Below are 64,118 nucleotides of genomic sequence, written 5' to 3'. Positions count from 1 at the left end.
TACAGCCCTTCTCAGTTTAACCACACAGGGGCCAAGAGGCCCTTGAGCGGGGAACGGGGAATCTGCTTTGGTCTGTCTACCCACCAGAGCAGAGCTCAGCTCGGGGAAGGTGAAGCCAAAGAGTAATGGGTGCTCCGGCTCACTGAGTAAGGAAGGTGGTAGAGCCCACTCTGTCCTGGAGACTGGGATCCATAAATAGTGGCAGTATTTACGCCAGTTAGGACCTGATTGCTATGTGTGCACCGTGTGCCTGGCTTTGTGCTGAATTTGGAGACAAAATACTAACCCTGTCACTTCTCTTTCCTAAAGTCAAAGTGGAGAACCAGTATCATCTATCTGACCCCGGCTCTCCCCCCTCCCAGCCTCAGTGCAGGAGGCAGGAGATGTGTGGCTTATAACCATCTTCTAAGGACAAAAACTTCGAAGTTCACAAGATCTCTGCATCGTTTAGACCTAGGCGAAACCCAACACTACAAATATGTGTTTGTCTTACTTACTTCTCAAATTACAGACATCACTCGGGGTTTTTCTAAGCTTCCTATCTTGTTCCTTATGTTATGTCATTCTTCTGGTGTCAATAAAAGTCCCAGAATCAGGAAATATCAAATTAATTCAACAACAACAACAAAAATCAGGGCCAAAACCTAGGAAAACCCTGCTTATGTAAGTTCATGCTTCAGTAGAGGACAGACAGTAGACAAAGACACACGACACATCCACCAGGGAGGAGCGATGCTATGCTAGGGCAAGGCATAGGAACACCCTTTAGAGGCCGCAATAAGGGGTCATGAGTTCTAGGTCAGTAGGGGTTACGTAGCAATACCTTGTCTAAAGGAAAGTGGAAGAGGAGGACAAGGAGAAGGAAGATGAGGAGAAGGAAGATCAGTGAGAGGAAGAGGAGGACAGGGAAAGGAGGAGGAGAAAGAAAAAGAAAAGAAGGGGAAGAAGCAGAAGAAGAAGAAGAAGAAGAAGAAGAAGAAGAAGAAGAAGAAGAAGAAGCAGAAGAAGAAGAAGAAGAAGAAGAAGAAGAAGAAGAAGAAGAAGAAGAAGAAGGCGGCAGTTGTGGAAGAAGTGTAGCAATAAAATGTTGGGGTGGAGAATGGCTCGTGGTAAAGGGTGCCTGTTGCCCTTGCAGAGGTCTCTGATTAAGTTTCCAGCACCACATGGTGGCTCATAGCCGTCCATAGCTCAAGTTCAGAGGATCCTACTTCCATCATCTGATCTTCATGGGCACCAGGCATGCACATGGTATTCATAAATACAAGTAGACAAAACATTCATCCACATAAATAAATCTACAAAGGAAAAAGGAGAAGTATGCTAAGGGGAGTATTACACGGAGTTGTTTTGTGGAGCTGTCCAGTAAAGGTAGTGAGGAGCAAGCATCCAGAAGAAAGGAACCCCAAAACATAGAAATCCATGAGTGCCCTGAGGTGGAGCTGTGGAGAATGTCTGAAGGGTCAGCAATTGAAGCCATGAGAGTGAGCGGCAGGCCTCTAGGATGAGATCTGAGTAGCTGGGAGGCAGGTCACACAGGGCCACATGAAGCTGGCTTTTTCACTGAGTGGGAAGTCACTGAGGTTAAGCCAAAGAGACATGAGTAAGGCATGAGCAGGCATTAAAGGATTCACTCGACAGACTACAGGAATCAAGGGGGAATAGGTGAGAGCCACTCCCCTCCTTCCTTTTGTCTTATTCTGCAAAACTGACTTCCACTGCCTCCTGCAGGGATGAGCTGGGAGAGCTACACAGAAAGCATTCTTCAAAGTTCCCTGTGTTAAGGCCATTGCCCTGAGCTGGAGCCTGCCCAGTGAGGTCCTTGTGGTTGAAGGTGTGCTGAGTGCTGAGTCTGAAACTCCAGCAGACCTTGCCCCTGAGGAGTTCTTCAAGGGCAGAAACACAGCCTCACCCTCTCAGGGGGTTTGGAAAAGACCTTAGAAACTTATTAGCTACATTGTTGAAACAAAAAGAAAGGTGGAGGTAGAAAGATCTTGATGCAATCATTTAACCTAGAGAAGAGGGATTTAAAAGAAAATCTACATTTATTTTTTTTCATGAATTATTTGTAATGATCTGTCTCTACCAAAGAACTGAGGGAGGGGGAATTCAGCTGAGCCTAGCATGGAGGATGTGATTGTTGGTCGGAAGGACTCCAGTGGCCATGGTCACTGGAGTGGTCTAAAGAGATTAAATCAGCTATCTGTGCATGTAGATGGTACTGGAAATGTTGAAATATTGTGAAGAACAAGGAACACTTCTGTTAGTAGACAAAGGGGGTGACAAGACACCTCTTAATCCAGAGAGTGAATAAGAGTGGAAAAGAGACGAAGAGAGCAGCCACAGACTCAGGTGACAGCTGCAGAGGAGAGGTGCTCATGCCAAAGCAGGACCTGGGCCTCCAGGCCAGTCTGTGGAGCCCTCCCCTCTCTCTGAGCTTACTGTTCAGACACCTTGGTCTGAGCTTTAGTCTTAGGACATAAGTCCAAGCCTCAAACACGTAGGACAATCAGCCAACTTAGAGTCCTCGGCAGCCTGGCTTCTGTCCTTGCCCTCATCTCCAGGAGCACTAAATCGATTTTGGCTTAGTCACACTCTGCCCTGAACCACATCAGGAAGCCTCCACTCTGGTGTTCCTGATGCTGGGAAGCCCTTCATCCTTGGGCCCTTCCCCAGCTCCAAGTCCACACCCCTTTCACCTGGCCCCTTCCTTGGCTTCTATATCTAGACAAAGGTCACTTCCTCCAAGGGTCTTCCTTGATCCCTAATCCATGGTGCTTCCAGATCCTTGGTGATATCTACCATGGCTCTCAACACCCTCTTAAATTCTGGAACTCCTGTGGGGAATACATCTGTCCCAAAGCCCTGCTCCACACTCAGCCCCATCTCTCATGAGCTGTCTGTCCTTGTGGCCAACACAGAAAGGGCATTCACAGATTGCATCACCAAGGGAAACCTCTGTCCCCTGGAGCCCATGGGTCCTGCATCAAACAAGGGGAGAACTCTAGGAGACGGGAGAGAAGCTGTCACCTGCCAGGGCACTGCTCAGAGAAAGGATTGTATTCAAAAATCCAGCCAGAGAAGCCTAAAGGAGACCCAGCGCTAGTGTTCCGCACAGTGCAGCCCATCCACAGACTTCCTGAAGAAAAGGCTTCTCTGGGAGTCCTTGAGAATCTTGCTGGGAGAGCACTTACCCCTCCCTGACATTCTGGCCCTTAAATATCCTCTCTTTTCTGGTGTTCCAAGCCCTCTTCCAAGACAGGAAGTCATCTCATCTTCCCCTGGACAGCCATTATTTTTGGTTTGTGGCTCCCAATGGCACTCAGCTCTTTGGCCACCAAGTCACTGAGATATAGGTATGACCATCTATACCAAAACCTCCCCAAAGACTCATCTAATCCCTTTTGTATTGGGGTCCCCATTGCCCAGCACAGGCTGGGCATTCAGACAATGGCGGTTTGTTGGGTCATTCCATCACCAACTATTAAAGAGCCACTAAAGGGCAAACATACAGAAATGGACATCACGATGAATCCAGGCAGGGCTTCCAGGCTGCTTGCTGAAATGATGAACGGATGGGTGGGTGAATAGGTGGATAGATGGGTGATTGGCAGGTGGCAGTCAAAAGCGTTTCTCTGAGGCCCAATGCGGTTGTGCACACCTTCAATTCCAACACTCAGAGGCAGAGGCAGGCGGATCTCTGAGTTCAAAGTCAGCCTGGACAGTCAGAGCGACACAGAGAAACCCTGTCTTAAAAAAATAAATAAATAAAAATAAACCAAAACTTTTTATGGAGAGCTTCTGCCTATCTTTAGCTTTCTCTGACTTCTCCTTTGAATCAACCCTGTAGCAATGCAGGTCGGTGCAGGTGCAGGTGCAGACATGAGGTCAGGCCTGGGTCCCGGGCGTCCAGCCCCCACCAAGGCTTCCTGGCCACACTCCTGTCCTCACAGGCCTCCCTTCAGGGATAGAGTTCACTCCCAAATTTAACATGCCAAAGGCTCTGAATAGGTGCCATCGTCCTCCTCCCCTTGGCCCCCCTTTCCCTGGCCAGGCTGCAGGACTACTGAAAGCAGAACAAGTTCATTTTTTTTCCCTTCTTCCTTTCTTCCTTTTTTTCTCTCTCTGGTTTTGTTATTGTTGTTTGTTGGTTGGTTGGTTGGTTGGTTTTTGAGACCAGGTCTTTCTATGCAGCCCAGAGAGGCCTGGGACCTTCAACGCTGCGTCTTCTCAGCTTCCTCGGCATAGAAATTACAGTATGTACCACCACTTCAGCTTGTCCATCCTCTTTTATGAAAGACAGGAGTCTTGTGTAAACAAAACACCAAGACTCTCACATCAGTTGCCTCTTCGTGTAGCCCCACTGACCCTAAGACACGCTTGCATCTCATCTATAGCTGCCTCGGTAGGCCGGAGTACTAGCTGCCCCCGCAGAGACCAGGCAGACCCTAGAGCCCATTGGTGTCCACTCCCACGCTCCCCTTGAACAGCAGCGTGAGGAGAAGGGCTAAAGTAGCCTGCGATCTTCTGGTAGGAGAGTCGGAGCTTTGACCTCACTCTCAACCCTTAACCCTCCTCCTCACCCCAGAAACTCAAAAAAAGAGCTGAGCTGGCATTTTCCCAGGGACAGGGTTCAGTGGAGGAAGAAATGGAAGCCACTCAACAGGCTCCCAGGCTGCAGATGCTTCCTGCTCTGACACACATGACACATCGGGCAGGAGGCCCAGGCAGACAATGGAGAGATCAGGGCTGGGTGACAGAAGTCGGAGCTCTCTGGGCCAGAAACCTCTCCCAAGAACTAGGCCCAGATTAATGCTCTCTGTTCTGTCCCAGGGGGAGAGAAACCCCATATGTTTTCAGAGTTTTCTTGAGGTCCCCAGAGGTGAAACCCAGGGTGTTTCCAGGCTTGGGCAAAACCCTTCCACGTCCCACCTCTGCACCGTTAGGCCAGCGTTCGAGGGAAAAGGTGATACTTGCTGTGGGAAGGATCGGGTAAGGGGAGCTGTGTTCTCTGTCTTTTGAGGAAGGGGGAGGAAGCATTGTTCTAGATCCAGAACTGAAACATGATGTTCTCAAAGGCTGCGCCAAGTCCTCTCCTCAAACTGCCCTCTCCCCCTGCAGCAGCACACCCAACAGAATCTCCAGGGGCACCCCAATCAAGAAGTGTCCCCCTTCCTTGCTGTCCACCATCTCCCCTCTTCTCAGGGACAGCAGCCCAGACTGAAGTCCGGTTAGCCCAAGAGGCTGAGAAGTGAGCAGAGACTTCCATTTCTGGAAGAATGTGCCTGCTCTCCTCAACCCAACACTTGTGACCTTGTTGGTTCTCAGGACAGGTTCCTGAAAGCCTCTCAGGTCCATTGAGATGGCAAACACAGGAGAGCCTCTGGCTGAAGTGTGGCTCAGAGAACACACCAGGCCTTGTGTTGGATCCCAGACCAGTGAATAAGCACTGAAGAGCTCTGGTTAGACACTGAGTCCGTGCTATTCCCTAAGCTTTGTGCTGTATACAGCAAAGACACTGGATGATCAGATGCCCTGTGGACTGCTGGCTCAGCCTGTTCCCCCAGGTTCACCCCGGGCTCCATCAACCATCTTTCATATAGTTGGGGTTCTGTGAATCTGCTCCTCTGCCTCCTGTATCTCTGACAGCATGCCTTTCTGTGTCTTGGAAATGGGGGTCTGAGAAAGTGGGAATCTGTACAGACAGATCCTTAAAGTATCTGAGCAAATGGGCTCCTGGAGCCTTCTCCACAGGACACAAGACCAGCTACTCGGAATGAATGACAAAAGCACTTTATTGGGGATGAGTAGAGAGATGAGCCAGGCTGAACGGGATACCAAGCAGTCTTTGTTCTTGCCGAGCCCAATGCTGCCGGGTGAGCAGAGTTGTAGCAGGGTAGCTGTCCAGGATCTGAGGGAGGGGGTGTGGCTGGAGGGGCCGCGTGTGGCCCTGAAGGAGATCCTGGTCTTCATCTCCTCTGTCCATTGGGGTGAAATCAGACACCCCTCCTATCGCAGGGGGCAGTTACCAGGCCCAAACTGAGAAGAAGCTACCAAGCTCCAATAGGGCCACACAACAACCAAGAAGATCATCCTGGAGCTGAGGGACCAGGGCAGAGGGAAGAAGACACTGACAAGATGAGCGCTGGGAAGGAACAGTGGAGGTGAAGTCAAGGAAGCAGGAGACATCAGCAATGACCGGCCCTGCCAGGTTCAGGGCCATCAGGACCCCTTCTCTTCTATCGCTGGGATCTCTTGGTCACAGTGGTGGAAGAGGTAATCTTGGTACCAGAACTTCCATAGACGCCACCACCAAATCCAAAGCCACTTCCGGAACCGGAACCAGAGCCAAAACCACTCCCCAGGCCAAGACCGATGCCAGCACTGCCGCCAATGCCAGCACTACCGCCAATGCTGGCACTGCCACCAACTACCGCTGGAAGGAGAGACAAAGTACACAGTTATTCTCAACTCCAGCATTCCCCAATGCAGACCCAGAGGAGTCGATGACATGGTGCAGAAGGTACTTACAGATGCTCACGGCACTCTGGCATTCTCCAGACATCCTGGTGGGGAGAAAGAGCCATGAGCCGTGCAGAACAGAACCCACTTCCTTCAGCACATAGATAGTGTGTGTTTATCTCAGCCTTAAGCAACCAGAGACTAACACTTGAGTGTCAGCCTAGGCTCTGCTGGCTGCTCAGTAAGTACCAGCACGGCGCCTAAGCAAGAATCCTGCTGAGTCACCCAAACCCAAGCCGCCCGCACCTGCACTCCTCGCCCTCCAGCAGCTTGCGGTAGGTGGCGATCTCCACATCCAGGGCCAGCTTGACGTTCATGAGAGCCTGGTAGTCACGCAGCAGCCGGGCCAGGTCCTCCTTGGCCTTCTGCAGGGCGGCTTCCAGCTCTGTGCGTTTGCTGTAGGCGTCTTTGAGGGCCAGCTCCCCTCGCTGCTCTGCATCTGCCACAGACGCCTGCAGGGTCTGGCACTGTGGACAGGGACATTGATGGGCAGCGTCAGTTCCCTACTTTAGAGAACTTCATGCCTGTTTCTTCTCCTGGGTCAGCTTCCCTCTATCTATTAAGATGATAGAATTCTGCTCATTCTTCTGCACACCTTTCCTGACCCAAGAGTCCCATTCCTAACTTGGGGACTGGGGGCAGGGCAAATGCCTTTAATCTCAGCACTTAGGAGGCAGAGGCAAGCGATCTCTGAGTTGGAGGCTAGCCTGGTCTACAGAGCAAGTTCCAGGACAGCCAGGGCTACACAGAAAAAAACCCATCTCAGAAAGAGAAAAAAAAAGAATCCCATTTCTTCCAGACAGAACACATCCATGTAGGCATGAAACATGGCCACAGATCTCACCCATAACCTCACCAGACCAACAAAATAAAGATATATAAAACCAGGGAAGACTAGTCAGGAGCCCTGTGTTTGGGATGCCACATCACATTAAACAAAACATGCTGCGGAGATCTGTGTGGCTGGTATCAGGAGGTACAAAGGCCCTAAAGGCAAGCCTGGAATCTGCCAGCCTAGCGCTTTATCTGCTTGGCCCCCATAAAGGCACCCACACCCACCTGCTTCTTGATGTTCTCGATCTCTGCCCGCAGCCTCTGGATCATCCTGTTGAGTTCTGAGATCTCATTCTTGGTGCTCCTCAGGCTATCCCCTTGTTGGTCAGCTGAGATCTGGAGCTGCTGGACCTAATACCCAAGGGAACAGGCTCTAAGGTTTACAGCAGACCCAGTAAGGATAACCACAGATGGAAAGGAGGTACCAAAGGAGATCCCAGGTCAAACAAGGATCAGTGATACCCAGAGGACCCACTCATCTCACACACATACCTTGGTCTGGTACCAAGACTCGACCTCAGCCTTGCTCCTCTGGGCAATCTCCTCATACTGGGCTCGGACCTCAGCAATGATGCCATCCAGGTCCAGGTTCCGGTTGTTGTCCATAGACAGCACCACGGATGTGTCTGAGACATGTGTCTGCATCTGGGACAGCTCCTACAAGACCCCATGACTCACATCAGACCCCAGGAGAGTCAGTCTCCCCTAACCTCTGGCTCCATCCTCCCATTTCCATGGAGATGACTGTGAAACGGGTCTGATAGAAGCAGAGTTAATAGCAGGGACCTTATGTGTTGGGTGGAAGGCAATAGAGTGGAAACATGACGGGTAGCAATGGCTTCCCTAGCAACCTCCAGCTCTAAGTCCTCCTCTAGGCCGTCTGGTCCTGAGAAACTCCCCACTGAGTCTCTCACGCCGGTCTTTTCTCTCTATGGCCTTGCTAAGAACCCACTGCCTTGACATAAATTGTTGGACTATATTAAGAACCATGACTTCTGACGCACAGCCTCACAGAGAGGGGTTGTATATTTTTTTAAATGGAGGATGGAGGGCTCACCGCTTCATAAAGGACTCTCAAGAAGTTGATCTCATCCTTAAGGCTGTCCACCTTGGCCTCTAAATCGACCTTGATCATGTAGGCAGCATCCACATCCTACAGAGGTAGAAGAAAAAAAGGAAGAGGATGAAGGGGGAGGAAAAAGAATAAGGAGAAGGAATTACTGTTGATCAACACCCCCAGGAGCCCTTATAGTTTTTTTTATAGCAAAGGTAGGAGAATCATTTGATGCACTCTGCCACTAATGCCATCAGAATATGTGAAGTTCACTGTCTAGCTGGGTTTTCCTCACACACTTACTCCCTTTTAGACCTCACACCATTACCCACTTCCTTTGGTACCACAATCCCAGGCAGAGCCAAGGAAGATAAAAACTGGCAGAGATGGGCTAAACACAGGACTTAAGCCAAGGGCCACTTCCAACAGAGGTACTACAAGATCTTCCTTCATCCTTCCTGGCTTACTTTCTTGAGGACCACAAAGTCGTTCTCTGCAGCTGTACGCTTGTTGATCTCATCTTCATACCTGGGGTAGGGGCAGGAAGACAAAGACCACCATGAGTCATTTCCCAAGGCCAACTGCTTGATCCCAACACCTATGAGTTTGGAAACACCCAGATCATGAGCAGCTCACAAGCGTACAGCCACAGCCTTGGCTCTGGTTTATTTAGACATAAAAACAAACATCCAAAAGAGTATTTTTAGGGCACAAGATGTGAGGGGAACCTCAGCACAGGGACAAGATTAGATCATTGGAAAAACTGTCATGATTCTAAATTCTAGGCCAACACTCCAGTTTTCTTTTATTGGTGTGTGAATGTGTTCATTTACTCAGCCCCATCCTACAGAGAGCAAAAGTGAAGCTTCTAAGTATTGTTTGTGTCCACTGTGTGTCCTATCTTCTCCCTCCCTACTCCCCATTTAATTCAATTCTCACCAGTCATAAGGTAAAAATACTACCCCTACTAAAGACTAAAAAATCCAAAGCTCATAGATTTTAAGAAACTCATCCAAGGTCACACACAAGCACAAACACATACACACAGCCCACACACAGCCCATACACACATACACACAAATCAGTATTCAGTTGGCTCCATCTCTTTCTATAGATCTATGTAACAATCTATTTTCCAATCCACAACCAAGCTAATACTGCTATTGACCCATTTTGTTTCTGAACCTCTTTGCACCCAGCAAACCCAGGAACCTAAACCTATTACTGATTAAGGCAACTAGAGGTTACTTGGCCTCTGCCTGTGAAAACATGATCATTTGAGTATGAAAGTTGGCTTAGAGGAGCTTTTCTTTGGATTCCTCGAGCCTGAAGTCCCAAGCCGCTGAAGAGGAGCCTAGACTTGGACCAGCCCTCCTGCTCTCCACGTACTTGGCCTTGAAGTCCTCCACACTGTCCTGCATGAGCTTCAGTTCTGACTGTAGGCGCCCTTTGTCATTGGTCAAAGAGTCCAGATGTTTCCTCAGGGCATTGATGTAGGTCTCAAAGAAAGAATCCAGGTTCCTTGGGGATGTGATGGTGGTCTGCTGCTGGAGGAGGTTCCATTTGGTCTCCAGGACCTTGTTCTGCTGCTCTAAAAATCGCACCTGTATTGAAGAAGACACAAGCCGCTAGTAAGGGCCAGACACTTCAGCAGGAGGGTGTCTGAGGCTGGCACCAACCTAGGTGGTCCGGGAAGCCAGACCACCTAAGAGTCACCCAGCTTGGGCCACTACATAGCAAGCCCAGGGCACCATCATGACAAGCATGCTACTGGGCCCATCATCGCCTGAGGGACGCATAGCTTGGAGAACACAGTGTAGGGCTGATGCAGGTGCAGCTGGTGCGGCTTTCTAACCACAGCAGACTAGGGTGCAGGCTTAGGGAACAGAAGTGTCTATGAAAAAATCAAATCAAACGAGACCAGGAGGTACTGAGACCAGGAGGTGCAAGCACAGTCAGTGGCTCCTGACCCACAGTGAAGAACAGACTACTCACTAAAGACTGAAAACAAGCCAAGCACGGTGGTGTGCCTGTGTGATCCAGCACTCAGGAGGCTGAGGCAGGAGGACAATGAGTTTGAAGCCAGTGTGAGCTACACAGAAAACCCGTGTCTCCTGAATCTGTACGACCAAGTTCACACATGTCCTGAGACTCAGTTAGAATCCACCCTGACAAGAACTTCCTGGAGCCTTCTCTCTCTCTAAAGCACCTAGCCAGGCCTGCCAGAGAGTGGCCTAGCAGAGCATCCCCGTGGTATGCACAAGGAACAAGAGTCCCACCTTCTGAAAGGTGAGCTGAGAAGAAATGTGGACAGGAGGCACCAAGAGCCCTCAGTCTGTCACTCGAATCTGTGTCCCTGGCCTCCACCAGCTACTGTAGGCCTATCTGAGCTAGCAGAGAGAGCAAGTGTACCCACACATTCTCCTGCTTCAAACACCTACAAGAACCAAAGCCTTGATGCACAGCCATCCAGAACAACCCGGACAGGAGCATCACACTGGTCCCTGGCCATACATCTCTGAGTAACTAGACTCCAATTGAGTCTACACAGCGGGATCTCCAGATCTTGCATGAAAGAGGAAGCTGGACTAGAGAAAGCAAAGAGCATTCTCTCGGCACTTGAAGCAGCCTCAGACATAAGAGGTTTCTCCAGGAGACAAAAATGAGTACGAGATGACTTCCTGGCTCAGACCCAGGACTCAGGACTCACTCCTGCCACCCTAGCTCATGGCAGGCTCACTCGCCTTGTCAATGAAGGAAGCAAACTTGTTGTTGAGGGTCTTGATCTGCTCACGCTCTGCCATGCGGACTTTCTGGATCTCTGGGTCAATCTCCACCTGAAGAGGTGTCAGCAGGCTCTGGTTGATGGTGACTTCCTGAATACCTCCAGCAGGACAGGCAGGGAAGCCAGGACCACCTCGACCATTGAAGGAACCTCCAAAACCACCGCCAAAGCCACCAGCACCAAACCCGGCACCGAAACCTCCAACACCGAAGCCTCCAGCACCACCATAGCCTCCGCCTTGGCAGGACCCAGCCACGCTCATGGAGATACTCTTGTGACCCCCAAGGTTGTAGAGACTCCTGCTGCCGAAGCCCCCAGACAAGCATCGACCTGCACCTCCAGACATGGAGGCCGAGCTGAAGGCCACCCGCTTGACCCCACTGGCAATGGCTGAGCCACTGCTAAAGCCCCGAGAGACTCCGCGGACGCTTTGCTGTCTGGCAATCATGGCTGAGAGAGTAGGCAGCTGCGATGAGCGTAGAACAGAAGCGAAGCAAGGACCAGGTTGTGAATGCCAGAGCCCTTGGCCCTTGGAGCTTATATGTGCTGGAGCAGCAGGGCTTGGTTTCAGGGGCATAAAGGGAAAAATCCGAAGCATCCCTGGGCTGGGCCGTTGGCACAGGCCCATCTTTCTTGCACCTGTTGAGCATGTCACTAAACACACCTTCAGAAGTCACTGGGAGGGCACGGCTTATGGTTCAATCCCCTCCCTGGGCCAGTGCCCCAGGGCATCCTGCATCCTGGCCCACCTGGCTCAGCCCTGCAAAGCCCCACTGCCCTTCCACCTTCCTGGCCAGCCTCGTGGGGCTCCATAGACTCTGGAACCTGAGAACCTGGGTTCCAGGGCACAGCCTGTCACTGTCAGACTCTCCTGACCGAAGCAAGCCTCTCTCTGAGCTCAGCCTCAGTACCTGTAAAATGGAAAGGCAAATATTTACATTTCCTCTCAAGACAAGTGAGATCGTATCATGGAAGAGTGCTCTGTGAGCTGTCACAGGCAGCTCTCGGAGTCTGTAGCCTTCGTTCTTCTCCTCCATGCTTCCTTGGCCCTGCGTTCACCTAGGAACCGAAGCTTTTCGCTTACAGTTCCAGCCTGCTAGCCTGTCCAAGCAAGACCCAAAGGAGCTCCTATCTGGGATTTCACCATGTGGCCTACGACACCCTGGGCTCACTGGGCTTCCCCAGAGCATAGCATGTTTGGATTTTCCACTGTGATCCCAGAATTCTGGAAATTTGTTGCCAACATTCTTGATTCTGGGGACCACTTTGGCAGAATGGTGATAATTCAGGTCCCCCTTCCTCCCAAGCATGTTTTAACTGCAAAATCCTAGTTTTACTCCTAGAACTTGGGTTCCTTCTAATTGACCTGTATTCAACTACACTCATTTCTAACTAGTGATGCAACCTAGGACCCTCTAAGCCCAGCCAACTCATATGTAAAATAAGACATGTGCCTGAGCATAGTTGATAAGACAACGTACCCAAGGTGCCCAGTGTACAGAAGGTCAACAGGCACTCATTCTCACCCTGCCCACTAGGAACCCAATCCCTCTGTGTTCCCTCCCCCATTCATCATTGAGAAAGAGCCAGATGTGAGCAGCAGCCACCAGCAACCTAGAAAACCTTACAGACCTGGACCTCCCCGTGCCAATGTTCCCCCGAAAGCTTCCCCGGTGCATGAAGAACTCAGGGTAGGGATGGGGGAATGAGCACAGGTCAGGTCCTAGAGATGGAGCTACAGGGAAGACCAGACTGGCCAGGACTGGCTCACCAGCAATCCTCCCAGCTCTCCCCTCTCCTCTGTCCTGCCACTGTCCAGCTGGCCACAGTAGGCCTACACTGGGGCTGGGAGGGCTGGAGCCCAGCTTTACACACGAAGCTAGAGCAGTTGAGCATGGCAGATCAGGGAGGTGCTGCCCCTCCGCCCCCAGTATGTGCTGAGCACCAGTTTTGAGCCAACCAATGCGATCAAAGGACAAAGGGACTATGGGACACTAGCGTGCAGGCCTGTGCAGGCCCACCCTAGTCTGGGAATAGGTGTGGCTTGGCAGATAGGTGACAAAGCCCTATCTCAAGGGCCCCCTGCTGGGGGGGGAGGTGTTCTGAGAGTCACCCTCTTTTTGCCCTCCTCTCTACACACATCACCTCTGTCCTCCACAGGTGCTAAGGCTTTGGTGGGGATTGGCCAGATAAAGCCCCAGGGGGCTCATGACATGCCCCGGGTCTTGTATGAGGAACAATAATACTCTCAGTCTGGGAAATGACATAAGGCCATGGTCATGTCAAGTACTGAGCCAAAAGAAATCCAGAGCTGGGAAATGATGGTGTGTGCCTTAATCCCAGCATTCCGGAGGCAGAGGCTGGGGGGGGGGGGGGGGGTCTCTGTGAATTCAAGGCCAACTTGGTCTACAGAGAAAGTTCCAGGACAGCTGAGGCTACACAGAGAAACCCTAGTCTGGAAAAACAAAAACAAAACAACACCAAAAAAAACAAACAAACAAATGATAAGGAGAGGAAGCCAGGACTAGAAGAGAGAATCTTCAGAGAAACGGCACACAATGCCTCAAAAAATCACCTTCATTCTGTGCCTGGGGTCATCCAAACCACAAAACCACGACTGAAGACTTAACTGATGGTTCCTCGAAACATACACAATCTTTCACTCACAAAACAGAAGTGGGAATCCCAGTGCATTCTGGGTAGAAGCAGCTTTCTTAGAATGTCTGCCCTATGCTGAACACCGAGAGCTTCTCTTGGGACAGTTTTGTTTATTTACTAGAGCCATTCTAGTGAAGAGATGTTGAGGTTTAAGAGGTTGGGGTTTTTTTTGTTTTTGTTTTTGTTTTTTTTTTTTTTTTTTTTTGCCAGGGACAGGGGCGAGTTGGTAACTCATGCCTTTAATCCCAGATCTTGAAAGGCAGAGGCAGGCGGATATCTATGTGTTCCAAGCCAGCCTGGTCTACAAAGCGAGTTCCTAAGACAGTCAAGGGCTGTTACAGAGAAACCCTTTCTCGAGAGAAAAAAAAGAAAAGGAAGGAAGGAAGGAAGGAAAGGAAATGAAAAGAAAGGTTGTGTTTCCCTCCTGAGATCCAGCAGCTCAAAATTTATGGGCACAGAGGCCAGTGCTCTAGGCTTGACCTCAAACCTCATGACCTCAGCTTTCTGTACACTGTTTTATATGGTGTCTCAGCCACCCACAGTTGATGGCTCACCAGAACAGTAGCAGGGTCTTGGGGACACAATGCATGCTTCAATCCAGCTCCCTTCTGCCCCTACTCTGTGTGATTGATACCTTGGTTTGTGTGACCCTCTCCTAACAGGTACTCAACAAGTCATGGCATGGTCCCCAAAGGCCAGTCTTGTTCCCTCCAACTAGTTAAATTCAAATGATAAGCCCAGATCAAACAAGAAAAATGTTCTGGTTTCGATGTATATCCTGTGACTTTATTAAATCAGAATCGCCGATACTTCACAGAATCTTCAACCTATAGATAAGAAACTTCAGGGAGACACAAGGAAGAACTTCCCAAATGAGATTGTTTAGTCCCTAAGGTAAGAGGGCCAACAAAGAGTTATTTCCCTGGGCACAGGTAAAAGACAAGTGTCCACCAGGAGGTGACAACTGAACACCAGTCCCACACTCCCCTGCAGTGGTGTGCACACACAACTTTTGTCCTTGGTGACCCTGCTTCCTTTGGCCACCTGCCCAAGCATGGCTTTGAGGAGTAAAGCCAGATGCTGTCAGGCATGGAGCAGGAATGGAGGGCGTGTTTCTTCAGAGCTTTCTGAATGAAGGAGGCAAAGCCTTACCATTCAACCTGGGATTACAGATCTTGAGGCCTCTGTCACTGGCAGCCCCAACCTGGGGAGCAGTGTGGGAAAATACCTTGCCTTCCCTGGTCAGGTGGGTGCCCTGGCCCTACTGGGTCACCTAATCTCAATTGCCCCATGGCCTGAGTCACTGATGGAGCTGGAGCCAGCAGAGAGATCAGGAATCCTGCAGGGAAGAGGCCAGTGTTCAAGGGGGCCTGTGAGCAGGGAGGAAGGTAGGGCTCTTCCAGCCAGGGCCAGAAAAGGTCACGGATCAGCTAGCTCAATCTTCTGCCCTGGCAGGTGCCAGCAGGGGCTTTAAACCCTTCCCACTCCACAGACAAATACTTTTGCTGAAGCTTTCAGACAATAGGGACAGAAGCCAGGCTATCGCATGCACGGCAGCCCTGCCCTTGCAGCTGGCCTTCCCTCCCCACCCTCTGAAGCCCTTGATTAGGAGTGCCTCATGGGAAGGATCCTGGTCTGTAAGTTACTTTGAGCTCAAAGACAGACAGGATAAAACTGCATCGCTCAGTTTCTAGGCCCTAACTTCAACGGAGCTACTTTTGGCTCTGTTGTTAACTCGTTGTGGCTTTCAGATACATGTGTCCCTTCAGACACCCCACCAGCAGCAGCAGCAGCAGCTGCTGCCTTTCCCTCCTGTGAAGTAACAGTTTGGGCTGACCACCTACCAGTTTCTCTTTCTCTGTGGATTGCATAACCCAGTGAGGGGCTTGGGCTTTGGGCAACATTTTTTGGATTCTATATCCAGTTCTGTGTTCCTAAAAAGTTACTTAACCACTCTGTGTCTTATTTTCCTCATTTGCAAATGGGGTTGCTGGAGAGACGGGGTTAGCCGCTCAGAGAGTCCAAGCGCCTACGCTCTCATCTCCAAAAGTGTTAAAGTGCATGAGGAGACCCTGGAGGAAAAGCTCAGGGGTGTCAGGAGTGTGGGGAGTGTTGTTTGCCAAGTCAAGGTCCTGTGTCCCTGGACTGGAAATAAAATTTGGTTCAGAATCTCTGCTTGTGTCCCCCATCCTTGGCTCAACCTTCCCGAGTCCTCTGGGGAGCACTGCTGAGCACACAGACTCCTGCCCAGAGTGCTCAGCCACATTCAGGCCGGGGGGGGGGGGGGGCGCTTAGACAAGGCAAGGCCTGTGGACAAGATGGAATGGGGAAGACATAGCTGGGCCTCCATCATTTTACATGTCAGTGAGGAGTGGGGTCCAGGCTGGGGAGGAGCTGCAGGGAGCTGAGAAGGAAAAGAGAATACCTAGGAGACAGGAAGTGGGGGGGACTTCAGGAGGAGTGGAATAAGGCTTGAAAAACCCTGGTCACCACTCATCTGACCCTAACAAGGGACATGCAAGAGAACTAGGAGACTCCATTGCCTGAGTTAGAAAATGGAGAGCTCTGAGTCCTTGTTGAATCCCGGAGCAAATTAATATATACATAAAGCACACAATCCAATGACATGTGTGTTTGTAGTGGTGGCTAAATGAGGGGGGCTAGGGGAGAAATCATTTGAGGTGTGTACAGAGAATCCAAAGGTCCATGAAAGGAAAGAAAGGGGGCTGGGAGAGGGTTCCCTAAGTCACACGCTTTCAGTGTTCCCCTGACAGCCTCACTTTCTACAAAGGAAGAAACTAGGCTGAGAGGTCAAGACTCTGCCCAAGTTCATACAGCTATTCATGGACGAAGGTGAGATCTAACCAAAGCCTGGCTGGTCTGAAGGCAGGAGTGTAGTTGTCCACTGACCGTGCTAGGCCAGCACCCGGGATGGGAGTGCTGCCCAGATGGCCAGTCCAGTCCCCAGGGAGATAGACTGGAGTCACAGGCAGCTTGCTGTAGTTGCTCTTTATTGAGATACACCACGGGCACAGACAGGGGCTGGGAAATGAGGTGACAAAGGTGACAAGCTGAGGAGGGTGGAGGTCTCTGGGAACCATGCCTGCCTCTTCTCTCCTCCTCCAGCTTGCCCTGAACTCAGAGCAGATCTGCTAAGGTGAGAGTAGAAATGGACATCCTACCTCCTCTAAATGGTCAAGTCACCCCCAAGTCATCCAGCTGGTAACCCTAACCTCCCTCCCAACCCACTGCATCGCCAAGGATAAAATCTGAGTAAATTTGAGCCCTTTCCCAAATGCAATTCGTATGTAAATTGTGCACTACGAAGACTCAGCCTCCCCGGTCCTGAGAAGGCGTGACCCGCGCAAGGACGATGGTCCAACACCACCGCAAAGCCTTGCTGCTAGTATCTCCTGCTAGAGGTCTTGACCGTGGTGGTCTTCCGCAGGATGGAGGTGCCCCCGGAGACCTGCCCGCCCTTGGCAGTGCCGTAGTTCACGTTAGCACTGAAGCCGCCCTTGCTGGCCCCGCCAGCCCCGCCTAGAGAGAGGCCGCTCCCGAAGCCTGCCGCGCCGCCTCCGACCACCGAGGTAGAGTTGCCGGTCACAGCTGCAAGGCAAAAGCTCTGCCTTAGTAGAACTGTCGAGCCAGGAAGGGGCAGGGGGAGCCCAGAAACTCCCAAAGAAAGGGAGCAGTGTAACGCGGCAACACCGCTAAAAGTTCACACTGACTCTTCAAGAAAGACCCCTTAGGACCTGGACCAGAGGCATGGGTCAGGAGGGGCGAGGAGGGGCGGGGAAGATGGCAGATACTTACAGATACTGACAGCACTGGGACACTCTCCAGACATCCTAGGGGAAACAAAAGCCCAGAGTGGTCAGAGGTCTTGAAACCCATGTTTAAACCTTCCCTCAGCTCTTGGCTCTACGTGCAACCAGCTCTGTGTCAGGGCCTGGGGACAAGACCCGGAGATGTGAGTAGCAGGAGTATGCAACAATCCAGGACTCAAGGCCTCCCAGCAGAGCCTAAAGGCCTTTCTGCAGGAGGCTTTGAAGCCTCCCCTCATCCCCTGTAAGGATACTGACAGTACCCTGCATCTAAGGACAGAAGAGCCTTTTGTCTTTCCAAGGAAGGGTTGAGCCTGACCTGGCAGAGCAAACCTTGTAACTGAGCTGCCACACCCCAAAGGATATGGATGCTCAATGATTGAGAAAGTGAACAGCAGAAAAGGGGGAGCTGAGGAGTCACCCTAGAGCAGCACCCACAGACACCAGGTCTCCCCACACTGCACAGAGGGGCAGAGGGGCTGCCACCTGCTCTCCTCGCTCTCCAGCAGCTTGCGGTAGGTGGCGATCTCCACATCCAGGGCCAACTTGACATTCATGAGAGACTGGTAGTCACGCAGCAGCCGGGCCAGGTCCTCCTTGGCCTGGTGCAGGGCTGTGTCTAGATCTCCAAGCTTCTTCTTAGCGTCCTTGAGTGCCATCTCCCCACGCTGCTCTGCTTCTGCGATGGCTGTCTGCAGCTGCTGGCACTGCCCACAGGAAAAATGGTGCTGGGAATACCTTCCAGGGTGATGCCATTCATCCCTTTTCTCTCAAGCCAGGAGGCCCACACCCTACCCAACCAACTTGGGAGAAACAGAAGGAAACATTGTAACTGAAAAGGAAACAATAGAAGAACAGAGGAAATGACAATTCCTCCTGCAGATCCTCCTGGGCTTTGGAAGAAGTAAAATGAACAACAAAACCATCCAAGTGAGTTGTTTATCTACAGAAAAGTCACACTGTCTGGCCATAACTACATAGAGTCCCCATCAAAGAGCTCTCTACCTTTCCCCAGACATTCTGGAGATGGGATAGACCCACTCGCTCTAGCACTTCTGCACTCTGTGACCTTCAGGAAGTCCCTTCGCCTTCTGAACCCCAGTCACTTGTCCAGCTCCGTCCCAGAAGAAGCAGGTTGATCCTGATGGGTCAGACTTTGAGTTTTCCAGGCTGATTCGGTACCCACCTGCTTCTTGGTTGCGTCCACTTCACCTTGCAGTCTCTGGATAGTGCGGGTGAGTTCTGCGATCTCGTTTTTGGTGTCTCGAAGGCTGTCCCCATGCTTCCCAGCTGTCACCTGCAGCTCCTCGTACTGGAAGGCAAAAAGGTGTCAATAACTATCAAGAGCCCTGACCTGCTGGGTAGATGTTGACCTCAGAGACCACCCTCTGCTGAAAGTCCCAAAGTTCCAAGGGCCCAGTGGGCCAGTCTTCTTTAGGGGAGGAGGTCCAACCATCACCTGTACAGCCAAGCTAGCCCTCTGCTCACCTTGGTCTGGTACCAGGACTCAGCCTCAGCCCGGCTCCTCTGGGCAATCAGCTCGTACTGGGCTTTGACCTCAGCGATGATGCTGTCCAAGTCCAGGCTGCGGTTGTTGTCCATGGACAGCACCACGTTGGTGTCAGACACATGGGTCTGCACTTGGCTCAGCTCCTGAAGAAACAAGTCAGCTGCCACCAGAGTCCTGCTCCAAGCCTTGGACAGAAGCCAGGGATGGAGAGCAGGATTCTTGCATGGTCTCAGAGGGACAGAACACTAGAGGACACTCTAGACTCTGCCACTGAAAAAAGAGCATCCTTCTCCTGGATGGCATAGGCATTCATCCCCACTGTTGGTCCACAGGCCTCCTGTTGAGAGAGCTTGGGGATGAAGGGAGTGTCCCCTCCAGCCCTGTGCCTCCCTGGCTCTATGCTAGCCCATTTACTGGTTTCTGTGAAGGCTACTTCTGTGCCCCCAGGGCAGGTAGCTTGCTCAGAGCCACCTGCTCCACCATCCATGGTGACCCTGACGATAAGGGAGGAGAGAGGCTTAGAAATAAAGATCCCCTACCAGAGTACCAGGTACACTGGGAAAGAGGATGACACTGAGACCAGCAGTGACAAAGTCCTGATGGCTTCGGACAGTTACTGCCCTAGGCTATGATGTTCTCAGAATGTCCTTGCATTTCTGGGGTCACGGCCTTTTTAAAAGATGCCTTAATGTTTGTGATCTGTTCACTGTGTCACAACTTCATTAGTTCCCAGAGAACTCTGCCTTTGTGGCCCCTTGGCTCCCTGGAGTTAGCTTAGCTACCAGACTACCCTCAACTATGGCTGAAAAACCCTTTGCACTCCAGGCCTCCTCATAGACCCCCTGCTGAGCACAGAGGCTTCCCCCCCCCCTCCACCCTCCCCCCAGCCCTCACAGCACTCAGGAGTCCCTGGCCAAAGGAGTTCTGTAATTTGAAACCAGCCTAGGCTACCTAGTAAGCTTCCAAGCAGCCAGGGGTACAGTATGAGTCTTTGTCTTGAAAAAAAAAGAAAAGGCCTTCCATAGTCTCACTGCCTCTCTGGCATCTCTCACGCACAACCCAGGGGACTGTGGCAGACAGAGAGAGTGGTAGCAACACTCTTCCCTTCCTGAGCAGCCGGTGTGGTCGGTCACCAGCTTGGCCACACAGCATCAGGGTGAATTAGAATTCAGGACAGTTTTTTTTCCAGTTCCTCAGAGAGATGACTTCAAAACGCAGTACGGAAAGCTCTTGTTAGCCCCTGGGGAGCCTGACTTCAGAACCTGAGATGACTCAGGCCAAAAAAAGAGCTAAGGGAGAGAGAGAGAGATGGAGATGGAGGCCAAAACTACATCTAACTGACAGCTTGGGTTGTTGACTGTGCTCTAAGCACAAGGGTGGAGAGAAATAGGTTGCTGAAACTGTGGGAAAGAGAAGTGGCAGAATCTGGGGGGAAAGCTACTCCCGGCCTGCTGTAACATCTGGGTAACAAGTTACTGAGTGTCAGAGAACCTGGTGATCTTCGTGTGTCTTTATGGCATACGGTGGCCGTGAGGTTTCAGATCAGACACAGCCATGATGGGTGCTCAGGAAGTCCACTCATCTGCTCGGATTCCTCTGTAAAGGCCCGAAGGCCTCCCCTTGGACCGGCTGACTTCTCACAGCCCTGTGTGCCTGTTGTACTCTGGGACCCATAACCAGCATCACCTCTCAGCTCCAGCCCCCCAAACCCCACCCTCGGGCCACCACAGAGCAGCATGTGGCCTGAGTAGAGTCAACCTGGAATTTGCAAAGCAACAAGACAGAAACTGAAACTCCCCACAACAAAGCAGCCTCAGTGGTCCACTGGCAACAGGACAGAGACCCCCACCCAATAGCGGCCTCAGTGGTCCGCTGGTGTCATGACATACCATGGAGAGAAAGGTCCAGGTGTTTAGTGAAGCCCAACTAGGAAAAATGAACAGGAAGAGTCTCTAGGCAAGGAAAGCGTGCGTCTCCTTAGACATCAGAGACTAAGGTGGAGGACAGTGGAGGTGTCCAGGAAAGGAGACAGAGAGGCAGAAGTGGGGTCACTACGGAGAGCTGCGTCCTTAGATATCCCCCAAGCTAAAGAGGGGACTCAAAAGTTGTCTTTATGCCAGTGAGACTTTCAGTGAGAACCAGCTTGCCCTCCAGGTTTCCTTTAGATTCGATATTCCCAAAACCAGAGCATGGGATTGACTCCTGAGTGCCAGGTTGACCACCATGACTGGCAAAAGAACCATTGGTCTGGTCCTCCTCTTGCTGTAAAGGAAGCCCTGGATGAAGAGGCTCTTTGACAGGAAGTGATCCCCTAGCACGGTCCATAGCTACCTTCCCCGTCTACATCTTCACTTAATTCTCCCACCTACGCAACGTCCAACTTGCCAACTTCCCGCCACCCTAGACACTGTGCCCTTTGATGCCAAGGCTCTGCCCAGCTAAGCCCTTCTTATGCCTGCTTCTGAAGTCCAGCTCTTCCTAGGATTCATTGCAGGTGTCATCTCCTCAGAGGGCCTCCCTTCCTGCCCTCCAGAAGAGCCCCCACCACAGCCTTCCTGTGTGCCTTGACATCTTGAGCCTGGCCCAACAGGATTTTCCTCATTTAAGAATCCGGCCCCAAGGGCAGGAACTTTGTCTTACTTGTTATGTGGGAGGAACCCCATAAATGCTTCTTAAGTGAGCAAGGCAAAGTTAAGAGAAAAGGATACTGGGTGAGCTAGCCTTGTGCTTTGGATAGGGCGAAGACAAACCTGTACCACTGAAAACAGACAATTGAGCCTAAGAGTGGATAGGGAAGCCCTAACTCCTGAGCAACCACCAGCGAATCCCAGCAGATACAAAGGAAACTCACAGAATCCTTATGGTGAGCTCCACCTGGCTCAACAGATGGAAGTGAGCAGAAGAGCCCAGCAGAGCAGGGAATACAAGAAAAAGGAAATGACACCATGCTAATGCCTTCAGAAGACTCTAAAGACTCAACTGCTGTGTCATCTGCCACGGTCCCATCACAGAGAGCAGACTTCCTACTGGAAATAGAAACCCAAGATAGAGTTGGGACATGTAAAAGAGGCCTTGACAGAGGCAACCTCACAGTCTGTGGGGGGCAAGGAGCAGATCCTAGGAGGCCATGGAGAAGGCCAAGGAAATGAACATGGAGCCATCCCATAAAAACAATGATGAGAGAACAGAACCCAATCACAAACGCCCTGCTCCTCAGAGGGAAGAGGACAGGATGCAAATTAAGGAATTATAGACATGGGAGGAGGCCCGGAGACACCAAGAATTGCCTGAGGAAACATGAAACCAAGTAGGTTTCACTTCACACATCAGTGTATTACTGGAGACAGTGGACACTGTCTGATCACCCTTCCAGAAATCCCAAAAATAAGACAACAGAGACTGGGGACAGCACTCAGGCAGTCCATGTTTGTTATGCAAACATGAGTTCAGATCCAAGCAACTATGCAAAACGCTTGGCATCTTGGTGTGTGCCTTGTAACACCATTGGGGAAAAGGGAAACAGATGGATTCCCAAGACTCATTGGCCAACCAGTGAAGTACAGGCTCAGTGAGAGATCTTATCTCAAAAGACTGTGGTAGGGCGTGCTGGAAGAAGATGCCCACAGTCGACTCTCGAATTTTGTTTAAAATTTCAGTAAACACGAGATGTGGTGGATCATGCCTATAATCTCAGGAGGTGTGGGGCAAGCTGAGGCAGGAGGATTGCTGTGAGTTTCAGACCAGGATGGTACAGCACTTGCCTAGCCCTGTTCCATTCCCAGCAGCGCACGCGTGCGCACACACACACACACTTTGATCAGCTGCCTGACTATTGGAGAAAAGTAGGTGCATATCACTCTTGGAAACATCCATGTGAGAATCTCCAGAAACTGTCTAGACAGCCCGAGTGATGAAGTGGCATTTGAAACAGCACAGAGGCTAAAGGACGCTGGGTGCTTGACTAGATGTCTGTGTGCCTTCTCGTCCGTCTCCTGAGAAACCTGCTTCCTGTCTTCTATTCCTCGGGTTTCTTCATTGTCACAAGATTCAAGCCACCTTGTTTGGTTTTGTTTGGTTTTGGTTTTGTGAGACAGGATTTGTCTGTGTAGCCCTGGCTGTCCAGGAACTTGCTCTGTAGAACAGGCTGGCCTCAAACTAAGAGATCCGCCTGCCTCTGCCTCCCGAGTGCTGGGATTAAAGGTGTGTGTCATCACCACTGGCCCTAGTCACCTGTTAACAGAGCCCTCAATGGGGCAGCACCTGACCTCATAGGCAGAGAGCACCCTGCCACCATGACGCCTGTCCAGATGGCACAGGAGGGGACTTTACCCTGGATGGAAGGTTAGCTGTGTGGTCCCTACTGATGCTAGGAACATCTGCTTCTCTAATGAATTCCCACTAAGCCCAACCCTCTGGTCCCAGTCTCCAAGGCTCCCTGTCTCCTGGGTCTGGTCCTGGATTCACTGAATTACCTACTACTCTACCTCACCAACCCTAGCACAGTCTTGTTTGGCCATCCCTGCTATTCCAACACCTGCCCCATTACAAACTGATCTGGCCAAGGGCACTGCCTCTGACTAGTTCTGTGGCCAAGGATGAGCTACTGTGTACCACAGTACCATTGGTTCTCAAATGGGCACAACAATAGCACTTACGTTACAGAGCTATTGAAACAATTAAGCGTAAAGGTGGCCTGGAGCCTAACCCTGTTGAAACATTTACTGTAGAGGTATAATATTCATTAAAGGGGTGGGTCCCAACTTTTGTTTTCTTCATTGAGACAGTATCTTTCTCTGTTACCCTGGCTGCCCTATAACGTCTACATAGACCAGGATGACCTCAAATTCACACCATCTGCCTCTGCCTCCAAATGTGAGGATTAAAGGCTTGTGCCACCAAGCCCTGCCCCATCCTGTAGGCTCCAAACTTTTACCAATTTAGTTACACCGGTGAGTTCACACCACCTTGGGGACTCTCTAGTAATACATAAATGTATATAAATCATGCCTGTCCATTCATCTTCTCACCATCTCAAAGAGATGCTGCAGGAAGTCAATCTCCTGGGTCAGGGTATCCACTTTGCCGTGCAGGTCCATTCTGCCCATATATGCAGCATCTACATCCTGAGGAGAGGTAGAGAGCAAGCAGAAAGCTCAAACCGGACTCTAATTCTCTGCAGATCCACCTCGACCCCTCGCAGCCAAAGGACTACCTCCCCCGGCTTAGCCACCCCACACACCTTCTTGAGCAACACAAATTCGTTCTCCAAGGCAGTGCGCTTGTTGATTTCATCCTCGTACCTGTAATACAGGGAAGGCTCAGACCAGCTCAGTCCAGTTCTGTCTTTTAGGCTCACTTGACTCCCACCACCCAGAAACGTCTTTGAGGGACAGTTCTTTAATGTGGTCAGACAGTGAAGACACTGGGGTGATGTCTTTGTTTAAACACTTCCTTCCCCCATTTGAAGAAAGGGATGCCGAACTTGCACAATATTATAGCACTGTGGGACTGCCATCCCTTTGGACCTGAGCCCTTGGAGGTTCTACCAAACGGAACAGCTGTGCCAACCGTGGTTAACCTCTGTCTCCACTTTCGACAGCATGCTTTCATTTGAAACAATCATCCCGCCCAGCCGCTTCTGCTGAGACTAAGGCTTAGAAATTGCCAATGCAAAGTTTAGGAAAATATTTTTTTGTTGTTTTGTTTGTTTGTTGTTTTTGAGACAGGGTTTCTCTGTGTAGCTCTGGCTGTCCTGGAACTTGCTCTATAGACAAGACTGACCTTGAACTCAGAGATCTGTCTGCTTCTACCTGAGAAAAGTTATTTTAAAATACACTTTAGTGTAATAAATATATGTATTGCCAACCATGTTGAAGAAAGGTCATTTGGATCTCAATTCAAACCCTCATTTTTCTAAATCTATATTTATAGAGCAGTTGAAAAATCCAGACTAGGTATTCCATGGGGCTGAGGGATTAGTACTCTGAACATTTTAGATATGATTGCGGCGTTGTGTCTCAGTTTTGTTAGGTCTGGTTAAGCAAATGAGCTATATAAAGATTTATATTTGAATTAAGATTATGAGGATATAAAAAATTTGTGACACAGGCATAGGATTTCTCAAGAAGGGAGTTTGGAATTCCACCAAACGTGAGAAAGAACACGGTGCTCCAGCGACTTTCCTCAGTCGCTAGAGAATAGTCGAGGTATGTCCCCGCACCTCAGATGTTTTTCTGAAGAGAATAGCATTGTTGCACTTTCTATAACCTCGAGCGTACTGGGCTGGGAATAGCCTTTTCTGTCGAACTGTAAACTCGTAAATTGTTATGTCTGTAGTAATAAAAAGGAGGCTTGCGCTTGACGGCCCCAGGCCCCTGGTTTCCCGTGTCGGTTCTTGGCTTTACTCAGGAGAGGTGGTTTGGCCAAACTCTCACATACGCCTAGTAAACATATTTGTGAATAAAGTTCCAAGAGCACTAGACTTGTTTTGGAGACAAAATGGGAGGAGGTAGGAAAAGAGAGACAAAATGAGATTGGCTAAGCTGAGTGTGGGTAACAAGAGTATGGGATTCAGGACACTATTCTCCCTACCTTATGAAAAAGACTTTTTAAAACTGTGAGACTAAGCAAGGTGACTCACACATGTAATCCCTGAGACTGAGGCAGGAGAATCACCAAGAGTTCAAAGTTAGCCTGGGTGAGGCCCTGTCTCGAAAAAACAAAAATAATAGTAGTAGTAGCAATAACAAAATAAATGGATGAAAAAGATCATAAACAAACAAGGCAATGCCCAGGCCCCCACCGGGGTAGCTCTCCCTGGATGGGCTGGGTCGGTGACATCTCTTCCACACTGTCATGTGTGTCACGCAGGGAGCCTGTATGTTCTCACTTGTTCTTGAAGTCCTCCAGATTGTCTTGCACATTCCTCAGCTCCACATCCAGCCTCCCACGCTCGCTCTGCTTGGCATCCAGCTGCCTTCTCAGGTTGCTCAGGTAAGTCTCAAAGAGAGGCTCCAGGTTCCTGGTGACCCCTGTATTCTGACTCTGCTCCTGCAGCAGGGCCCACTTGGTCTCCAGCACCTTGTTCTGCTGCTCCAGGAAGCGCACCTGGCCAGGGAAAGGAAGATAGGGGGTCAGTACCCGGGAAGCAGCATCCAGCGCACCAGGGTCCAGCAGTATTACCCACTTCTCACGGGGAGGAAACAACCCTGCTCAAATGACAATCTGAGCAGATGGAAAGGAAAGAGTTAAAAAACACAGGCCCCCTGTGCTCATGTTCTGTGTGCTAGTCACCTGAGCCTAAGCACTTGGTTCTCTGTCTCACTTTCCCACTTGTCCTGAGTAAAACTGGATGATGTCAGTGTTTATGAGACTGAACCCACATCAAAGTGGACTGTTAAAATCATCAGAGAGATAGATGGGATTGGAGAGATGGTTCATCAGTTAAGAGCACTGGCTGATCTTCTAGAGGACCCAAATTCACCCACACGGAGGCTCACAAAAGAACCAAAAGTCACCAGGGGAGAGGGTGAGAAGTGGGCGTCCCTTGCCTCACCTTCTGTTATGCAGGTCCTACCTCCACAGCAACCCAGGCCGAGTCACATGACCGGGAGCCCTGTAGCAGGTGCACTCTGGGGCTCTGCAGCCTACTTCAATCACACCTCTGTTTGCAAGCACCTGTGTGGTCCTCTCAGCCTCAGTTTACATATGGTAAAAATGTAAAGAATCACCTACCCTGACTCCGCATGAGAAGGGGACAGGGCCCTTCTGTGTTAAAAGTTCAAATCATGGAGCCAATGAGTTATGCCTCATACCTTCACCGTGACCCCAGTGCCTAGGCTCAGAGCCAGGGAACACAGTGCTGACAAAGTAAAGCAAGCAATGCTAGACAGTGACACCAGAGTGGTCCCAGAGTGTCACAGTCAAACTGTGGCAGCCACCCTCCTCCCTGTGCAGCCCAAACAGAGCTTCTTGGCTGGAATAGGGAACCAGAAGAGGAGAAGCAATGAAGGGTTCATCCTGTCCCCCATATTCTGAGTGTAACCAACCCCAAGACTTCGCCAGCTGGAGAGGACAGACAGGATCCCAAGACCGTAATTCATAGGATTCCTAAGCTGTGCATGGTGGCCCACAGCTATAAAATGACACGAGTCTTTAAAGGCCACCTCCCTAGCAGGAACACTGAGGACCACACGTGTTCGAATTATAAGGTCAGGCTGCTGCTTATCCAACACAGTCAGGTGGGCTGGACCCGTCATCTCCCGAGGCACTCTCACAGCAGAAACCCCAGCCTTCAGGATTCAACCCCAAACCCAGGTAGGCAGAAACCACAGTCACCCGAACCCTGCCTGCCTAGTGCACACAAATGACATTCCCTTTGCCCTGACCACCCTCCACTGGAGATTCAGCTTCCACCAGCCCCCTACACACACACAGTTTGCCCCACCCACCTTGTCAATGAAGGAGGCAAACTTGTTGTTGAGGGTCTTGATCTGCTCGCGCTCCTGCGTGCGCACCCTCTGGATCTCGGGGTCTATCTCCACATTGAGAGGTGTCAGCAGACTCTGGTTGACGGTGACTTCCTGGATCCCCCCAGGAGGACAGACTGGCCCAAATGTCTGCCGTCCAGCCCCTAGGCCCACGTAAGCCCCACTGCCAAATCCTCCTAACGCCCGGCCAGAAGAGGCCCCACCAGACACACTGACAGAGATGCCCTTGCCTCCCAAATTATAGAGGCTCCGGCTGCCAAAGCCTCCAGAGCCTGGGCAAGAGCGGACCCCACCGCCGCTGCCACTACTCCTGGACATGGTGACTGAGCTGTAGCTGGTTCGCATGCGACTCCCGCCCCCTCCGCTGGCTGAGTTAGAGCTGAAGCCTCCTTTCGTGGAGTAAGTCTGGCGGGACACAGAGGACCGCATGACTGACAGCAAGTGGGAAAGCTGGGAGCAGGAGGGAACAGACAAGCAAGCGAGCGCAGTGAGCTGATGAGCTCCCAAGGGCCTTTTTATCTTTTCCCAGCTGGGTTGGCCCTGGGTTCTACACATTCCTGCTGTGATTACCACAGGTGAGAGGGAGGGGCCTTGTGGGCCTGGGGGGGAGCCCCTTTCACTGATGAATGGGAGGGCCTCGCCCAGCCATCCCCGGGTCTGGAGAGCTGCACCTAAGCAGAGACTATTTGGGGCGGGAAGAATAGCCCCCACCTCTAGCCCCCGCAGGTTCTCCTCACTTGGATCAGGATGATAGGGCTCCCACGGCTACCCTCACCACCCAGTGACTGACTTGGTCTCCTCCTACCCGGCCTGCTGTCAATGGGGCTCTGTTTTGTGAGGTTTGTCCCAGGGCCCTGTGGTAAGCCAAGGCCCTCAGGGCCCAGGGCTGTGCAGGTGGCAAGGGAAGGTGCGTTGGGCAATGGGCTGTAGACAGAGTGCCCAGGCCTGCTCCAGTCCCACCCTCCCAGCCCACGGCCTCCTGTCTCTTGGCAGGTCCAGCGTGGGGGGCACAGGTGACAGTGTAGGGGTGGGGCAGCTGCTCTTCTCTCTCTACGGGCAGGTGTCTGCTGGGTTGAAGCCCTGTGTGTGGCAAGGAGGATTCAAGGGCACAAGGAGATCCCGGCCCAGCCATTGGTCTAGCTGGGCACACACTGTGGGTTGACAGGCTTTGCTGGGCTCAAACCAGGCGTGGTGGTGTGCACCTATGATCCCAGCACTGTAGCGGCAAAGATGAGTATCAGAAGTGCAAGGCCAGTCTGGGTTCCATGAGACCCTGTCTCAAAACCAAAAAATAAAATAAAATAAAAAAGGAGAAAGTAAAGAAAGGCCTGGTCTCCTCAGGAAGAATGTTGGGGCTTAGGACAAACTCTGCTATCTTTCCCAGAAATGAAAGTGGGCAGGGAACTTGATCACCCCTAAGCTCTTCCTTGGTGGAGCCTTCTGGAACAACTGAAACCCCAAAGGGCTCATGCTGTACCCCATCATTCTTCTCTTTCCCTCCACCAGTAGTCCTCACGCGCAGTTCATGGAGCAGGGACATACACCGTCACTTCACATCATTTCCCAGTCTCTTCCCAGTCAGGTTTCTAGAGACTTCAGGCACAGGATCCCAGGCTGGGAGCCCCGCCCTCCTCACCTCTTCCATCATTCGGTGCAAGGACCCAGAAAGGACAGAGCCTAGCTTAATGCAAGGATGGGCAGTGTTTACTGTGCCAGGCTAGCGCTGGGATGCTCAGTCAGTTTGGGCTTAACAGAGACATGCAGGACCTCAGTGGGGATGGGGACCGCTGGGCTCCAAAGAAGGCTGTGGGGTCTTTCATCAGGGCCCCTGGGAAGTTCAAGCAGCTCCCACTTACTTAAAGCACTGAACCCAGCTTCTGCCAGGGGTGAAGAGCCACAGAACTAGCCTCTTAATGCCACCAAGAAGACAGCCTTCTCTACTTGAAGTTAGAACACCAGGCATCTGGGAAAGCTCAACGCTCAATCTCTCTGCCTCGAAGCATAGCCTACCATAGAAATCCTTGGAGAAGCGGCGGCCCTAGACTGAGCCGTCATCTTCCAGCAACCACCTCTCATCTCTTTTCCCAGGCTGAGAGCGTTTTCTCAGGCTCCCTTATCTCTGCCAGGAAGCGTAGGAGTGGAGATAGCTGTGAGTGGAGCCTAGCCTCCAGGCTGCTGTTGTGGTCCCCTAGGCAGGAAGATGTTGTCAGTCAGTGCTGTGAGTCACACTGTGTGGCTGGAGTGGTGGGAGTGGGAGTCAGTTTGTAAATATGAACGTACCCCACCCCGAAGGCGAGCATTCAGGCATGCGATTCCCTTACATATTTACAGAGCACACTCTTTGTGCCAGCTTTGGCACGGGGAGCTAATGAGCTAGTGGCGGATGCCTATGCAGCCAAGGCCCACTCTTGGGAGATAAAGTTGTTGCTCACAGACAGCCTCCCCTTCCTAGCCAGACAGATCACTACCGGCCCAGGCAGGGTCGTGTGAGGCTACTTTGACTCTTCAGCCCTTATTCCTGGCTCTACTGCTGCTCTGCTATGGGATTTAAACACCAAACTCAAACCTTCTTTGGAAGTCTTTTTCAGAGCACATGCACACACAGCCTGATTTTATGTAGCCCAAGCTTTTTTTAATCTCTGTGTATAGCCAAAAATGACGTTCAACTCCTGATCCTCCTACTTCTACCTCTCAAACACTGAAGTGACAAGCATGTGCCACCACACCTGGCTTTTGCAGTCTTTTAAGAGAAAAATCCCACCCAGGTGGTAGTGAAACGCACCTCTTATCCGAGCACTCAGAGGCAGGTGGATCTCTGTGAGTTAGAGAGCAGCCTGGTCTACAAAGCAAGTTCCAGGACAGTCAGGGCTGTTACACAGAGAAACCCTGTCTTGAAAAAAAATTTAAAAAAAGAGGAAACCCCAAACCTTTAAAAATGGTGGAGCTTATATGAATAACTGTAAATGGAACAGAAATAAAGAATAAAAAGGTTCATGAATCAAGCAACCAAGCCTCCAAAGGGCTCCTGCTAATACCAGGATCACACAGCAGCTCAGAGGATCAGTATAGAGGTGATTTAACAGCTTCTATTATTAATTAATTGGCTGGTTCTATTATTAATTAACAACCAAGGTTCAGTCCATTGGCAGTAAGTGCCTGAACTTGATCCAAATGTTTGGCCTCCCATAAATATTATAGATGAAGTCCAGGGGGGGAGGGTTTCCAGAGGAAGAGAGAACTACAGCCTGGTGCTGCTTTTACTGCTCACTACCAAGGGCCGCCCACTCTGGAGACTCATCCACCTGATTTCTCACCAGCTAGCAGGAGACAAGAGTTGAATGCTCTGCCACCAAAACCATGGGTCAGAATAGCGACAATGGCAATTTGCATCCCTAATACCAAACAGCTCGGATATGAACAACATGAAAGACACAGGGCAAGACGCCTCCCAAGGGAAGTGGGGCTTTCCAGTCTCGTAAGAATCAGTAGTATCAACAACACGTACTGAGTGCTCACTGTATGGCCCAATGCAGCCTGAGAACCTTCCGTACAGTAATGGCAGCCCTTTACCTGACCCTGGCTCTGCTCCCTAGTCTCTGTCCTTGGGGCCACACCCACCTTCCCCACACTTGGGCACTGCTCTCTCGTCCCCTTCTTCCAACCAGGTTGTCCTAAGAAGAGATCAGAGGGAGAAAATGTTTATTCTTGCTAGCTCCCATCATCTTGAGTCATACTTCTCCCAAGGGTCCCTGTTAGACTCAGGAATCTCATTCAGTATAGACAAAAGGGAAATAGATAGGATAGGATTACGGTATCTACTTGTAAACTATTTTAGCAACTATTAGTTCTAGATAATATACATTGATATAGATTTTGTATACTGATACATATGTAAAATTATGTTTGTATTCCTGACTAAGATAATTTGTATATTGATACAAATTCAAAATTACTTGTCATATATGTTACTATTTCTGTTTATATTGTTTTTGTATATTTGATACAAATGGTTAATTATTTTTGTTATACTATATGTATGTTTCTACTTTTTTTTTTAAAGATTTATTTATTTATTATGTATACAACATTCTGCCTCGATGTATGCCCGCACGCCAGAGGAGGGCGCCAGATCTCAGTACAGATGGTTGTGAGCCACCATGTGGTTGCTGGGAATTGAACTCAGGACCTCTGGAAGAGCAGCCAGTGCTCTTAACCTCTGAGCCATCTCTCCAGCCCTGTGTCTACTTTTATTTAAGATATTTTGTATATTGATACAAATTAAGGACATTTTGTCATACTGCACTATACATTTCTACCTCTAAATAAGATATTTTTATATATTGTTACAATTTTGAGATTATTGTCCTTATTGTGTACATGTTTGAAGATTGTTTATTTTTATAATATGAAGCTTCAGTCTTTAAGCTATATAAGTTACTAAGAATTACAGGTTAATAGTTACCCATGTTTGTCATACTTATAGTTATGTTAGGTTCTCTAGATGCATGGAGACATAGATAGGTAATCTTCAAACACTTCAAAGACCTACAGAATATAACATTTAAATGTTTTAATAATTTAGAATTCTGTTGACATGGAGACACTGCTGCTACTGGCAGCACTGATCTACTCCCAAGAGAATGATGGGCACTGAAGACACTCCATATGGAGCTTGTTTTCTTCTTGGCAAAACTGGCCTATTGGGCAAAGAACTGCCCTTGCCTTGACTGCTCACAGTAAGCATGCTGTCCAAACTAGACAAGCAGGATACAAGAAAACACAACTGCTGAACCTTGCCAAGACAAATTAGGACAGTCTTTCAAATTTCCTGCTTCTGAAAATGGTCTGTCAGATATTCTAGGCCTACATGCAAAGTTGGCTGTCCCAAATTGCACAAAGATTTGGGTGACTGTCCAGACAGCCAGCTGTTTCTGTCATTTCTTGCATCTTTTGGAGGTCACTTGTTTATACTTCCTGCTTAGTCAGGTAATAGTATTTTCCTTCCCAGGTCTTTGATGGGGTTGAAGATTAGATAGTTACAGTTACAACCCTCTCATATCTTAGCTAAGGCATATTAGGTACAAGATAGATTCCAAGAAAGGACAGCTATTGGGGTAATCTCTGTAATTTGCCTATGACCTGACCATTTAGTATGTGTTTCTTTCTTGATGTTCTTTTTGGTTGTAGTTTCCTTTTTCTTTATGTTATTACCTTTTCTTTCTTCTACACAATACTTGATAGTTGTTCTTATTGTAGATGGTTTTACATTAGAATTAAAACTTTCATATTTAGGATAAAGGGGAAGTGTTGTGGGATTTCAATCCATTTAGTCAATGACTTTTGGGACAGCAAGCCTACAGCATGGTCTTGTATAACACAAAAAATAAAAACCAAAGACAGATATTGGAGCTCAATCTGAAGATCGGAAAAGAAAAGCAGCCAAGGCACAAGAGAGCTCTTACCTCTATGAAATCTTCAGACTTAAAGAACAATTTCCTGACTCATCCCAACTTATATTCCTCTCTAGTGTTAGGATTAAAGGCATGCACCACCACCACCTGGCCTCTATGACTAACTAGTATGGCTGCTGGGATTAAAGGTGTGTGCCACCATTGTCTGGACTGTATGGCTGACTAGTGTGGCTGTTTTGCATTCTGGTCTTCAGGCAAGGAAATATCACTACATTTCCCCTTTTTGTCTAAAATAAAAAGAAGGCTATAACTAATATAAGAAAAACTATACATAACAAGTACGATAACTATGTACAATATATACAAGCCATAGATATGTCGACAATGTCTAGTCCATTTACATTTGACAAATTCAGAGAAAATACTCCATATCTATCCTATCTTGTTGAGTGCAAAGTCTTGTACCTAATTTACTTTCTATCATAACTTGCTTTCTGTGTCTGGTAAAAAAAAAAAAAAGAAAACTATAACTGTCTAGTCTCCAACTCCCTCAGAGACCCAGGAGGGAAATAATTAACTGAGTAAGCAGGAAGTGCAGGCAAGCAACTTCCAAAAAATGTTAGAAATGACAGAAACAGCTGGCTGCCTGGATAGTCACCCAAAGTTCCTCTGCAATGTTGGAACATCCATCTTTGGCCTTCAGGCCAAGCATATTCAACATACTTTTCTGTGAAGCAGGATATTCTAAAGGCCTATGTCTCCTTGTCTTGACAGTGTTTGGCAGTCACTTTCTTTTGTGTCCTATTTGTCCAATTAGGAGAGTATACTGTCAGCAGTGAAGGCAAGGGCATTTTCTTGCCTAGTGGCTTACTTTTGAAACAAAGAAAGTAAACTACATGTGGAGTTTCTTTGATGCCCATTATCTTCTCTGAAGTAGATTGGTGCTGCCAGGAGCAGACATGTCTCATTGTCATAATAAAGAATCTATGTTATTAAAACGTCTTACATTCCAAAATCTATAGATCTCTGAAGTGTTTGAAGATGACTTGTTTATCTAAAATATAAGTTTGTTTGATCTTGAAAACATACCTAATGTGACTACAAGTTCAATTATAATAGGTGATTAACTACTGAACTGTATTTCCTTATTATCCTAAACAGTTGATAATAATAATTACCAAGGAGTAGAAATTTGTATTACATTGTTAAATGAGTTGTATAGGTACAATACCTTGAACAAGAGTAGAAATGTATGTACAGTGTGTTCTAAAAAAATTAATTTCAAATTTGTATCACTATACAAAATTTGTATATAATATACAAAAATCCAATGTAAAACATTTAAAGTAGTAATTGTTTTTTAAAAGAAGATTCAACAATCTACCTTTTTATCTTATTATATCTATATTCTCCCATTTTTCTTTCCAGAGTAGACTCACTAATCTACCCTTTTACCCTGTCAGATCTATATTCACCATTTTTCTTTTTAAAACTACAAAATGAAACACATCTATCTGCCAGATTTCATTCCATGGAGGACCCTTTGGGTTACTTCCTGCAATTATTGGTGTTTGGTTGTATAAAGAACAAGTAGGACATTTCCTTATAATTCCCTCCTTGTTGTCATGTTATATTAAAGTGCTTTTTTAAACATCTGCTATTGAGATGATTTTTTTATGAAATCCTGAGGCCTTCAGCAAATTTCCAATCAATAATTGATTGATTTCTACATTACTTTATGCTAAAGAACCCAGAAGACCCATATGGGATTGGATGTGTGTTATGTATACGGGATAATTCCTATTCCTGATCAATTTTGTAACTGAATAAATAATAAAGTCAATTCTGTATCACCTGGTATAAATTCAGTGGTTTCAATATGCAGAGCAACTCTTTCTGTACATTGAAAATTGGTAGCTATATTGAGAGGTTCTTTAAAATCCTTTAGTACCATAAGGATAGCATATAATTCTGACTTTTGGACAGAACATAAGGGCTTTGATCCACTTTACTTAAATTTACTTAGATTTGTAACCTGCCTTTCATGATTTATTTGCATCAGTATAGAATGTTAGGGGCTCCAGTTATTGGTGTGTCCTGTACAATGCAAGGAAGAATCCAGTTAGTTCTCTTTATAAGTTGAATTCTCTTGCTTTGGGGATAGTTCTTGTTCATCTCTCCCAAAAAAAATTACTATACTCTTTGCCTGGGTTCACTTTTTCCCATAATTTGTCAGTTTCATCATTATTCAAAGGTACTATAAATTTCTGCTGGGTCTATTTCTGCTAATTAATGAAGTCTCAATTTTCATTTAGAATTAACTCAGAGACCTTTTCCTCCTAAGTTTTTAATTTTTTACTCAGTTTATGTGGTATAATGATCCATTCTAAGATACTATATTCCCTCTGCATTAAAATTCCTATAGGGGAATATTGGAAGGGTAATATGACCAGAATGCAGTTAAGATTCAGATCTACAAAGACCTCAAAATAAAGCCAGTCACACTGAACCTTATAGAAGAGAAAGTGGGAAGTACATTTTTTTAATGCATTGGCACAGAAGACCACTTCCTAAATATAACCCTAGTAGCACAGACACCCAGAGAAACAATTAATAAAGGGGACTGCCTGAAACTGAAAAGCTTCTGTAAAGCAAAGGACACTGTCAACAAGACAAAATGACAGCCTACAGAATGGGAAAAGATCTTCACCAACCCCACATCAGACAGAGGTCTGATCTCCAAAATACATAAAGAACTCAAGAAATTGGTCATCAAAAGAGCAAATAATCCAATAAAAAAATGGAGTACAGATCTAAACAGAAAACTCTCAATAGAGGAATCTAAAATGGCTGAAAGACACTTAAGGAAATGCTCAACATCCTAGCCATAAGAGAAATGCAAATCCAAACAACTCTGAGATTCCATCTTACACCTGTAAGAATGGCCAAGATCAAAGACACTGATGACAACTTATGCTGGACAGGTTGTGGGGTAAAGGAAACACTCCTATATTGCTGGTGTAGCACAAGCTGGTGCAGGACCTTTGGATGTCAGTGTGGCAATTTCTCAGAAAATTAGGAAACAACCTTTCTCAAGACCCAGTAATACCACTTTTGGGTATAGATCCAAAGGATACTCAATCATGCCACAAGGACATGTGCTCAACTATGTTCATAACAGTATTGTTTGTCATAACCAGAACCTGGAAACAACCTAAATGCCCCTTGACTAAAGAATGGATAAGGAAAATGTGATACATTTACACAATGAAATACTACACAGCAGAAAAAAATGACATCTTGAATTTTGCAGGCAAATGGACTGATCTAGAAAACATCATATTGAGTAAGTAACCCAGACCCAGAAAGACAATTATCACATGTACTCACTCATAAGTGGTTTTTAAACATAAAGCAAAGAAAGCCAGCCTACAAATCACAATCCCAGAGAACCTAGACAACAATGAGGACCCTAAGAAAGACATATATAGATCTAATCTACATGGAAAGTAGAAAAATACAAGATTTCCTGAGTAAATTAGGAGCATTGGGACCTTAGAAGAGGGTTGAAGGGGAGTGGAGAGGCAAAAGGGGAGTAGAGAAAAATGTAGAACTCAATAAAAATCAATAAAAAAAATCCAGAAGCAAAAAAAAAAAAATCAGATCCACATAATTCACATGTGCCTTCTATAATTTCTCTTCAATCAAAGCCAGTTCTCTCTCAGCTTTAGTTGCTAATTCCCTGGAACTATTTAAGCCCTTGTCACCATCTAACGTTTTGTTTAAATTAATCAGGTCATTTAGTTTTATCCCAAGAGTGTGCCATAGATGGTAAATGTCTCCTAGCAATCTTTGGAAGTCATTAAGAGTCTACAGTCTATCTCTCCTAATTTGCACCTTTTGGGTTCTAATTTTTTATAAACCTGTTTTGTAGTCTAAATAATAAAATATCCTCTTTGTATTTTTTTCAGGAGCAACTCATAATCCCCAATAAGGCAAAATTTTCTTTACTTCTTCAGACATTCTTTCTAAAGTATCTACATTTGAATCAGATAGCAAAATATCATCCATGTAATGGTAAACTATAGATTCAGGAAATTGCTTACATATCATTTCCAATGGCTGACTTAAAAATATTGGCACAGGATGGGGCTATTTAGCATTCTCTGTGGGAAAATTTTCCATTGATATCTTTTAGCAGGCTGAGAATTATTATAAGTAGGCACTGTGACGGCAAATTTTTCTCTGTCTTTTCTTGTAAAGGTATAGTGAAGAAACAATCTTTTAAATCAATAACTACAAGAATCCATCCTTCAAGCAATAGAAAAGGCAAAGGAATGTCAGACTGTAGAGCCATTGGCAGAATCACCTTATTAACAGCTCTTAGAGCTTTACCATTCTCCAGTTACAGATTTAACAACATATACAGGAGAATTTCAAGGGCCGGTTGATCCTTCAATATGCTGAGCATCTAGTTGCTCCTGTGCCAGCTGTTCTAAAACCCGCAGATTCTCTATTTTTACAGGCCATTTTTAATCCATACAGGTTTTTCTGTCAACAATTTTAAAGAAAGGGATGTTGGTGCCTTTGAAATATCAGCAGCTGTTGTGCCCTGTTCTTGTATAACCTGAATGGTCAGTGATAATTCTTTATAATATCTTGTAATATTTTTCCAAGAATTATACATTAATCTATGGCTTGTTTCTATGACTGGGGACTGTTAATCTGAGTATTCCATTGCTTTAACAAATCATGTCCCCACAAATTCATTGCTGTGTTAGTCGCATATGGTTTTAATATTCCTCTCTGTCCTTTTGGCCCTGTACTTTCGACCCATCTCACACTCTGCTTTATCTGAGATAAAGTTCTGATCCCTAAAAACTGAACATCCTGAAGAAGTCAATTTGGATACCAAGATTCTGATAAAATTATTGTTGCATTTCACCTGTGTCTACCAGACCTTTAATGATAACATCACTTATTCTTATTTTTAATTTTGATTTTTGTTCATTTATAGAAGTTTGCCAAAATATTCACTTTATGGTCTCTTTTGAACTTTTTGTCCTCTCTTCTATAGCTGTTCAGTCATCCAGAGCAGTATGGTTTTTTACAATAAGCATTAAGCTCTTTAATTGCTCTAGGAAGTTTCCTCTATGACGACAGGAAACAACTGAACCAGATTTAGCATAGGGGCCTAAGAGAGGCCCCTCGTGGCATTTCCCGATGGCAAAGGATTATCTTGAATATTCTTCATTGGCCTGCATAATCCAGAAGGGAGGGGCATTCTGAATGGATTATTCTTAGGAAAAAACATTGTTTCTAGGAACACCCTATCTGTAATCCCTTTTAAGGTGACCTTGTTTGCCACAATTATAACATTTGACATTTTGATTTTTCCTCAAACCTCTGGCAACCACTTCTCTTATCCACGTATCATCATGGCCATGAGATTCAATATTAATTGTATCTCTGATCCATTCCTCCAAAGGTGCTGACCTTGCTTTTAATGGCCTAATTATCTATCCTTTTGCATAGAGAATTGACATTTTCAAAAGCCAGAAATTCAGTTATTATTTGTCTAACTTCTGTATTTAGTATCATTCTATTTACTGCTGAAGTCGATCTTTGTAAGAAATCTGTAAATGCTGCCTTTGGACCCTGTATAACTTTAGTAAATGACTCAATTTTCTTTCCTGTTTTGTCAATTCTGTCCTAAGCATTCAAAGCTGCTGTGTGACATAAATCCATGGTATGGTCACCATATACAGCTTGCCTTTTTCTAGTAGCATAATCTCCTTCTCCAAGAATTTGATCTTGGGAGATTTCCCTACCTCTAGCTTTACTCCATTGTTAAATAATCTTAGCCCCTTCTCTGAACCAGGTATTCCATTGTAATTGTATACCAGGCTCTAAAACACCTTTAACCAATTCTATCCAGTTGTTAGGGATCATTCTATTATAAACTGACCACAAGTTTAGCATTTGCTTCACAAAAGGAGAATGCATGTCATATGAGACCATTGCTTCCTTGAATCTCCTTAAATCTAACCCAGGAGTTAGTTAATTGGCACAAGAGTCCAGTTAGCTGTAACAAAGCCTCCATCATTTGTCAGTTCCTGTAAGGTTACTGGATATATTAAGGTTGTTTGTTTGAAAACCTTAGGCTGATAAATAAAGGACATTGAGCCTATAATTCGTGATCCTAGAGAAGCTAAATAAGAAGGTTAACCCAAAGAAAAACATATAGTCATCCTCCTAAATATTAACCTTCATCAGGTGATGAAAGGAGACAGAGACAGAGACCCACATTGGAGCACCGGACTGAAATCTCAGGGTCCAGATCAGGAGCAGATGGAGAGAGAGCACGAGCAAGGAACTCAGGACCCAAGGGGTGCACCCACACACTGAGACAATGGGGATGTTCTATCGGGAACTCACCAAGGCCAGCTGGACTGGGTCAGAAAAAGCATGGGATAAAACCGGACTCGCTGAACATAGCGGACAATGAGGACTGCTGAGAAGTCAAGAACAATGGCACTGGGTTTTGATCCTACTGCACATACTGGCTTTGTGGGAGCCTAGGCTGTTTGGATGCTCACCTTACTAGACCTGGAAGGAGGTGGGAGGTCCTTGGACTTCCCACAGGTCAGGGAACCCTGATTGCTCTTCGGGCTGATGAGGGAGGGGGAGTTGATTGGGGGAGGGGGAGGGAAATGGGAGGCAAGGGTAGGGAGGAGGCAGAAATCTTTAATAAATAAATAAATATACTAGAACTGATAAGAAAAAAGAAAACCTTAGGCTGTTCCTCTCTATTCTATAATGCAACACTGAAATTGGTTCTCCATTAAATTCCTCTGTCTGGACTGGGCGGCGGAAGGCGGCCGGAACACCGGGCGGCGGAAGGCGGCCGGAACACCGGGCGGCGGAGGACGCCCAGCACAGCCGGCGGGGACCAACTGGGACAGGCTGGAACCAGCGGGGACCAGAGTGGCAGCAGAGGACACAGGCTGCTGGTGGCGGGAACCATCCCAGCAGCAGAAGCAGGCTGCAGGGACCGCGCGAAACACCGAGAACAGATCGCCCCACTACAATTAAACCAAAGAGGTAGGCATTCGGTTGGGGAGGTCCCTGGCAGAGGAGGAGCCGGGTCCTATTCTTGAAGACCCTTCTGAGGGGTGAGAGGGATCTTGGCCCCCCCCCCCCCCCCCCCCCCCCCCCCCCCCCCCCCCCGGCAGGAACCAGGAAACAGAGCAAGGGCATTTTGTAAGAGGAGCCCCTGGCCAGCAGGGAAACCTGAACCAGTTTTAACAGACCCCTTAGATAGCATCGATAGGAGGAGATGGGCAGGCGTCAAGGAAAGAATTCACCCAATAATCTGAAAATCAGCATGAAAACACCAGAACCCAATGATCTTACAACAGAAGGTCTCCAACACCCTAACACAGAAGAAGTGGAAAAAATTGACTTTTTGACAGCAGTAGAGTCCCTTAAACAACATGTGAAAAAATGCCCTTATAGAAATGGATGAGAAGTATAACCAAAAATTTGAAGAAATGAGTAAATATGTACATAATACCCTGGGAAACCAAGAAAGAACGATCAAACAGGTAATGGAAACAGTTCAAGAATTGAAAACTGAAATGGAAGCAAGGAAGAAAACACAAACTGAGGACCAGCTGGATATGGAAAATCTAGGTCAACGAGCACAGCCTACAGAAACAAGCATAATCAATAGAATACAAGAAATAGAAGAAAGAATCTCAGATTCTGAGGACACCATAGAGAAAATAAACACTCTGATCAAAGAAAACTGCAAAGCCAACAAATTCTCATCACAAAACATCAGGAATTATGGGACACAATAAAAAGACCAAATATAAGAATAATAGGAATAGAAGAAGGAGAAGAGTCACAGCTCAAAGGCCCAGAAAATATTTTGAACAAAATTATGGAAGAAAACTTTCCCAACTTAAAGAAAGATATTCCTTTGAATATTCAAGAAGCATACAGAACACCAAACAGACTGGATCAAAGGAAAACATCCCCTCGCCATATAATAATCAAAACACAAAATATACAGGTTAAAGAAAGAATACTAAGAGCTGCAAAGGAAAAAGGCCAAGTAACTTATAAAGGTAAACCGATCAGACTTACACCTGATTTCTCTATGGAAACAATGAAAGCCAGAAGGTCCTGGATAGAAGTACTGCAGAAGCTAAGAGACCATGGATGCAAGCCCAGACTACTATACCCAGCCAAGCTTTCGTTCACTATAAATGGAGAAACCAAGACATTCCAGGATAAGAACAAATTTAAGCAATACGTAGCCACGAATCCAGCCCTACAGAAAGTAATAGAAGGAAAACCGCAACCCAAGGAATCCAACATTGCCAACACTGCCTACAATAACTCAGGCATCTAGCGACCCTTCACTAGCACAACTCAAAGAAGGGAGACACACAAATTCTACTTCCAAAAACAACAAGAATATCCGGCATGAACAACCACTGGTCATTAATATCACTTAATATTAATGGTCTCAACTCACCTATAAAAAGGCACAGGCTAAGAGATTGGATACGAAAACAGGATCCAACATTCTGCTGTTTGCAAGAAACACATCTCAACCACAAAGACAGGCATCTACTCAGAGTAAAGGGTTGGATAAAGGTCTTTCAAGCAAATGGTCCTAAGAAAGAAGCAGGTGTGGCCATATTAATTTCTAACAAAACTGACTTCAACCTAAAATCAATCAGAAGAGATCGAGATGGACACTTTATACTCATAACAGGAACAATTTGTCAGGATGATGTCTCAATCCTGAATATTTATGCCCCTAATATAAAAGCACCCATGTATGTAAAAGAAATATTACTAAAATTCAAGGCAGATATCAAACCACACACACTAGTAGTAGGAGACTTCAATACACCTCTCTCAGCAATGGACAGGTCAATCAGACAGAAACCTAATAGAGAAGTAAGAGAACTACTGGAGGTAATGAAGCAAATGGACTTAACAGACATCTATAGAACATTCCACCCAAATAGGAAAGAATATACCTTCTTCTCTGCAGCCCATGGAACCTTCTCGAAAATTGACCACATACTCGGAAACAAAGGAAACCTCCACAGATACAAAAAAATATCAGTGTCCACCTGCGTCTTATCAGATCACCACGGATTAAAGTTAGAATTCAACAACAATCCTACCTCCAGAAAGCCGACAAACACATGGAAACTGAACAGTCAACTACTGAACCACACCTGGGTTAAGGAAGAAATCAAGAAGGAAATTAAAGTCTTCCTGGAATTCAATGAAAATAGAGAAACAACATACTCAAACCTATGGGACACTATGAAAGCAGTGCTAAGAGGAAAGTTCATAGCACTAAGTGCCCACTTAAAGAAAACAGAGAAAGCATACATCGGAGACTTAACAGCACACCTGAAAGCTTTAGAAAAAAAAGAAGCAGACACGCCCAGGAGGAGCAGAAGACTGGAAATAATCAAACTGAGGGCGGAAATCAACAAAATAGAAACGCAGAAAACAGTCCAAAGAATCAATGAAACAAAAAGTTGGTTCTTGGAGAAAATCAACAAGATCGACAAACCCCTATCCAAACTAATTAAACGACAGAGAGAGAACACGCAAATAAATAAGATCAGAAATGAAAAGGGGGACATAACCACAGACACAGAGGAAATTCAGAGACTCATTAGATCTTACTACAAAAGCCTGTATGCCGCAAAACTAGAAAATGCAAAAGAAATGGACATGTTTTTAGATAAGTGCCACATACCAAAGCTAAACCAAAACCAGGTGAACGATCTAAATAGACCTGTTAGTCGCGAAGAACTAGAAACCGTTATCAAAAATCTACCTTCCAAAAAAAGCCCAGGACCAGATGGTTTCAATGCAGAATTCTACCAGAACTTCCAAGAAGAGCTAATACCTATACTCCTTAATGTATTTCACAATATAGAAACAGAAGAGTCATTGCCAAATTCCTTTTATGAAGCTACAGTTACCCTGATACCAAAACCACACAAAGACCCAACCAAGAAAGAAAATTACAGGCCTATCTCACTCATGAATATCGACGCAAAAATTCTCAATAAAATACTGGCAAACCGAATCCAAGAAAACATTAGAAAAATTATCCATTATGATCAAGTAGGCTTCATCCCAGAGATGCAGGGCTGGTTCAACATACGCAAATCTATCAATGTAATCCAGCATATAAATCAACTGAAAGAAAAAAACCATATGATCATTTCATTAGATGCTGAAAAAGCATTTGACAAAATTCAACACCCCTTTATGATAAAAGTCTTGGAGAGATTAGGGATACAAGGGTCATACCTAAATATAATAAAAGCTATTTACAGCAAGCCGTCAGCTAACATTAAATTAAATGGAGAAAAACTCAAAGCCATCCCACTAAAATCAGGAACACGACAAGGATGTCCACTCTCTCCATACCTCTTCAATATAGTGCTTGAAGTTCTAGCAATAGCAATAAGACAACATAAAGGGATCAAGGGGATTCGTATCGGAAAAGAAGAAGTTAAGCTCTCATTATTTGCAGATGATATGATAGTATACATAAGCGACCCCAAAAACTCTACCAAAGAACTCCTACAGCTGATAAACACCTTTAGTAATGTGGCAGGATACAAGATCAACTCCAAAAAATCAGTGGCCTTCCTATACACTAAGGATAAGGAAACAGAGAGGGAAATTAGAGAAGCATCACCTTTCACGATAGCCACAAATAGCATAAAATATCTTGGGGTAACTCTGACCAAGGATGTGAAAGATCTATTTGACAAGAACTTTAAGTCTTTGAAGAAAGAAATTGAAGAGGACACCAGAAAATGGAAAGATCTTCCTTGCTCCTGGATTGGGAGGATCAACATAGTAAAAATGGCAATTCTACCAAAAGCAATCTATAGATTCAATGCAATCCCCATCAAGATCCCATCAAAATTCTTCACAGATCTGGAGAAGACAATAATCAACTTTATATGGAAAAACAAAAAACCCAGGATAGCCAAAACAATCTTATACAACAAAGGAGCGTCTGGAGGCATTACCATCCCTGACTTCAAACTCTACTACAGAGCTACAGTATTGAAAACAGCTTGGTATTGGCATAAAAACAGAGAAGTTGACCAATGGAATCGAATAGAAGACCCTGACTTTAACCCACAAACCTATGAACACCTGATTTTTGATAAAGGAGCTAAAAGTATACAATGGAAAAAAGAGAGCATCTTCAACAAATTGTGCTGGCAAAACTGGATGTCAACCTGTAGAAGAATGAAAATAGATCCATATCTATCACCATGCACAAAACTCAAGTCCAAATGGATTAAAGACCTCAATATCAGTCTGAACACACTAAACCTGATAGAAGAGAAAGTGGGAAGTACTCTACAACACATGGGCACAGGAGACCACTTCTTACATACAACCCCAGCAGCACAGACATTAAGGACCTCATTGAATAAATGGGACCTCCTGAGACTGAGAAGCTTCTGTAAAGCAAAGGACACTGTCGCTAAGACACAAAGGCAACCCACTAACTGGGAGAAGATCTTCACCAACCCCGCAACTGACAAAGGTCTGATCTCCAAAATATATAAAGAACTCAAGAAACTAGACTGTAAAAGGCTAACCAACCCAATTATAAAATGGGGCATTGAGCTGAACAGAGAATTCTCAACAGAAGAACTTCAAATGGCCAAAAGACACTTAAGGTCATGCTCAACTTCCTTAGCGATCAGGGAAATGCAAATCAAGACAACTTTAAGATACCATCTTACACCTGTCAGAATGGCGAAAATCAAAAACACCAATGATAGCCTTTGTTGGAGAGGTTGTGGAGAAAGGGGTACACTCATCCATTGCTGGTGGGAATGCAAACTTGTGCAACCACTTTGGAAAGTAGTGTGGCGGTTTCTCAGGAAATTCGGGATCAACTTACCCCTGGACCCCGCAATACCACTCTTGGGAATATACCCAAGAGAGGCCTTATCATACAACAAAAGTATATGCTCTACTATGTTCATAGCAGCATTGTTTGTCATAGCCAGAACCTGGAAACAACCTAGATGCCCTTCAATGGAAGAATGGATGAAGAAAGTATGGAATATATACATATTAGAGTATTACTCAGCAGTAAGAAACAAGGACTTCTTGAATTTTGCATACAAATGGATGGAAATAGAAAACACTATCCTGAGTGAGGTAAGCCAGACACAAAAAGAGGAACATGGGATGTACTCACTCATATTTGGTTTCTAGCCATAAACCAAGGACATTGAGCCTATAATTAGTGATCCTAGAGAAGCTAAATAAGGAGAACCCAAAGAAAAACATATAGGCATCCTCCTGAATATTAACCTTCATTAGGCGATGAAAGGAGACAGAGACAGAGACCCACATTGGAGCACAGGACTGAATTCTCAAGGTCCAAATCAGGAGCAGAAGGAGAGAGAGCACGAGCAAGGAACTCAGGACCATGAGGGGTGCACCCACACACTGAGACAATGGGGATGTTCTACTGGGAACTCACCAAGACCAGCTGGCCTGGGTCTGGAAAAGCCTGGGATAAAACCGGACTCTCTGAACATAACGGACAATGAGGACTACTGAGAACTCAAGAACAATGGCACTGGGTTTCTGATCCTACTGCACGTACTGGCTTTGTGGGAGCCTAGGCAGTTTGGATGCTCAACTTACTAGACCTGGATGGAGGTGGGGGGTTCCTTGGACTTCCCACAGGACAGGGAACCCTGATTGCTTTTTGGGCTGAGGGGGGGGACTTAATTAGGGGAGGGGGAGGGAAAAGGGAGGCGGTGGCTGGGAAGAGACAGAAATCTTTAATAAATAAATAAATTAAAAAAAAATTCCTCTGTCTGGATTTGAAAAACTCTGTGATCTGTTTTAGAAGGTTTTTCTAGGACCTATATCTTAGCACTCAGATTCATCAAATTTTTTAGTGATAAGACAAAAATGTTAAAGATGATAATGTTTACAATTGACATTACATAAATCCCATCTAAATTAACTATCCTTTCTTTTAATCACTGTCTAGCATATTATAATACAGAAACCCAAATCCCTCCATTGTAATAGTTTTCCCCATTTTTAATGTGGGAAAAAACTCTTTTAACTGATTCCTCCCTTTAAGAATTTCCAATTGTCTTACATCTACAGATGATGTTGATGAAAACATGAGGCTTTTTGCTGCTGTGTACAACAGTAAAAGCCTGACTGGACTTCAAGGCAAGTACCAAGTTTGGCAACAGCCCAAGAAGATGGTTCAGGGAGAGCCAGCATCACACAGTGGAGAGAGGGGAGGGTCTGAAAAAATGCACAGGGGATTGTTTGGAAAAGGTATGTGTGGCGTGGGATTTGGGGGGCTACCCGAAGGCAAAACCATCCAGTCTAGGGCCAAATCCCAAACTCAGAAGCTTGAGGGGAAAAGAAAAGAAAGCCTAGGCAGATGGGACTGGAGCCCCATGTGCAGCTCCAGCCTGTGCCAGTGGCTAAAAAGCCATAGGCAAACAGCTTTTTCATGAACTCATACTCCAAATGTTGGACGCCAAATGTAACATGAATAATAAAAACTCAGAGACAGATATTCGGGTTCAACCTGAAGATCAGAAAAGCAAAACAGCCAAGGCACTAGAGAGTTCTTACCTCTATGAAATCTTCAGTCTGATAGAGAGTTCCTGTCTCATCCTACCTTATATTCCTCTTTAGTGCTGGGTTTAAAGGTGTGCACTACCACCGCCTGGCCTCTATGGCTAACTAGTGTGGCTGTTTTGTGTTCTCATCTTCAGGCAAGCTTTATTTATTAAAATACAAATGAAATATCACCACAGTCTTTTCTGCCTACATGACAACTTATAAAACTGAGGGAAGGGGCCTCTCACTCTTTTTCCTTCACGATCTCTTGGGTGATTTGGAGCAGAGAAGGCGGCTTGCTTCTTTACCTCTGGGCAGAACGACCAGACGAAGGCAGCGGTGGTGCCTAACCCATTCAGTATTAGTGAGCACTTACCCCTATTTTGTACCTAAATAAATTCTTAAGAACCGTTCCCAGACTTCCATGGATTCACACTGCAGCTCCCTCCCACTGTTGCAGAAACTGCTCTCTGCTCCTGCCATGTCTCTTCATCGCTATACAGGATGGTCAATGCCTGCTCCTCCCAGTCCTGGTTTAACATTGGAAGTCTCCTTGGGCCCAGGTGACTGAAACAGCTAGCTGGCTCACTGGAGGGGTGGTGGCTGCCTCTCTGCTTCTTGCTGTTGCAGGCCCATGGCTGCAGTTCTCTTCTCAGGAAGCACTCCTTCCTGGAAGGTCAGTTCAGTTCTCTCAGGTCCTCACTTCCAGGGTGGTAAACAAATAAAGGAATCAGAGTTATGGAAAGAGGTGGTGAATGTGCACAATTCGCTGCATGGAATGGACTGGACCCAGTGTGCTCCAGGACAAGGTCATTAAGAAGTTCTTCATTTGGGGTCAGGGTGATGGCTCAGTAGGTAAAAGCACTTAATCGCACAAACCCAGAGATCAACGTTCGGTTCCCATCCCCGACATGTGGAAAGAGAAAATTAGCTCCCAAAAGATGTCACCTGACCTAAAACACACATAATAATAATGATGATGAAAAACAAGGACTTCCTGAATTTTGCATACAAATGGATGGAAATAGAAAACACTATCCTGAGTGAGGTAAGCCAGACCCAAAAAGAGGAACATGGGATGTACTCACTCATATTTGGTTTCTAGCCATAAATAAAGGACACTGAGCTTATAATTCATGTTCCTAGAGAAGCTAAATAAGAAGGTGAATCCAAAGACAAACACATAGGCATCCTCATGAATATTAACCTTCATCAGGCGATGAAAGGAGACAGAGACAGAGACCCACATGGGAGCACCGGACAGAAATCTCAAGGTCCAAATCAGGAGCAGAAGGAGACGGAGCACGAGCAAGGAACTCAGGACCACGAGGGGTGCACCCACACACTAAGACAATGGGGATGTTCTATTGGGATCTCACCAAGGCCAGCTGGCTTAGGTCTGAAAAAGCATGGGATAAAACCGGACTAGCTGAACATAGCGGACAATGAGGAATACTGAGAATTCAAGAACAATCGCAGTGGGTTTTCGATACTACTGCACGTACTGGCTTTGTGGGAGCCTAGGCAGTTTGGATGCTCACCTTATGAGACATGGATAGAGGTGGGCAGTCCTTGGGCTTCCCACAGGTCAGGGAACCCTGATTGCTCTTCGAGCAGATGAGGGAGGGGGACTTGATCGGGGGAGGGGGAGGGAAATGGGAAGCGGTTGCGGGGAGGAGGCAGAAATCCTTAATAAATAAATAAATTTAAAAAAATCATAAAAAAATATAATAATAATGATGATGATGATGATGTAGAAAATCCCCTCTTTGGTTGGTGTGATGGCTCACGTCTATAATCACAGTATTAGAAGGCTAAGGCAGGGTGATCACAAGTTGGAGCACAGCCTGGTTTACATAGTTCCAGGCCAGTCTGAAGAGCAAGACCCTGTAGGCTCAAATTTAACTATTTAATTAAAGAAATACAAGTCCCCCACTAGAGGCACAAAGGAGGCCCTGGCAATCAAGGAGATCCCCAAGCCAGCTTCTGTAATATCTGTGCTTTGCATGGGCATTTAAGAACCCACTCCACCCCCGGACAATCACCCCCCAGCTGAGTTAGACTGTGGGTCCTTCCCCTAGAGCACCACCAAAGCACAGTGGCAAAGAAAGGTGTCCTCACAGGATGGAGGGGAAGGAAAGCATCTTTGGAAAGAACTCAGCCGAATTGCCCTATCTGGGGTTGGGCTGTGCATTGAGAGGCAGTGACTGTTTTGGTTTTGTTATTGTTGTTCTGTTTGTCTATCTGATTGTCCTGAGGAGGGGTCTCACTCTGTAACTTGGGTGTCTGGAACTCACTTACGTAGCCGAGACTGTCCTTGAACTCGTGGCCATCCTCTTCTCAGCCTCCTAAATGCTGAGGTTACAGACCCAGCTACCACAGCGGGTTGTTCTTAGAGTTTCCTTATGGATGAGGACACTTAAACATGGAGAAACTCTCCCACTTAGTCCAAATCTTAGTCACATGTCCAGGAATGGTAGAACTTGGACCAAAACACCCTCCAGAGCCTCCTGAACACGGGTAGGCATGACTTCCTCCCAGGTAAGTGATGGAAGAGTCCATGCCACCCTTTCCCTGGTATAACAGCAGAACTTCAGGATATCCCTCAACCCAGGCCACAGAACTGACAGCATAGCCAGGCTATCTCTCCAGGCCCCAGGACAAGAAAGGGAGCAGGGAAGAGACATTAAAGAGACCCACACTGCACCCAGAATAGGGTAGAAGTCAATTCTCCCAGAACCTCCTAGCTCCGACTCCCATGAGCCTGGCTTCCCTCAGAACTTCCTAAAAGAGAAGAAAAACATTTCTAAGCTCAAGTTCAGACAAGTCCAGGGACCAGGACCTAGGTCATTTCAAGTCCCCATGAGATCCCTTTCCTGGGTTCAGGAATTGAGTGGGGAAACCTCGAGGCTAATGGAGACACAGGGTCTCCCCTACCAGAGCTGAATGTGTAGCTAGGGACCACAACAGTGCAACCAGAATGTTCAGGGCACAGGAAGGGTTCAGAAACTCAGACATGGGGCAGTGGAAAGGTTTCCAGGAGAAGAAAATGCAGCCTAGGGAAGAAGCTGAGGTCAGGACCAGAGCGAGTTCAAGCCGACAGCCTTGATGGGAACAAGCTCTGCAGACAACTGATGAACAGTTAGTCCTGAGAGCCACGGGGGATGGGGAGGTGGAGCAGCATGTTCGATGGCACATCTAGGGTACGCCCGGGGTGTAAAGGACTTTCTTGATGACTGTGGTGCTCGGGGTGACGTCACAGGATACACTGGACACTGCAGATGGTCCCCAGGTGTTCTCCAAGGAGAGTGGGGTGGAGAAATGCAGATTCCATTTTGTCAGTTTGTTTTGTTTTGCTGGGGGCAGAGTTGAATTGCTGGTAAAGGAATGGCACAGGAGCTACACTCGCCATGGGAAACCTCGGTCTCTGCCCTTGGAACTCATTTCAAGGCTGTTACTGAGCATCTGAACTGAACTCAGCACCTGCTGGGATGTTTCCAGTCAGGAGTGCCAAGGGCAGGTCAAGGCCCTCCAGCAGTGAGGGAAGGGTAGTAGAACCTGGCTTGCTGCCCTGGGGAACACCGAACTCTGCACTGGAAAGGGGGAGAGGACAAAAAGCAGCCTCCCACAAACCCACATTCCCAACACAAGGGATCCAAACTAGTGACAGGAGGCCAGTCCTTGGTCTGAAAGGAAGCTCAGGCTCGTGAGCGGGAGGGACTTGTTGGAGGTGGCAGACGTGGACAAGGTGGGAGAGATGTGGTACCCAGTGCTTGTCAGAAGAGCCCCAGTGTTGGTGCACAGCAACCGAACATAGGCTGTGAAGAGGGGAAGGCGACAGGGGAACTGGATGCTGTAACCCTGCCCAGCACAGCTGAAGAAGCTGCAGAAAGAAGGTAGAGGAAGGAACCAAGCTGCACTCCTGGGTTCCAGTCTCCAGCCTCCAGTTAGAGACCTTCAGAACCTCCCTCCCGCTTGAAGGGTGCTTGAACTAGGGACAGAGTCTTGCCAAAGCCTGGCCAAATAGTCTTCCAGGCCAGCCCGAAGACCATAGAGAAGGGAGTGAAAACAGCTGTTGGCTGAAGGACATAGCCTGTGCACCACATGGGCTGCACACACACACACACATGCACACACACACGCGCACACACTCACACATACACGCAAGCACATGCACACACTCGCACACAAATGAGATACAAATGAGTATGCAGAGCAGTGCCTGCCCGCTGAGCATTGGAACAGCAGGCAGGCAGACTTTATTGACTTTCTCCAGTAACCAGTGGGCTGCCTTGGGCTGTGGACACTAGACATGGGGGCAGAATGGAAACAGGGCTGCTAGGCTCAGAGGGATGTGACTGCCTGGTTGTTCAGTAAATGACAGATGTCTTCCGGCTTGACTCCACTGTCTTCTTCAGGATGGTGCGGCAGCAGGAGCCAGAGCCAGAACTGAAACCAGAGCCTGACACAGAGCAGGAACCCATACTGGGACTGCGTCCAGATCCGTGGGGAATATCAAAGCCCCCAGTTACGATGCTAGAGCAGCCTCCAGACCCAAAGCTGCCTTTCCAGCCTCTGAGGTCACAAGTGCCCACTTGATCATCACCAACTCCCCCAGGCACAACCATCTGGCCTCTACAATCTCCCCCAGGCATGACCATCTGGCCTCTACGATCTCCCCCAGGCATGACCATCTGGTCTCTATGATCTCCCCCAGGCAAGACCATCTGGTCTCTACGATCTCCCCCAGGCATGACTATTTGGTCTCTACAATCTTCTCCAGGCACAACCATTTGGCCTCCTCCAGTTCCTCCAGGCATAACCATTTGGCCTCTACGATCTCCCCCAGGCACAACCATCTGGCCTCTACAATCTCCCCCAGGCATGACCATCTGGCCTCTACGATCTCCCCCAGGCATGACCATCTGGTCTCTATGATCTCCCCCAGGCAAGACCATCTGGTCTCTACGATCTCCCCCAGGCATGACTATTTGGTCTCTACAATCTTCTCCAGGCACAACCATTTGGCCTCCTCCAGTTCCTCCAGGCATAACCATTTGGCCTCTACGATCTCCCCCAGGCACAACCATCTGGCCTCTACAATCTCCCCCAGGCATGACCATCTGGCCTCTACAATCTCCCCCAGGCATGACCATCTGGCCTCTATGATCTCCCCCAGGCAAGACCATCTGGTCTCTACGATCTCCCCCAGGCATGACTATTTGGTCTCTACAATCTTCTCCAGGCACAACCATTTGGCCTCCTCCAGTTCCTCCAGGCATAACCATTTGGCCTCTACGATCTCCTCCAGGCATGACCATCTGGTCTCTACGATCTCCCCCAGGCATGACCATCTGGTCTCTACAATCTCCTCCAGGCATGACCATCTGGTCTCTATGATCTCTTCCAGGCACAACCATTTGGCCTCTATGATCTCCTCCAGGCACAACCATTTGGCCTCCATCAACTCTTCCAGGCACAATCATTTGGCCTCCTCCAGTTCTTCCAGGTATGACCACTTGGCCTCCACCAACTCCTCCAGGGACAACACTGCCTTCTGCCGTGGCTGCCAAGAAATGCAGTAGGGTCACAGCAGGGTCCTCAGCATCCCAAGGTAACCCTACTCTCCAAGTCCCCTCATACTCACAGACAGTGACCTGGCTGATGTACTCCTTAGACATCCTGAGGGAAGAAAGACAGGGGGACAGCGCTAAGAAAGGCTGTAAAGAATGCAATCCCCAATATAAAAGCCCTCCCAAGGAAGTGGTTGCCATTTGTGACTTCTAGGGTAAGGAAATCTCGCAGAATGCCCTCTAGCAAAGAAGGCCTGCACTGGCCATTCTCCCCCAGCACAGTTCCATCCCTGGGTCCCTCCAGATCACTACCTGCACTCCTCACTCTCCAGCAGTCTTCGATACGTGGCAATCTCCACATCCAAGGACAACTTTGTGCCCATCAGTTCCTGGTATTCGCGCAGCATTTGGGCCATGTCCTGCTTGGCCATTCTTAGAGCATCCTCCAGTTCATCCAGCTTGGCCTTGGCATCCCTCAGAGTCATCTCCCCCTGCTGCTCAGCATCAGCAATGGCCGACTGCAGACTGTCATTCTGGAAGGGGGTAGAGAGAGGGAGGAAGTGACGGGAAACCTGGCAGGGTCTCTTAAAACAACCACCGTGGGTATAATTTGAAGACCCAGATAGACCCTAATTTCATGAGCTCAAAATTATGCATGACCACCCATGCCCAGCCCCTTGCACCCTAAAGGAAAATATTGCCTAAAGGCTTTTTTGCCTTGGCAGAGGATTTACTGGGGTCCCCCAACATCTTTGTGTTCACCCAGAACCTCAGAACGTGATCTTTGGAAGCAGGGTCTTCAATTCAGTTAAGCATCCCATGATAGCCCATGGTACTTAATTTGAGTCCTTAATTTGTGTCACTGCACACTGAAGCAGAGGTGTGTGGGAGACTCAGCATCACCTCAGATGCAGAACGGAAGAAATCCTCCAGAGGTTGTCACTGCTCTGTCCCCACACAAATACCCCAGACCAGAAACCAGACCGTTTGTCCATGTCTCAGAAAGGTGATGGGTGGCTGAGTAGGGACCCAGCACTCTGAGTCAGTATGAAAACGTCTGTCTCGTGGACCTGTGCAGAAAACGGAGAAGACTCTCCCAGGGAAAGCACAGGTGAGAGGCTGTGGTCCTCGGGGCTGTTTACTTGAAAAACAGGTGTACCGATGTACATACAAACAAAACTTCAAATAACATAAAACAAGAATAAATAGATAAATAAAGAAGCAGGGAGGGAAGAGATGGCTCAGTGGATAAGAGCTCTGATTGCTCTTCCAGAGGACCTGGGTTCAATTCCCAGCACCCACATGGTGGCCCACACTATCTGTAACTCTAGTTGCAGGGGATTAGGCACCCTCTTCTGGGCTCCATGGCTACCAGGCAAACACATGATATGCAGACTTATTGCAGGCAAAATACCCACACAAATAAAATTAATTTTAAATAAAATGCATATTGGGGGGGTTGTAGAGATGATGCTGGTTAGGAGCACTTGCTGTGCAATCATTAGGATGGGATGGAAGTTCAGATATCCCCACCCATATAACAGCGGCACGTGCCCCTACATATATATTCTGACGTATGTACTCTATTCTTATCACCCGCTATGGGTCTCAAATCTGGCTTTGAGGAACATGAGGAATGAGGAACAGCGAGGAACATTGATAGCTAGTAAGTCATCAATCACCCTTCCCATCTGAGAGAACAGGGCACCTCAGATCTCCTCGACCTTCTGTGAGATCTCCTGAGAAGGCTCCACCCATAGGCCCATCTCCCTTTCTTGCTCTTCTCTCTCACATACTTTTCCCAAAGGGAGACTAAAGAAGTCAGTGTTTGACCTGAAGTTCCTGTCTGCTTGCGGAGGAAGTCAAAGAGGAGATGGAGCAAGAGTTAAGCCGCCCCTCTCTCCAAGGAGGCAGAAGTAAGACGTCCACCTGAGCAGAGACTGTAAGGAAAAGCCAGCGTGCAGGCTGGCGTCCACAGGGAACTGGCAAAGTCAATTCAGAGGTGACCTGAAGATCTGTCTCTTAGTCCCAGCCAGTTGCACATCCTCCTACAAGCCCGCCTGGGAAGGAAACAACGCGCAGTGGAGGATGGAGGCACCAGCAGCAGGTGGATGCAGCAGAAGACACGGAGAGCCTACCTGCTTCTTGAGGCTCGCAATCTGACTCTGCAGCCTCTGCACGGCCTGCCGAAGCTGGGAAATCTGCATCCGGGCTTCCTTTACGTTGTCCCCTTGAAGCTGGGCTGATGCCTGAAGTTCCTGGTACTGAGCGCACAAAGGTAGCACCATTGGTTGAGTCGACGGCTAGCTCTCACTCCAGAGTCAGGGACCTGCCCATCTTCCCACCCTGAGATGTCTCCTGATGTCTACATTTTCCCAGCGTGGACGTTGCAAAGCTCACAGCAGACTTGCCTATAGATGTCCAAACTATCTCCTACTTTATTGCCACTGTCCCCTCCTGACCTGCAGACACCGCCAAACCCTCTGAGCTCTGAACCTGAAGGATGTCATTGGAGCTACCCCAATAGGACCTCCCTGGGATGTGAGTGTGACCACCCCGTCAGCCTCAGCCTGCTCTTCAGGCCACAGCACCTTGGTCTGGAACACAGCCTCTGCCTCAGCCTTGCTCGTCCGCGTGATCTCCTCATACTGAGCACGGACCTCGGCAATGATGTCACTGAAGTCCAAGCAACGGTTGTTATCCATGGACAGCACCACAGACATGTCATCTGCCTGAGTCTGCAGCTGTCTCAGTTCCTGTGGGAGAAATCAACTCAGTGACTACCACCCTGCCTCCCTGTCCTGTCCCCGAGGAGAAAGATGTCTGAATGTCCACGCACTTGCCCATGGCCCAGTGGTAAGACAAATTTGCACTGAGGTGGTCTCCAGTGACTCGCAGTGTGGACAGTAAAGGAAAATTACCCATGAAGCCCCAAATCACCTATCCCTGTCACCCCCTCTCACTCCTTACTGTACCTTCCTCCATACAGTCCCCCTGCCCCAGCCACACTGGTCACCTCACACTTTCTCTGCCCAGAGTCCCAGAAACTTCCTGCCTGAGGAGTGCCTTCCATCCTTCACTTTTCAGCCTGTTTTACCTTTTGCACAAGGCTCACTTGCAATCACCACCTACCCACGTTCCCAACCTTCTCCCCGCTCTCTGTAGCACCTGTCACCATCTAACAGAATGGGATTTGCATTTACTAAGACCGGTGCACTGTCCGGCTCCTAACAGAAGCTACCGCGAGGGCTTTGGCTGGTTATTCGTTGGTGAATCTCACACTAGTGCTTAGTAGCTCATGGTCAAATGATGAATGACCACAAACCAAAGCTATCCTAGGAGACTTCCCCACGCAGTTGCTCCCCCCATGGACACAGGGAGCCTGCACATCCTGTCCTTCCCGCCATTTCTCCCTGTCCTTCACAGGTCCTTACTTCTTCATACAGACGTGTCAAGAAACAGATGTATTCTCTCAGAGACTCCAGCTTGCCTTCCAAATCCATCTTGCTCTGGAAAACCTCATCCACATCCTGAGGACAGCAAGACAGAAACCATGAACCTCACACTTCCTCTCGGACACCCGTACCACTGTCCTGAGCCCCCGTCTTCTCCCCACTGGGCCCTGCTCTGCACTATCTGAGGGACACAGTTCCTGCTTGACCCCCACCCTACTGTGCTGTCTGCTCTTCCTCCCCTGCCTTCACAGCAAGCCCAGCGCCCGGCAAACAGCATCTCATTCGATCTGTCTTTAAGTGCCTGTGTCTGGGGAAATGCCCCATTCTGGCAGAGGGTGACTGCATGCAGCGTCACGACATGTCCTCAGTCAGCATCTCCATATTAGACCCTGCCAGCCTAGGACCGGCTTCAGGGCTTGGTGGGGGCTTTCTGGGCGGTGCATTTGAGCCTCTCCCACCTTCTTAAGGACCACAAAGTCATTCTGCACTGAGGCATGCTTGTGAGCTTCCTGGTCATACCTGTAAATGGAAAATGACAGTCAAAAACCAGGTCAGAGCTATAGCCCACCCTGCACTCTGCACCCCCATACCTCCTGCCTACAGCCCACCCTGTACTCTGCACCCCATACCTTTTGCCTACATCCCAGCCTGCACTCTGCACCCCATACCTCCTGCCTACAGCCCACACTGAACTCTGCACCCCCACGCTTCCTACCTACAGCCCACCCTGCACTCTGCACCCCATACCTCCTGCCTACAGCCCACCCTGCACTCTGCACCCCCATACCTCCTGCCTACATCCCAGCCTGCACTCTGCACCCCCATACCTCCTGCCTACAGCCCACCCTGCACTCTGCACCCCCATACCTCCTGCCTACAGCCCACCCTGCACTCTGCACCCCCATACCTCCTGCCTACAGCCCACCCTGCACTCTGCACCCCCATACCTCCCTGAGTGTCCTTGTCACTTCAGAGGCCACAAGTCAGGAGCCCCCACTGACCCTTTTCCCATTTCCCTGCAGGGGTTTGTCACACCCTAGCTATACCCCTGCGTCAGCCAGCATCCCATAGAACAGTAGGTCACATGTCTTGATGGCTTTCCAAGTGCTCAGATGCCTCTGAGCAGGCAACATGGGTTTCATGGGAAAGTGGGGGACAAGATTCTCCACTCAGACCTGAAACCTTGGGTGCCTCTCTCCCTACCCCACCTGTTCCTTTCCCAGAGGCCCTGGAGACCACAAAGGGAAATGACCTTTTCCCAGACTGCAACAGTAGAAGCCAAGACTGGGAGACTGGGAGACGTAGGAGGCGCCCCCCAGCCCTCTCCACCCCTCAGCCCAGGGCTGCCTGCACTACCAGACTGCTTAGGTAGAGAGCCTAGCACCACAGTGCAGCTGTAAATCACAACATGGGCCTGGGGATGGGTGCACTAAACTGACTGCCCCCACCCAAGACCAGAGGACATCTGAGTCACATCAGCCCCACAGCCTGCTAAACAGGAATTTCCTGAGAAAGACAGCAAGGTGTTGTCCTGACCAGACACATGGGCCCTTGAGTCTAGGCCTCAGCCCTCTGGAAAGAGACCTCAATATTTCTACCAGGCCTCTCCAAGCCTAGGGGGCTGAGGGGGGTGTCCTCTACATATTACAGGTGAGCCTAGTAGCAGGAAAAGGGCAGTCAACGATGGAACGGAGGTCTGTCGAGCAGCCCTGGGTGCTGGACACGCAGAAGACCCTCGGGTGGGCAGAGCGCTCACACCACCCCCTAAATACCACACAAGAACCCTGTTGCCTACTTGGACTTGAACTCTTCCTCCTGATCCTGGTAGGTCTTCAGTTCAGAATCTAGAGCCCCTCGCTCTCTCTGCAGCTCCTCCAGCTGCTGCCTGAGCCGGGCCAGGCAGGCTTCAAAGATGTGCTCCAGGCCCTGAGGGCTGTGGCTCCCCTGCAGCTGCTGAAGCAGCTCCCATTTGGTCTCCAAGACCTTGTTCTGCTGCTCCAGGAAGCGCACCTGCAACCAGACACAGGGTTCTGAGACTCCCCAGCACAGCCTCTGGAGAGGAACGCTTCAAAGACCCTCTCGTGGGTCCCTTACTCTTCCCCTCCATCCCTGCCTGTGCCAAGGAGCCTCAAGCCTCCCACAGGTCCTGAGCACATCCATGATAGGATGGGATGAGATTTCTCACCGCTACCCAGCTGTTCTCTGTCCCTGGGTCCAGCCATGGACTAGCAGAGACCCCGGCAGACCAGAAAGCCACTAGTTAGACCCTGGGAGGACTTCCTTGCCATCAAAGCAAGGCAGAAAGAGCCAGAGTGCCTTATTCTAGGTCATCTTGTCTGGAGTGACTGTTGGAAGCCCAGAAACAGGGGCTGCGTTTCCCTCACCTTATCAATGAAGGAAGCAAACTGGTTGTTGAGGGTTCTGATCTCTTGAGTCTCCTGCGTCTTCACCACCTGGAACTGGGGGTCAACCTCAATCTTCAGTGGGGTCAGCAAACTCTGGTTGACGGTCACCGCTTGGATGCCCCCCGGCGGGCACTGGGAAAGACCAGACCCTCCACTCCTCTGGACAAACCGTACCCCTTGCCTGGCCTCTGCCCCCCAGGCCCTCCCACCAGAGCTTCCTCTATATCTCCCAGAGGAGCTAAGGCTCCTGCTGCTGAAGCCAGCCCTGCCTCGAGCCCCTGAAAAAGTAGAACATGCTGAGCGAGCACTGAAGCCCCTCTGGGCTCGGCATGGGGAGAGAGACATGGCAGAGACAGATAGGCCCACACCTTCAGACAGACTGGAGATGGTCACAGTGTGTGTGCTTCTGCCCTTGGGCCCTGGCACGAGACTTTTATCCCCTCCCGTCCCTGGGCTGGGCCTCGGAGAGCAAGATGCTCTCAGTCTGACTGTTCTGCCACTTACTGCGGCTGATCTGCTCTGACACACCTGGGAAATAAGCGCATGGCACGTGCGTGCCTGAGGTAGGAGAGCAGGCCCTGCCCTAGAAGCCAAAGACAAGGAAGCATCTAGAGACATGAGCCATGGTTCTAGGTAACGGTTGACATCACTGGGGGTATTCAAGGAAGGCTTCCTGGAGAAGGAGAGAGAAGAGAGCACGTGTTCAGAGGAGAGGGAGGCATAGGAAGCAGTGGAGGTACCCACACACCATGCAGGTTCAGAACAAGGGAGAATGCAGCTCCCAAAGGGAGCTCCAACCTCACAGACGCAGCACAGGCCCTGAGCAGCCAGGAGGCTGGCAGAGGTGGTGCGGCAAAGACACGCCACAATGTAGAAATGGCACTGAAAAGCAGGGCACCCAGTCCCTCCTTTGACCCAACCCAGCAATCATCCAGGAGATGGGAGACAGAACCTGCTCCACACCAAGCAGGTATCTTTAGCCAGGATCTTTAGAACAGCGATCAATCCTGTGATCCTACCTCACCCAACACGCTACCAAAGACCCTTCCAGCTGGGGCAAGCTGAAGCCCTTCCAGTAGCTAAATGAGAGGCAGCCCACTACAAATAAAGTGACCATCTCGAAGCTGTGCCTGAGAGGCTGGGAGCAGAAACAGGGGCCTGGGATTTCCCCAGGGTGGATTCCGTCCCTGCTCTAGCAGGTGGAGGAGCCTAATATTATGGTCCAACCTCCAGTGTGAGGTCCCCAGGAGGAAAGAATCCTGTAGATGATCCAGCTGCTGCCTGGGGACTGCCGAGTCTCTCATTCTGACTCCTAGGTCTTTCTTTGGTGGAACAACAATGACCTTGTTCTTCTTCCTCTCCCAGCACTTGGTGAATTCTGAGAGTGGGACATTTGGGGTCTTTGAGGATGCAGCTCCAAATAAGAATGAACAGAGACGCAACATACCAAACACTTGAGAGGTGCTATGAGGAAATCATCCTTGACAGTTCGCACAACACTGCAGGGACTCCACCCAGGCCAGACAGCCGTACACAAGCAAGCTTTCACTCCCTCCAGGAGGGGGACAAGCCCCTTCCTCCTTCTCTGAACCATTGGCAGCACCTCAAGGGACATGAAGAAGCCTTTGAGGAGGCAAGAGTAATAAAGAAATCCAAGGTGTGAGGAGCCAGGGAAGCCAGAGAAGAGGAAAGAAAAGACTCCAGAGAAAGCCGCTTGTATGCTGGGCACACACACACACCTCCATACATGAAAAAATACTTTAAGATTTCACATCACCCCAGTAAGAATGGCTAAGACCAAGACAACGAATGCTGGCAAGCCTGGGGTGTGTGCATGCTGGAATACTACTCGGCTGTAAAGGAAATTATGAACTGTCCGAGATGGAACTAGGGCCTTTTCTACTAACTGAGGTAACCCAGATCCAAGAAGACAAACGCCACATTTCTCTCTTATTTGTGGATCTAGCTCTGAGTCTTTAGATGTATGTAACCTGGAATCACTGCAGAAACCTGGAGAGAAGAAAGGGTCCACTCTGGGGAGGATTGTAAAGAGGGTTGAGCAGAACACGGACTCTGTAAAGTGAGAAAAGGGGAAAACGGGGTGGGGACTTTATCTGGGAGAGGGAATAGAGAAGAGCGATAGAAAACACCAAGAAGGATTTGAAAAGCATAAGGAAACACTATTGTAAGTTTACTTAACAACACATGTATAACGTATAAGTGCATCTGTATACATATATAAATAATTACAACACATATAAAATATATAAGTGTGCGTTATACATATATAAAATCACAACACATATATAATGTACAAGTGCATGTGTATACATATAATTACAACACATATATAATATATAAGTGTATGTTGTACACATATAAAATTACAACACATATATAATGTATACATGCGTGTGTATGTGTATATAAATAATTACAGCACATATATGATATATAAGTGCATGTGTGTACATATATAAATAATTACAGCACGTATATAATATATAAGTGTGTTGTGTACATATATAAATAATTTAAATGAAGCTCTGTCACTTGGAGCGATAATGCTCTTCCCAAGAGCCACAGACTACCTAGAAGAAAGAAAATGGTGCCAGGCATGGGGACCTCCCTTTGAGTTTTTGGTCAAAGGTGATCTAAGAGACCCTAAAAACAATGTAGGTCATTGGCATTGCCCTTTGCTGCCTCCCAGAAGGCAATAAATAAGGTAAGGCCTTATTGATGAAGACATCACACGCGTAGGACACAGGGCTTGAAGGAACCAAGCTGGAACTTCCTAGAAGCCTCTCCCTGGGGACTGGCTCTCCTAGTGACAGAAGGCACTATGCGTGCTACCGAGGGAGAAGAGCAATCAACAGCCCTACCCTCTGTAAAGCCTCTGTCCACACAAAAGTTCCCCACAATGATGTAATAATGGTGCTCTGTTCTCGGGGTGACCAACAGCTGTCTAGCTGGACTTAAGGTCCACTCAGCAGGAGGGAATGTGTTCCTGGTGCTGTAAACCGAGCCAGCTACCTAAGGCTGGAGAAGCCATAGGCCAGAGGAGAAGGCATGACTGCCAATTCCTAAACCAATATAATTTTTAACTTATCCTTATAACCAAAGATGTGAGTAACTCTCACCAAAGCAGTTTATTTTTGCAAGAGATGAAAACCATTACAGGGCACACAAGTGGTCAAAGTGCAGAGGATAAGTAACTGGGCCCCACCCCAACTGCTACATCTGCGACACAACCTCATGAAAGAAGGACAGAAACATTGTGAGAGCCAGAGAAGCAAGACAGCTTCTGTGACATAGTATCTTCTCTATATGTTAGGGACACTGGGCCCGTGAGCTGCCCGAACAAAACCAGTATAGTGACAATATCAGTTGGGCTGCTAGTGTGTACAGCCCAGGATGAAGAGCTCCAGGCTGTCAACGCCTGCTAAGAAAGGGGACTCATTCTCTTCCAGAAGGACCTGCCACAGATTGTCCAGTCCCGGTGCTCAGCCCTGAAGAGATGCACATATGAGCAGAGCAAAATGCACTCGATAACAATAATAATTAAGGGGCTGGGCATGGTGGTGCACGCTTTTAATCCCAGCACTCGGGAGGCAGAGGCAGGCAGATCTCTTGGGGCTACCCTGTTCTATAGAGTGCATTCCAGGACAGCCAGAACTACATAGTGAGACCCTGTCTCAAAATAGTAATTGTGAGCTCCAGAACAGAGCTACAATAGTGAGACCCTAACTCAAATTTTTATTATTATTATTATTATTATTATTATTATTATTATTATTATTATTTTAAAAGCGATCATAAATTTGGAGGGTGACATGGGAGTTGCTGGAGAGGGAATAGGAGACCCAGAAGTGATAGACACAGTACTTTCATATGAAGTTTTAAAATAATTATTAAAAAATTTTAAAGAGAGGGGGATAAAAGGCCTGGGGCCTTCCTACCTGCCGCCTCAGTGGGCCTTGCTTAAATCCATCCCTGGGGTCTCATGGGGACTGAGATCTACTTCCCCTTCTTCCCTTTGTGTTGAAGGAGGACAGAGGTCACACCAAGCCTGGCATCAAATCCTCATCCATGGAGCTTCCCCATACCTGTGATGTAATGAACATGAAATTCACAGGAAGCTTCAAGGTCACGGGACCCGAGGCTTGGCTTTGCCCTAGCATTCTCGGGATCTGAGGGCGTGGGGCAGGCATAGACCGTGCTTCCTTGGGTAAGCAGAGAGATTGCACCAGCTGAGCTCAGGCCACTCTGGGCTCACTGACATCTGAGGGACGTGGCCAACAATGCCACCCACACAGAGTACACTAAATGAAGCTGCACCCCCACTCCCTCTACTCTAGGAACCCTCCAAACTGCCCAACGAGCCTCCTCCTGCAAATCAGACCTTCAGAGACCCTGTCACCTTATCGGCAATGTTTTCTGGCCTTCTAGCAAGCCGGCTGGGGTGTAGCATTCACTCTGCAACCTGCAGTATTAGATTGAAGAGATGACCTGTGCGTGTGTGACACCGGGACACATGGCCTTGTGTGTGCCCAACAAGCCCTCTGCCACTGAGTTTAGCCTGCTTGATTCCTCTTTTCCCTTTGCTTTGAGACAGAGTATCATTCTGTTGCCTAAGCTGACCTTGAACTCATTCTGCAACCCAGGCAGGTTTTAAATTTGGCAAGCATCCAGCCTCAGAATCTGGAGTAGCTTGGATTATGGACCTGGCAAAAGGTAATCCTTGGTAAAAACATGGGAGACCTTCTAAAAAACCCCAGTGGCAAATGTGAGGTCATTTTAAAGACCCCAGAAAGATGGCTCCGCAGGTAGAGTCTGGTAGAGAAACAGACATTAAATAGGTAACTAGACAGATCTTGAAGTACAGGATTGTCCCCAAGCCTGACCATTTGAGTTCAGTTCTCAGAATCCACATGGGTAGGAGAGAACTGACTCCCACAAGTCGTCCTCCCATCTCCACAAGTGCACACGTTCACACATACATATACACATTCACACATACATATACACATTCACACATACATACATATACACATAGTCATGCATACATACATATACACACATTCACACATTCACACATACATACATATACACACATTCACACATACATACATATACACACATTCACACATACATACATATACACACATTCACACATTCACACATACATACATATACACACATTCACACATACATACATATACACACATTCACACATACATACATATACACACATTCACACATACATACATATACACACAGTCACACATACATACATATACACATAGTCGCACGTACATACATACATACATATATACACATTCACATACATATATATACATATAAACAGTCACATATACATACATATACACACATTCACACATACATACATATTCACACATACATGCATACATATACACGCATTCACACATACATACATATACACATAGTCACACATACATACATACATATATACACATTCACATACATATATACATATAAACAGTCACATATATATACATATACACACAGTCACACATACATACATATATACAGTCACACATATATACATACATATACACATATTCACACATGCATACATATACACAAGCACATACATATACACATCACATATACACACACATACATTCACACACACATACACACATTCAAACATACACAAATTCACACATACACACATACTCACACACTCACACACACCTTCACACATATACACATACATAATTCACACATATACAAATTCACATATACACACTCACGCACTCACACACACACATTCACACATACACACACTAATACATACATTCATACATACACAAACTCACACACATACACAAACTCACACACATACACAAACT

General features: G+C 47.7%; 3 protein-coding genes across 3 annotated transcripts; all 3 read right to left on the bottom strand.

Moving 5' to 3' along the window:
- Window positions 1-6,236: 6,236 nt before the first annotated feature.
- Window positions 6,237-11,679, bottom strand: LOC121444230 (keratin, type II cytoskeletal 4). The gene is made up of 9 exons (XM_041646015.1): window positions 11,152-11,679; window positions 9,797-10,011; window positions 8,875-8,935; window positions 8,411-8,506; window positions 7,846-8,010; window positions 7,579-7,704; window positions 6,766-6,986; window positions 6,529-6,563; window positions 6,237-6,433 (listed from the first exon to the last, which is right to left on the bottom strand). The coding sequence occupies exons 1-9, from the start codon at window positions 11,638-11,640 to the stop codon at window positions 6,237-6,239; spliced, it is 1,605 nt and encodes a 534-aa protein (XP_041501949.1). The 5' UTR covers window positions 11,641-11,679.
- Window positions 11,680-17,253: 5,574 nt separating this feature from the next.
- Krt79 (keratin 79) lies at window positions 17,254-28,105 on the bottom strand. The gene is made up of 9 exons (XM_041646016.1): window positions 27,638-28,105; window positions 26,077-26,294; window positions 24,427-24,487; window positions 24,215-24,310; window positions 19,166-19,330; window positions 18,864-18,989; window positions 18,164-18,384; window positions 17,667-17,701; window positions 17,254-17,459 (listed from the first exon to the last, which is right to left on the bottom strand). Exons 1-9 carry the CDS (start codon window positions 28,103-28,105, stop codon window positions 17,254-17,256), a joined length of 1,596 nt encoding a protein of 531 aa, XP_041501950.1.
- Window positions 28,106-51,158: 23,053 nt separating this feature from the next.
- Window positions 51,159-58,566, bottom strand: Krt78 (keratin 78). Its single transcript, XM_041645982.1, has 8 exons — window positions 58,201-58,566; window positions 57,612-57,826; window positions 56,275-56,335; window positions 55,796-55,891; window positions 54,953-55,117; window positions 54,500-54,625; window positions 52,674-52,894; window positions 51,159-52,470 (listed from the first exon to the last, which is right to left on the bottom strand). The coding sequence occupies exons 1-8, from the start codon at window positions 58,564-58,566 to the stop codon at window positions 51,159-51,161; spliced, it is 2,562 nt and encodes an 853-aa protein (XP_041501916.1).
- Window positions 58,567-64,118: the final 5,552 nt, after the last annotated feature.

Source organism: Microtus oregoni, unplaced genomic scaffold (genome assembly GCF_018167655.1).
Source record: "Microtus oregoni isolate MIOR12 unplaced genomic scaffold, Mior012 000118F_ref0000498, whole genome shotgun sequence".
NCBI lineage: Eukaryota > Metazoa > Chordata > Mammalia > Rodentia > Cricetidae > Microtus > Microtus oregoni.
The sequence above is the reverse complement of the archived record's forward strand: the minus strand, read 5'-3'. Positions and strand labels throughout refer to the sequence as shown.

Bases quoted from the DNA above. Each gene is read 5' to 3' on its own strand.
- LOC121444230 (XM_041646015.1), bottom strand. From the start codon at position 11,640: ATGATTGCCAGACAGCAAAGCGTCCGCGGAGTCTCTCGGGGCTTTAGC. The intron at 6,987-7,578 runs GTGGGTGTGGGT...CCCTGTCCACAG, and splicing joins TCGAGAACATCAAGAAGCAG to TGCCAGACCCTGCAGGCGTC. The intron at 6,434-6,528 runs GTAAGTACCTTC...CTCTCCTTCCAG, and splicing joins CCAGAGTGCCGTGAGCATCT to CGGTAGTTGGTGGCAGTGCC.
- Krt79 (XM_041646016.1), bottom strand. From the start codon at position 28,105: ATGCGGTCCTCTGTGTCCCGCCAGACTTACTCCACGAAAGGAGGCTTC. The intron at 24,488-26,076 runs GTGAGAACATAC...CCTGTATTACAG, and splicing joins CTGGAGGACTTCAAGAACAA to GTACGAGGATGAAATCAACA. The intron at 24,311-24,426 runs GTGTGTGGGGTG...ACCTCTCCTCAG, and splicing joins AATTTGTGTTGCTCAAGAAG to GATGTAGATGCTGCATATAT.
- Krt78 (XM_041645982.1), bottom strand. From the start codon at position 58,566: ATGTCTCTCTCCCCATGCCGAGCCCAGAGGGGCTTCAGTGCTCGCTCA. The intron at 57,827-58,200 runs GTGAGGGAAACG...GTCTGGTTGCAG, and splicing joins TTGCTTCCTTCATTGATAAG to GTGCGCTTCCTGGAGCAGCA. The intron at 55,118-55,795 runs GTAAGGACCTGT...TTTCTCCCACAG, and splicing joins TGACACGTCTGTATGAAGAA to GAACTGAGACAGCTGCAGAC.